Source organism: Hydra vulgaris, chromosome 09 (genome assembly GCF_038396675.1).
Source record: "Hydra vulgaris chromosome 09, alternate assembly HydraT2T_AEP".
Lineage (NCBI taxonomy): Eukaryota > Metazoa > Cnidaria > Hydrozoa > Anthoathecata > Hydridae > Hydra > Hydra vulgaris.
This window is the reverse complement of record NC_088928.1, coordinates 50,729,400-50,801,488: the sequence shown is the minus strand read 5'-3', so window position 1 is coordinate 50,801,488 and position 72,089 is coordinate 50,729,400. Positions and strand designations below refer to the sequence as shown.

Sequence of the window (72,089 nt, the reverse complement as noted above, 5' to 3'; positions counted from 1 at the left end):
ATTAAGATAAATCAGAATTTTACCAACAATAAAAAACAAAAAATTTTAAAGCACTCTTCTTTTATCAATGCCAAATATTTCAATATGTTTGTATGAAAACTACAAGTTCACAAAATAGCAAGCATCAACAATAGGTCAGTTAAGTGAGGATGACACCATTGCAAAGATAAAAACATAGTAGACAACTTAAAATGTAAAGAAACATGATAGTAAAAACTGCAAAGATGCTTAAAAAATTATAAAAATAGTATATAGAGTATATAGTTTATAGAGTGTATAGACAGCCATTAGGTTAATCACATTGTGTAATAAATTTGTAATTGTATTGATTTTTAAAGTTTTTAATTTGAACTGAAAACAAGAAAGAAATCTAAACCTGCTTGAAAATAAAACTTTTTAATTTGTTGTAAAAATTGAAATAGTAACTGAAAAATCTTTTAAAACCAGTTTTTCCGAACTTGGCAGCTAAAACTGGTCACACTGAATTCATAATAACTATTTTGAAATAGGGTGGTTTTTAGTTTATTTGCAGAATAAGATAAATAATACGCAAAAATACCGAAAAAATTTGCATATTTTAATAAACTAAACTTTTTTTTTTTTTTTTTTTTTAATAAACTCTATTTTAATAAAACTAAACTTTATAAAGCAAAAACAAAAGTTAATACAAAAATAAGGTTTAAAGTCAAATAAAAATATTTAAACAAATTAAAATTCGTTACAAAACATACTTTAAGTATCTGATCACCAACTTCTATTTTGCCAGACTTTTCAGCAAGACCTTGAGTTTTTAAAGCACTAACAAATATTCCTGTGCTTCCTCTGTAAGGTCTATTTGTCCCGCCTGAGATATCTAAGCCAAATCCTTGAAGCTCTAAAAAATAGTTTTAAATTGTACAATTTTAAAGCAATTATAAAGCAATTTTATAGTTAATTATAAGTATTTGAACAACTCTGTTTTCTATTAAGTATTCTTTAATCTAAAGAAAAAAGAAAACTCCAAAAAACAATTTATGTATATTTGTTTAAAAATCTTTCTATCAATATTCAATTAGTTTTTCTTCCGAACTTAAAAAAACTAGTAAATCCATCTTCAAAATAAAAATATTGATATCAGTGATTTGATTGGTAAAATTTGACTTCTATTTTGAGAATGCTGCAAATCAAAATTAGACTACTGATAATTAAAATTTTGTTTTTGGAAGTCAAATAACTAAATGAATGTATTTCATAATTAACACATATAAGTATATAACATAAGTATATAAATATTGGGCATGCAATTCTAACCTAGTTGTAATTAGATGTGGTAAACTATATTCAGTAAATACTTTCCCAAAGACAAGGAAAACTATGGTCAAGGAGGCTAATCGTAATTCTTAATATATAATTGTTACAGTTCCCTTTAAATCCGACAACTCTGAAACAAAAACCTTTACAAACAAGGCTGCTCTGCAGAAAACACGTTGACATATGACTGTATATTAAAAATCAATGCAAAACTTGAACATAAAATCTTGATACATCTTAATTACTAAAAGCTTTACAATTCATATCATCTCTACCTAACTCTCTCTCTCAGAAAAATCTTAGATATTGTTTAAAAAAAGCAATACCATAATAATTTATATACATTCTTTTTATCTAAACCAAAAACAGTTAAAAGTTAAAAGTTTGCTCAGGTCTGGCCTAAGAGACTTTTAGGAACTCCTTTCTTTTAATATCTAAGACACCAAAATATTACAGAAACTTTATAAATAATTATAGCAATATATAACCTGGATATTTGTTTAAAAGAATCACTTCAACGATTTCATCTTCGTCCTCACTTTCAATTGTAAAATGAACTCGGTCACTCTAGTATTTAACAAAAATATAAAGCAAAAACCATAAAAGAAATAAACAGTAGCAACATACATAAATAAATCAACTAAGTAAATAATGCTTTAATGTTTTTTTTTATATAACAAAACCAAATTAAAAAAATAAAAATACAAACTTATGACAAAATCATATTAAAAAACTTATTTCAGAAAAATTAGTTGCTTTATTTAAAAAATAAAAATAACTTTTTTTAAAAAAATAGTTGCTTTATTAAAAAAATAAAAACATTGTTTCTTGGTAAACATTTGTTTACCAATAAATATCAAGTGGCATGAAAATGGCACTTGTGATTAAAACAATGATTAAAAAAAGTTAAAGGTATGATTAATAATTTGAAAAAAAAATCTTTGTTTAGAAAACAACTTTAAAAATTAGTAAAGAGTAAATGAACTAATATAAAGTAAACAATATTAATAACATAAAATAAGAAAAAATTTTAATGTTCAGATTATATAACAAAAATGTAATGACAAAGCTAACAATATATAACAATAACAATATTAATAAAAATTTTAAAAATAAAATTTTTATAACAATAATAGTTGCAACAATAATTATATGCAATAACTGTAAAAATTGTAAAATTGTATTACTAAAAGTAATCATTTATGAAATTTCTCTGGACTGAAAAATTCATTCCTAAATTGAAATCTTTATTTAACTCATACACTTACCAACATGAAGGTTGATTCTAAAATATGGACCTTCATGTTGTGCCAAAGTACCTAGCAACCAGATACACAACAGATGAAATATTCAAGGTGTCGTTCACCCACTTTTTGTCTTTACCACATTCATGTACTTTTTTTTTTTTTAGGCTGAAATATGTTAGCTATTATCACATGTTTTATATTTTTAACCTCATGGTTGATAACATATGTTCATTTTTATATTTTTAACCTCATGGTCGATAACATATGTTCATTTTTATATTTTTAACCTCATGGTCGATAACATATGTTCATTTTTATATTTTTAACCTCATGGTCGATAACATATGTTCATTTTTATATTTTTAACCTCATGGTCGATAACATATGTTCATTTTTATATTTTTAACCTCATGGTCGATAACATATGTTCATTTTTATATTTTTAACCTCATGGTCGATAACATATGTTCATTTTTATATTTTTAACCTCATGGTTAAAGATTAGAAAGCTAGCCTCAGGAAGGAAGGTGAGAAGGGTGAAGGGTTAGAAAGTTGTAGAAATAAGGATTAACAAAATGAATTGAATAAATTTTTAAGTATATTACCAAAAAGCTTATTAAAAAACTTAATAGTGATATGTGATATAAATTTAATTTCTTTTGCTCCTGCGCACTTACCTTGACAGTTGCCATTGTTCAAAAATGAAAATTTTTTAAATTCAACATGATTAAGTCATGAATTTGAATATATTATAAGCAACATATCTAATGTTATTTTGGTTTCTAAACCAAAATCTACAATTGCAAAGGGTTTTCCCTTTGCCATAGTAGATTTTGGTTTAGAAATCAAAATCTACAATTTGAAAGAAAAATCATAGCATAATAATATGTCTTCAAACTTTTTTTGTTTTGTTTTCTCAAAATGAAAAAAACACTTATTTAAATAGGCTTATGAAGATATGCATAATAAATATAAATTTTGTTAACTGTTTTTGAACTTTGGTGCCTAAAAATGGGAAAAGCTTACTCTCGAGTCCTTAATGCAGGACTCGAGAGTAAGCTAAATATGGTATACGCTGATATAAGTTTTATACTTTGAGAAATAAACAAAAAGCTCATGTTTTTTTTTTGACAAATCAAGAATTACTTGGTTTGCAATTTTTAAAGCCTGTTTACACTGAAAGCCTTTATTTTTATTAGTAACTGAAATAATTATTTTCTAATTTTTAAGGCTAATTTTTAAATTTCTAATTCTAATCTTCTAATTTTTCACTGATTTTTTTGTTGTTGTTGCTGATAACAAGTAAAAATTGATAAACAGGGGGGGGGGGGGGGGCTTGAATAAGCTTGGGAGGGGTGGGAAAATTTTTTCAAAAATTAAAAAACTCCCCCCCCCCCCTTTTTTTTTTATTAAGAACTTAAGAGCAAAATATATAGCGAAATTTCAGAAATATCTGTTTTATTAAATGATTAAACTCACTCCCAAAGAAAAATTGCAAATTTATCTAATGTTTATGTGATGCAGAGTCAAATGTTTATATTATAACAGTGTCAAAATTAAACTTTGATAAAAAATAATACCAAAGTGTCAGTGGAAAATGTGGAAAACCGTGTATCACTATGCCGAGAGATGAAAAGGCAATTTGTAACATTTGTGTTGAAAACTGAAGAAAAAGTATAAAAGCAATTACTAAAATCATACAAGAAAATTGGTATCATGGTTTATAACAGAACTACAAGGCGTTGAATAGCAGATCTGGAGATTAAATGCTGCAGACCCAAAAAGAAATCTAAACCTCAGCAATCAAATCAAAAGGTCTCACTTGGGTTACATAAACAACACCTACATATGTCTGCTGAAGATTGGTAAAATGTAAGTAAATACATTAACTTTTTATTGTAACACCATTACTGATTAATATGAGTTTTCATATTATTATTTTTAAACTTTTCAGGTGTGTTTATCAGATAAGTCATAATTTGAAATATTAATGGATGAGTCTGCTTTTGTTTGATGCTGGAAAGAAAAAATATATAACCCAGAATGTGTTATGGAGATGGTAAAACACCCTCTAAAGTTGATGGTGTGGTCAGTTATAAGTGGTAAGAACAGTTGCCTTCTTTATATAGTTGAAGGGATGATAAACCAGGTTAAATAAAAAAAGTGTTAGCTAACAAATTAATCGAACTTATTCTCTTTTGAGCTATTTTGACATTTTTGTATTTCCATATTTTGATATTATCCCGGAAAGACCCTTTTTGAGCTTATTCAGTTTGGCTATTTTCTATACTTATACTACTACCCTTTTAAAAGTATATTGCATAAATGTTTCTAAAATGAGATACAGCTTGAGTTACAGATAAACTTTGGAGTCTCGCATATAAGTTTGTAGTGAAACTGAAAAAAATGGCAGCCTTATTCAATAAAGAGTTGTCTAAATCTGTAATTAGAAAAAAAAGCTGGTAAAGACTGATTGATTGCATTTATGAAACAAAACCAGAGTTTATCAATTCAGAATGCAGGAGCTACATTTATTGGTAGATGCAATGTAGTAAATGTTTGTACTTTTATATATCTTCATTGGTACATTTGAAGGACACTTTTCTAAAGAATGGACCTTCATCCTGTGCCAACATAACTTAGGGAGCTGAATATATTTTTAAATAGATGGATATAAGACATGCCATCAAATAACTTGACGGAAAAATGAATATTTCTTCTTCCGCAACAGTTATTTCAAATGGTGGATATATATTTTCATAAGGTAGATACAACTGTTATAAGAAACTTAAAGGTAATAATACTAATTATGTTGATTAGATTTTTTATGCCACTTAATTACTTAATTTTATTTCAAATGCCATCATAATAAAAAAATAGGAAAAACAAATCAAAAAGTCAAGTATAATGGATTAAATACTTTTTGTAAATAAAATATAATTAAAAAAGTAAATAAAAAGTAATTACCATATCTCTTGTCTCGCAAAATTCTGAAATTCGTCAGCTAAAAAATAATTTTGAATTAAAATTAAGCTCAAAAAAAAATTATTTTATGACTTTAGTGAATGGTTATTTTTTATTCAAATAATTTATCCTAGTCATAACATATAATTAATCTTATATTAGGGCATATGAATTTTCTTTGCCTTAGTGAAGGCCACTTACTTAGAAAAAGGAAAACCCTCATATAAAACCTTCAATTAATTTTAAAGAGGAGAAGGAGCCCATAAATTTGAAAGGTAATTTTATTTTATATTTTATGTAATTCTATTTTGTTTTTAGCTTTGAAGTTTATCTGATAGTTAAAATTTTTTTTTAAACTTCTAGAATTGCATACAATTGTAGAAGTTTAAAAACCCACAACACGTAATCAAAATTTTGACATTTTCAAGAAATTAAAAAATCAAAGCACAACAAAATCAAAGCACAACTTAAAATGTTGTAAGAGTTCAAATAATAGGTTCCTGATTTGCAAAACTTACTTAAAACCAAATGTAAAATGCATAAACAATTTATAAAGAGCAAAATGGAGCTTATGATATTGCTTAACTTATAAACAATTTTTAGGATTTTATGTAAAAAACAACTAAAATTTTATGTAAAAAATCATAAAAGGCAACAAAAATAGTTAGTATATAACGCACTTTCATTACAAAATAACAGTAAAATAGACTTACAGTTTCAATTAATTATCATTGTAACAGACTTCTATTCCTGAAAATTATTTTTCTGTGAAGCAAAAGAAAGTAATAATTACTGTAAGGCAAATTGAAAAATATTTGTTATTCTTATTGAATTCATAGTATGTTTGTTATAACAACCTCGTTATATAAAAAGATTTGACAATTTCAAAATTTAAAATAGTAGTGGTAATTGTTAGTGTAATACCTATTAAGTTTAAATCTACTAAAAATATTAATAATTGTAAATTATCTTATTTTTTTAACCATTGTATATCAAAACAATAACATATCTCATCATATAAATTTTATTTTTGTTCTGATTGTTTCAACTGTAAAACTTTTATACTTAAAAATAAACCTTTTACATGAACTTTAACAATAAAATCCTTTTTTTTAAGGGTTCAACTTATCAAATTATTAAATTATCAAATGTCAAATTATCACATGTGAATCCTTATATTTAGACTTATATTTAAATCATTTTATTTAGACCTACACTTATCCCAATAAGAAGTAAAACACAGTAATCAATGTCATTGATAACCAAGCTTTAGTTCTTATTGGGGAAGTAAAACAATTATAAATGTCATTGATAACTTGCATTGTTTAATGGGGACCAAAAATAAGTGCAAGAGCTGATAATTATAGTAGGTTTACTCAGTAAAGCTACTATAATTATCAGCTATTGCATTGTTTTTTGGTTTGTTGCATTGTTTTTTACTCAGTAAAGCTACTATTGTTATCACCTCTTGCATTGCTTTTTGGTCCCCCAAAAACAATACAAGTTATCAATGACATTAATAACTGTGTTTTACTTCCCCAATAAGAACTAAAACACGGTTATCAATGGTTATATCACGGTTATCAATGACCCATAAATTACTGGTAATTTGAATTTAATAATTTGATGTTATAATTATTCGAACATAGAGTAATACTTAAATAGTATAAAGTGGCAACAACACTACCTTAGACTAATTTTAAATTGACCTAAGGTGGCCTTTGAGGAGGAGCATATTTAAAATTTTAATTAAAACAAGCTCAAATCAAGTAATAGAACAAAGTTTGACCCAAATTAAATAGACTTAAACATACATCCACCAAACTTGCAAACAAATAAAATTATAAATTCAAATAATAATAAGATGGCAAATTGCTAAAAACAACTCATTTGGAAAGGCAATTTATAGCTACAATTTATTATAGCTACAATTTATTGTAGCTATAAATTGCTAAAAAATTATTGTTAGCGTTTCATTTCTTCCTATTACTTCATGTGCGCAATTAGCATTCACAAATTAAAATAAAAACAAGTCAAAAGCATGGGGAGGCTGCTTTCTTTTTCTAAAAATTACTTTTCGGAAATGACTGTTTTAAAATGACCTTTATGATTAAAACTGCAAATTAAAATAAATACCGTAAAATCGCCTAAGTTCGGTCACATAGTGACCAAACTTAGGTCATTTAAGAAAAAGTATAAAAAAAAGCATTCAAAACTCAAATTTTACAAACTTATTTTATCAAATAATATTTGTAATTAGTTCGTAAATATGATGTTTATATGCAACCTGCTGGAATAACTCTTTAGCAAAACAACAATTTGAAAAACTGCATACTATTAAAATCTAAAATATGCAAATTATTAAAATAAATGATTGTATTTAATCTTAGTATTATTAAGAATCACCAAATTAATTGTATTTACAAAGAAAAAATATTAATTTTTGAAAATCAACTAATTTTTTTATAAAAATTAGTGAAATTTTGAAATACTCTAACTTCGGTCATTCGCAGATAAACAACGAAGGAGACAATTAGCAGTAATATTGTGAAATATTGATGAATGTAAAATTTACCGGTAACTTTTCATGTAAATTTACCAGTAAATTTTGAAATTTTTATAATGGATACACGCCATGGTATTTTATTTGAATAAAAAATTTGTTCATAATTTCAAAACTAACTGACGGTTCTTTGAGTTCTAAAAATTATCGAGCTTGTGACATATTTTCTGGAGATAAAATTACAACTCAACGACAATTATGGATGCGTTGCGAATCCTGTGACGATTGGTTGTGTTCTTTGTATGTTTATTGGCAATTCTTGCAACGATACGTGCAAGAATTGACAATAAACATACAAAGCTCATTTAAAGCAAAGTAGTGTTTTTTTGTTAATTGAAAAAACTTTTTTAAATTAATTGAAAAATATATTTTTAATTTTATTAGCCAGTGGCTTAGCAAATGTGATAATGGCCAAAGTAATAAAATAGTTGACTAATTACAATAAAAATCAAAAAAACTACTACATATATTTAAAAAGGCCTTTTTTTATGAGTTCCTTCTTGTTTTCTTTGGTGCCCCAAAAGACTTTTTTTTTTAAGTCCGGGGCGACGTCCTATTTAGTTTATTACTGGTATTACCTGAATTTATATCCGAATTTTACAATAAAACAAAATTTAAAAATTAGTTTTCATTATTTGTGACGTTAAGTTTGCGATACGTCATTAGTATTTATATAGCGACCGAACTTATGAGGTGGTATTGAAAGTTTGGTCAAAGTAGATGTTTTCATTTTAAATTAAATATTGAGTACTAGTTTTTATTTTTCATTTTTTTATTTTTACAATATCAATCATTAATATAATTTTCTTTATGTCTTTGCGTGATAAATAAATGTTCAAAGCTTAAGTGACCGAACTTAGGCGATTTTATGGTACATATTTTTTTATGTACAAAACTGTTTGTAATTGCACTCTTCTATTTGTAAATATTAGAATAATTTATGTATGTGTGAGAAAAAGGCCGTCGAAAGGGAGGGGGGAGCGAATACGTTCTCCGGGTGCCAAGACGTTTGGGGCAAAGTCTCTACGAATTTAGAAACGTGTAATTTGATTACATAAATGACTTGTATGTGAATTTAATTAAAATAACATATTCTTTCAGGGTCGTAAATGGACTTACACCACTTTCATAATTATTAAACTGTAAAAATCAATAAGTTTCAATAATCAAAAATTAATTTTCACTTGAAATACATTGTTTTGTTCTGATTTTCCTTATAAAAAAAATAATAACAAGAAATAAAATAGTATCTTTTTAATTCTCAACGTTAAACGAAACATTAGTTACTGGTTTTTATGTAGGCTCATTATGTGAAAGTGTTTTGAAATATTTATGATGCACAGGAGGTATATAAGGCAATAACTGCATCATATCCTTATATTTTCGTGTGTACACATACATAAAAACTTTACCGTCGTGAAAATTATGGAACCCCTCGTTTAAAACATACATATTCCGCTTATAATATGCGATCGAAACGGATAATTTTGGATATGGTAAGGCTTTTTGTAAATCGAAAGAAAAGGCAAAACACCTTTCTGAATTTTCTGTTGCTAGAATTTTATCTTCTTGTAAAGCTTTTCTTGCTAATTCGGCATTTTTTAAGTGAACATCATGTCTTTGTACAAGAGTCGCCTTTTCTTCGTCACTGTTTGTTGTCTGAATTTTCATGTTAAAGAAAATCACATCTTTCACGCGTGTCTTTGCGTGGTTGATGGAAATATAACTTAAAATCTCTTTTAAAGATTTTTCTGTATGTCCATTCATTAAATGCAATTTCATTAATTTCCGCACATTTTTCTAAGTATAAATTAAACATTTTGTTTATATTCAATTCAGGGTTCAAATAATTTCGTTCTAGATTTTGGGATCGAGTGTAATGAATCTCAAAAGCAGGAAAACTTTTTATGTGTTCTCTAACAATTTTTATTGCGAGTTCACTGGATGTTCAATGGATGGTTCTTGCAGGAGAACTTCCTGCAAGAACCATCCATTCTCCCACGCATGTCTTTCGGAATATCTTTTGCTTTTAAGATGCAATTAACCCATCCCGTAGATATATTAAAAGTATTTATAAAAAATTTCTTACATACTAAAATGTTTTCACGAGGAGTGCTTAAGTGAAATTTATACACATTAGTCATCAAAGTTCCCGCATAGTTTCTTGGTCTTCTTCTTTTTACAGGATGACTATGAACACTTTTATAGAGAAATAAGTTTGTTTTATCAAAGTCACTCATATTCCAAAATTGTTGAAAAATTATTTTACACTCTGCTTCATTAATACGTTCTACACATTTTTTCGAACAGATACAGTTTTTATTTTCAAATTTTTTTTTCTGGAATAATTTTACCGTTTTTTGTACATTATTCTTGTCCGGAATTTCGTTTAACTTTACTTATTCCTTGGGCATATTGTCTTTTATTTTCTTTTGCAGAATCGAAGTTTTGGCTATATGAAACATCATCCTCATCTGATGTACATTCTAGCTCTATAACTCTTCTTCTTTTTGTAATTTTCTTTAAGCATGTGTTTGTATTAGTGGAACTATCCTTATCCTCTGATTGTAAGACTCTTCTTTTGTTTATATTCATGGGCTTTATTTCTGTGTGATTTTATATTTACAGTAGAATAAAATAAATATCTTAAACTATAGTAAAATAATGATTTATTATTACTTCCTACCTGTATCACTATCTGATGTTAACATGAAATTATCCATTTTTTATAGAATAAAAGTAATTAATTGTAAAAAATATATTAAATTTAAATATCGGGACTACACTTCGATACTGTCAAACTAATACTGATAACAATGCATTTTAGACAAACATTTTGCTGATTTGTAATTACGCAAATTCTCGGAACATTTTAAAACATGTAATATTAAGCACTTTTGTGGTTAACGGCTTTTTCATTCCATCCTACCTGTCAAATTACCCTTTTGCGTAATTTGACAGATAAACTTTTTTCTTAGGTGCTTAATGAGTAATTCTAAAGAAAATGGACTTACACCATTTTTATAATCAATTGTTATACAATTTCATTTATTAACGAATTTTAAATTGATCAAAGCATATGGATATGTTTAAATACTAACTGTAAATTACTTATAAATAAAAAGTGCTCTCTAAGTTAAATGTAAGTTATGTGATTTCTAATTTTTTTTGAAAAATAGACTTACACCACTTTCAAAATAAACGGTCCATATGTGGAACGTAACGGTAATTAATCGTTATAAAATACGAATCTTGGTGTTACGTTTTTTAAAAATATAACGGGTTTTTTTTTACTGTGTATGGATCAACGTTGACCAAATGTGTGTAAACTCACATTAATCCAATAAATATGGTTTAACTTAATTTTTAGTTACGTCGTGATTTAGGTTTTCATAAATATAATTATAATACAATTGACATTGAATCAACGTTGTGTTTGCATCGGAGAAAATAGCTGACGTTCGCGATGTATTTACATACGTTGGGCCGACGTACGTGTACTCGCAGGGTGGTTTAAATCTTGAAAATAGTATTATGTGCTTGATGATGGATGGCACCAGCGTCAAAAAAAAATTTGAAAATTATTACAGATTAATCAACAGTTATGCTTTGCTCATGGTATTTAACTGGCAATTCTTTCAGTTTTATTTAGTATGTCAGCATCAATGCTTTCGCAGAGCAGTTAGTAGAGAAGTTAATGGTGCCATGGAAAGTTTGGAAAATGAATCTGAATTTAGTAAAAGCTGTGAATCAGATAGCAATGGTGATAAAGATAATAGTTGCTTTATAGTGAATAAATGACTCGATAAAAAATTCAGGTAATAAGTATGAAATTTGTTTCTGATCTAGTGAACGTGCTAGTTCCAGTAAAGGCAATTGTAAATGCCCTTTGTCAACTTGATGGAAACCTTTTAATTGCTGACATTGCGTTGGAATTTATGCTAACTAAATTAAAAGAAGTAAATACCGCAATAATTTGTCAACTTTTTTATGTATCAGCCTCCAGAATAAAAGAGCAAATAGCCAAATTAAGTAGTTTACTGCACTATATATATGCACTGTAGTTTACATCTTGAAGCAAACAAATTGAACCTCCGGAGCTAAAGCTTTTAAAACATCTTCAAATTAAAAAGAAAGAAATGTTGGACTCTTTAAATAGATTAAAGGTCTTAAAAACTCCTTGGACAATGTTGAAGATTTGTCAAGTGAAGAAGATATCAGCAAAGAAATTGATGAGCAATAAAATAAAGAAAAAAGGTTTTTAGCAACCTAGGAATTCTAATTGACGAAAATCTTATATGGGGAAATCACATTACAACTCTATGTAACAAAATCTCAAAAAATATTGAAATAATATACAAAGCAAGAAACTTTGTTAAAAAACATAATTTAATTTAACATTATTACTCATTTATCCATTGCTATATTAACTATGCAAATATTGCTTGGGTTAGTGCTAAAAAAAGTAAGTTAGCACCCCTCTATCGGCATCAGAAGCATTTTGCTCGTGTAATTAGTTTTAAAGATCGTTATACTCAAGCAAATCCTCTCTTAACTGAAATAAATGTTCTTAATTTATACCAACAAAATGTATTTAATGTTCTTTGTTTTATGTTTAAATGTAAAGCAAATATGACTCCGATATCATAACATAATTTATATTTAATCAAAAAGAAAACTATATATAACTTAAGAAATGATAATTTGATTTACCCACCTTATTCACATACAAATTTCGGAAAATCCTTTATTTTATATCTTGGCGCTTTTCTAAGGAACAAAATAGTTTCGAAAAATTTTGATTTTTATCAGGGTTTGAGTTACGCAACTTTTAAAAGTAAACTAAAAAAAGTTTATAATCTCACTAGATACTTGTATATTTTTAAGTTATATATTTTCGGTTTTTTTGTTGTTGTTGTTGTTGTTATTTTTTTGTTCTTTGTTTTTTGTTTTTTGTTAATTAATATATTTTGTAAACGATTTTTATATACTGTAAACGTTTCTTGACGATTTTCAAATATTGTAAACGGTTCTCCACGACAGGACCACTAGCCCCTCTACGAGTACCGTGTTCTTATATTTGATCTATCTATTACGATTATTTTTTATTTTTACTTGAATATATAAGAGCAAAAAAAAAAAAAAAAAGCGACAACCAGGAATTCTTCGTCAACATTAAGCAAACCTCTGAGTACCTAATTTTAAATAAAAAATGCCATTATTTGAAAGCTGTTTTACACGAGGTGAAAATCTTCAGAAAATTTATGATTTTTTAATGTCTACGTCGAGAGTCAGAAGGAACATTTTTGGTCTTCGAATACTTTGCTGTAAAATACGTTAGTACAGTAAAAAAGTGGTAAGAGTTCATATTGAGCTTTCTGCATATTTTCTAAAGATAAAATAAATTATTTAATGTTGAAGTTATTTATCTGAATAAATATATACTGTATTCAGTTTTTTTTTTTTTAAATAATCTCAGGATTTTACATTTTTTTATTTTGAATCCCAGGATTGTAAAATCAAAAGTTAGTTTCGCTTACTTTTTTTGGAAACTGTAGAGTTCTGATCGTTCTTGTAACAATGGTATAACATACCTCAGAGTCTTCACAAGATCTTATTTCATGGAGCGGAAGTAATAAATTATTCTATTATTGCCACTATATATACATGGATCTACATAGTAAAGTGAATAAATTTATATACTAAGTGAATAAGCTCAAGTAGTTAGAAATAAAGAATTTAAAAAAATATGGTGAACACATAATAATGAAGGCAAATGAAGAAATCATGAAAAAAATTTTATGTAGACTAGAGTGGGGCTAGTTGAGCAAATCTTATGAACGGTGAACATTTATGTTATGAATAGGACATTTGGACGTTTTTTTTTCACTATTTGAAAGATAATTTAACTTGCCTAAAATTGGTTAAGAAAAAAATTTATTTTTTTGATTTGTTTAAGAAGATATTGCGTGAAGGTTAACAAGTTCTATCTGTCTTAATGCAGAAAGTTGAGCAACTATGCAAAACAAGTTGACAATCAACAAATAAGACCTAATTGGATTTCCAAGAAGACCTAATTCGATTTAAATAACAAGTTTACTCCTCATTTCTTACCAATTCACAATGGGCTAGAATTGTCTAAAAATGTCAAAACTATTTATGGGTTAAATATAGACATATGATACATGTTTATAGAGGTTTTTGGGGCCAAGAATTTAGTTTTTGGTCTCCATTTTAATTTTTGATTGGTCATGTTTACACAAGTGGTTATTTTAGGGGCTGTCAAGGGTATTCATGGGGTGTCTCGATGGTTTTTAAATTAGATAGAACATGTTATATATATAAATATGGGGCTATCCATAAATGATATCAGTAAATATAGGGAAAGGGGGGGGTACTGAAAAGTTTGACAAGAATTGACAGTGGGGAGGGGGGCGTTTAGACCAAAAATGATGTCAATTTAAAAAATATATATTTAAGTTTATAATTTTTTTTTTTTTGAATTTAATTTTTATTTCGCTGATTAAACAATATTACAATTTTTCATATAAAATAAATAACATCGTAAACATAAAAAACCTTTATAAAAAACGTTTTTTATCTTTTTAATTTATAATGTATATATATACTGTTAAAATCAGTCAGGGACTCAAAGAAGGTAAGGATGATGCGTTTATCATCACAACCTTTTCATAGAGCCCCTTTAGTCACTACTGAAATAAAAATAAAAAAATACTTTATTTTTTAAAGAAAAATAAAAAATTTAATAAAATTAAAACACATAAGAAGAAAAAAATAAAAAATAAATAAAAAGAAAAAATACAAAAAAATCTGAAAACAAATACTGTAAACTATAATATATATGTCAGGAATTAAGGACACGCATTTTAGTTTGTTGTTTAAACGATGAAATGCTTTTTAGGTCTTTAATATTTTTATTTTGGAAACGATTCCATATTGATGGACCTCGGTTTGTAATTAGAAAACTTGACTGCTGTGATTTAATTTTTCCTAGTTGATAGTCGTTCCTGGTTGATTTGAACGCAGATTATATTTTTCAGAAAATGATTAAAGAAAGTTATCTGAAAAAACGCTTGGTAGAAGATTGTTTTTATACTTATACATAAAAATTAATATCTGTAATGTGTTAAGTTTCTCAATATCTAGAACCATCATGCTTTTCATCACTGGGGCCGGGTTTACTAACCTATTTAAATAATTAATTGCTTTGCATGCATGGTTTTGCAGACTTTGAAATTTTAGCAATTTGGTTTTATGGGTGCTGGCCCATACAATATTTGCGTACAAAAGCTGACTATGTACAAGACTAAAGTAAAGCATATTACGTGATTTACTATCGAGAAAAGGTCTTGACTTATACAAAACACCTATTACAGAGGACATCTTTGTTTCAAGAAGACAAATATGGTTTCTCCATGACAAATTTTCATCAAAAAGTACTCCCCAAAATTTTGTGCATTTGTCACGTTTAATTTGATTTTTATTAATAAACAGTTTACACAGCTTTAACGGAAGATTAATTGATTGTTTTTTTTTATGAAATAGAGTAAAGCTAGTTTTTTTACAATTTAGGGATAATTTATTTGCTATGAACCAGAGGTTGAAATTTTCGAGTTCAATATTCATAGTTTCAAACAAAGTCTTTGCATCAGGATGATTAAAAAATAAATTTGTATCGTCAGCATACATAATAGTAGACATTTTTTGGGAAGCTTTTGCATATCGTTAATATATATTAAAAACAATAATGGACCTAGGATTAAACCCTGAGGAACTCCACACGTAATATCAAGGGCTCCTGACTTTTTTAGTAGTGCAAATTGCTTTCTGTTAGACAAGTAGCTTTGAATCCACTTAAATGTTGAGCATATTATGCCGTAATATTTTAGCTTGGGAAGTAAAATACTGTGATCAACTGTATCAAAGGCCTTGGAAAGATCAATAAAAACTCCAAATACCAGTTCATCACAATCAAACGACTTAAATATTTTGTCAGGAAGTTTAATAATAGCATGTTCAGGAGAGCAATTGCTTTGAAATCCAAACTGATTTTTGTATAATAAATTGTTTAATGTAAAGTACTTATTAACTCTATTATAAATTACTCTCTCATAGACTTTTGAAAAAACTGGGAGTAGAGAAATAGGTCGGTAGTTAGAAATATTATTGCAATCACCTTTTTTGAGAATGGGATTAATTTTGGCTAATTTAAATTTGTCAGGGAATATACTATTTTCAAATGAAGATGATATCAAATAAAATAATGGTTTACAAATGCTGTCCATAACATAAATACCTACATTACTGGAAATACCATCATATCCACATGACTTGTTGCGTTTAAGTTCAATAATTGCTTTATTAAATTCAAGTTTAGTTATTTTTTCATTATTTATACTAGTGTTGGGTTTTTCTCCCAAAAAATTATTAAATGTTTTATTTGGTTGCGCAATGTTAGAAGCAAGAGAGGGGCCTACATTAACAAAATATTTGTTAAATTCTTGACATATATTTGTTTCACTTGTTATAATTTTTTTATCGGAAATTAATTTTTGTGGTAAGCAAGTATGCATCTTTTTTTCTCTTCCTGTTAGTTGGTTTATAACAGCCCAAGTCCTTTTTATATTGAATTTATGCTTATCAAGCTGATTAGAAAAATATCTTATTTTTGCTTCTTTTATATTATGTTGAAAAATTTTTTTATTATTTTTGTAGATTTTTTCATCATCTTTATTTTTTGATTGTAAAAATTTTACGTAAAGTTTTTGTTTTCTTTTTGATGCTTAAATTAAAGTTATTGTCATCCATGGATTCTTATATTGAATGCGGTAGTGGTGTCGTGGTAGTGCGCTCGCTTTGGAAGCGAGAGGTTCCGAGTTCGATCCCCACCACGTCCCTGGTAGTACCGCGCTCAACTTGTTTCTCCGCGCAGCGGCCTTGTTCGTCAAGGTTCGTGTTTCGGAGTTATAGAGTTGAGAGAGGGTTATAACCACAATTAAGTAGCCTCCTCGTATGTAGTGGCCTTCTCGGCCTTGGGGAGGTGAATTAACATAAAAAAAAAAAAAAAAAAAAAATATCCTTTGTTTTTTATTTCTGTATTTATTTTTGGGCACATATTATCAAAGATATTTTATATATAATATATATGCTTTGCGAGGAATTCAATGTAAGTTTCCCAGAGACATTAAATGAATTAAAAATTTACAAACGTTTTATTACTGTATTACCATTCGACTGCAAATCTAATTGTTTACAAATATCAACAATTTTTTTAATATATATCAATTTGGCATAAATTTAAGCATTAAAGTTGGCACATTGAGTTGGCACAAATTTTGAAATATTGTTGGCAAACTGCAAAAATATTGAGGTCCTTTTTTTATTTTTATTTTGGTGTCTCTAGTTGGTAAAAATATATATACCTCTCTCCCCCCTCCTCCCATGGAAGACCTCTTCGAGATGACCCTGGTTTGAGGCCTGGAAAAATCATTGTATAGTAGTATTGTGCTCTCTTTTTGTTTTAATCTAAAACATTATTATTAGCGTGTCTGAAAAGACTATTTTTCACATTTTATGGGCGTTATTCAAATGAACAAAACATATTTGACACATTTCAATACAATTTTCTAGATGAAAACGGCATTTTAGAAAAGTTATTTAGACGATATTAAAATTAAAATACTAAATGAAGTAGTCTTCTCGCTTTCAAAACAACGAGAAATTATAAATTGTAAACAAACTAATTTCTCTTTACTAAACTCTTCTTTCTACATAAATAAAAACTTTTTGCATACATAAATACAAGTAATAAATATTCTCATCGGTGGCGGATCCAGCATTTTTTGGTGTTTGAGGTATCTAACTTCCAGACATGGAGCAAACTCCAAACATTTGTATTTTATGTTTATGTCAAATGATAATGCTTTGCAAAAAGTTGCGATGATTGGAAGCTAAGAACAAAGAAAGTTCCCCCCCCCCTCCTCCTCACCCTAAACGTGAGGGCAATAAGTAAAACATTTTTTGCGCTATTCTCAACTAGACTTATATACATAAATAAATTTTAAGGGTCATAGTATTATCTCTCAGAGTTCAAAAGTTATGACCATATTTATATGGTTTAAACCCCCTCAATTTGAAGGGGTTAAAAATTTTATATCGTTATAATTTTTGAACGCTAAAAGATAAAACTATGAAACTTAAAATTTATTGATAAATATAAGTCTAGTTGAGAACAGTACAAAAAATATTTTATCAACTTGTTGCCCTCACGTTTTGGGGTGAGGGAGGATGAAATTGTGATGCTTATTTGTTCCCAGCCTCCAAATCTCAATTTGACGCACAGAATAGACGATTTTTCGTCTGACTTTTTTTCTCCGTATACTTTGGGAAGTCAGTCGAGAAAACGGAACAAACATATTCCTGTTTTCTTTCAAAACTTTGATGTTTTTTTTAAAAAAAAAGGAATATTGCGTAGTGTTAGGGGGTTTTTATTGCTTATTTTCGAGCCTTTTAAATTTATTTTAATTTGTTTTAAATTAAGTTTTTACTGTTGCGTTATAATAAAAGTAGGAGATAACTTAAATTTCTTTTTATTCATGCATTTTCATTTAACTATTTATAAAAGCAGTTTAGTACCCCTATTATTAAAAATGTTTGTTAAATATTTTTCTGCATGATTTTTTAACCAAAGTTTTTTCGTCTGACCGAAGATCACGGGAAAAAAAAGTCAGTCGAAATCGTCTACGCACAGAAACGAGTAAGCTGTTTTAAATTTTTGATTTAATTCATGGTTTTTATGTATATATTTTTTTGGAATCTTTTTAAATTATTCGTTACAATTGGTAACTCATTTTGAAATTTTAGACCCTTTTGAGGGTAATCTTATAAATAAGCTGTCTGGAGACAGCTTATTTATAAGATTACCCTCAAAAGGGAGAAAACATAAATATTTTCCAGGAAACTCAAGTGAACTTAATTGACATCCGTATATTGATCCTCTTGATTTTAAAATAATAAAAAATCATTTTTCTTTTTCAGTTTTACATATAAACATTTGAAGCATGCAGCAAAATTTTGAAAAACAAAAAGAATTTAAATATTATAAATTACACGTTCGACGACATAGCTCTTTCAGAGACTCGGCGTGATTTTGAAAATTCTCTTGAATTAAATTCCATTTATGGCTTGCCATTTTATAAACTTCAACCTTGAGGAAATGGAAACAAAGGTGGAGGGTTAGGGGTTTATGTTTCAAAAAAAGATGATTTTTAGATAAATAACATACTATGCTTCTCAAACGATAATTATTAAAGCCTATTTATGGAAATTATAAATAAAAAATTTCGAAGAAACTTTTATCAAAAATACAATCGAAAAAAAAATAAAAAAAATAAAACTTTATATGCCGTTGGTGACATAAACCTCGATGTTTTAAGTTATTCAAAATTTCCGAAAATAAAATCTTATTTTGATATGGTTCTTAAATTTAATGTTGTTAGTAATTAATAAACCAACGCGAGCGTCAAAAACTTCGACAACAGCAGTAGATAATATTCTTATTAATAATTGCCTAGAAATGGATATTGAAACCGGGATTTCTATGACTGGTATTACCGATCACTTTCCAATATTTAAATCCACGTCTGATTGTGAACTAAAAGTTATAAATTTGAAAAATCGCAATCTCAAAACAAGTAATACTAATAAATTATCAATTAGACTAAAACAAGAAACGTAGTCCAATGTGTATAAAAGTCAGGACACTAACGAAGCTTTCAATAATTTTTTAGATAAATTTCTAAAGTGCTTTAATGAAACCTGTCCTCAAGAAGACATACAAATTAAGACTAAAGCAGTTGCTAATCCGTGGATGGATAAATCGCTGATAAAATGCTTAAAGAAGAAGGAAAAATAAATTTCTGAAAAATGAAAACAGTGATAATGAAAAAAGTTACAAAATATATAAATACTTTTACCAAAATCTTATTGAAAATGCTAAAAAAAATTACTACAGTATTCAAATCATTAAATGCAAGTCTAATAGTAAGAAAACGTGGTACGTCATAATGGCGTAATGTGAAGGAAAAAAAATTCAACTTCTTTACCTAAAAGAATTAATATTAAAAACACTGACATATTCTGCAAACAAATATCGCAAGAATTTAACAAATATTTTATAAATATTGGTCCAAACCTTTCTAATATAATATTAAAGAATCAAAAAGCATTTCATCGTTTAAACAACGAACTAAAATGCGTCTCCTTAATTCCTGACATATATATTATAGTTTACAGTATTTGTTTTCAGATTTTTTTGTATTTTTTCTTTTTATTTATTTTTTATTTTTTTCTTCTTCTTATGTGTTTTAATATCTTTTTGTTGTTGTTGTTGTTGTTTTCAATTTTTTACACTAAAAAAAAAAAAGTTTTGTTTTATTAAATTTTTATTTTACTTTAAAAATTAAAGTGTTTTTTTATTTTTATTTTAATGAGCAACTAAAGGGGCTCTATGAAAAGGTTGTGATGATAAAAGCATCATCCTTACCTTCTTCGAGTCCCTGACTGATTATAACAGTATATATATATATATATATATATATATATATATATATATATATATATATATATATATATATATATATATATATATATATATATATATATATATATATATTATAAATTAAAAAGATTAAAAACGTTTTTTTTAAAGGTTTTTTATGTTTACGATGTAATTTATTTTATATGAAAAATTGTTTTATTGTTTAATCAGCGAAATAAAAGTTAATAAAAAATAATAATAATTTCAACATCTGATTCATTTAAAAACTACATAAAATCCACAAATAACGCTATCGTGTACGATAATGAACTTAACTATAAAAAATTTGAAGAAGCGATTTCCTTTTTTAAAAAAAGAAAACACCAGGGTTTGATGAAATATCTTGTGATATAGTTAAATTCAACAAAACCAGCCTAAGCAGACCTCTGATCCATATACTAAAGCTCTCAATAACTTTTGGGATTTTCCCTGATAGACTTAAGTTAGCAAAAGTAATTTCTATATTTAAATGTAATGAACATTCGGACATAACCAACTATAGACCTATATCAATACTTTTTTTTATTTTCAAAACTTTTCGAACGTGTAATTTATAATAGAATCTATATTCACTTCACTAAAAACAAATTATTTTACCCAAATCAGTTTGGATTTAAAAAAAATTTCTCAAATGAACATGCAATCATTGAATTAGTTGATCAAATAACTAATGTTTTAAACAAAATAAATTTACCTTAGGAGTTTATCAAAAGTATTTGACACAGTTGATCACTGCATCCTATTAGATAAGCTAAAGCACTATGTTATAATTAATAAAACTTACTATTGGATTAAAAGTTATCGTACCAATAGAAGACAATATGTATATAGTATACAATCTGGAGCATTAAATGTTTTATGTAGAGTTCCCCAAGGATCTATCCTTGGTCCACTCTTGATTTTAATTGATATAAATAATTTTTGCAATGCGTCTTTAAAACTGAATTTAGTCATATTTGCTGATGATACAAATCTATTTCTTACTAACAATGATATTACGAAGTTATATGCAGACATGAACACTGAATTAAATAAAGTAAATAATTGGTTTAGGGCTAACAAACTCTCGCTTAACTCAGAGTAAACAAACTACATATTATTCCATAAAAAACACAAGAAAAAACTTTCCTCTTAAGTTGCCTGACCGTATCTTGAATGATAAATTAGTTAAAAAACGAGTCAGTATAAGATTCTTAGGAATTTTTGTTGATGAGAATTTATCCTGATTTCTTCAAATAAGATATTTTCAACCTAAGATCACCAATATAATTGGTATGATGCATCGAGTTCGTTCGGATATCAATAAACAAAGCCTCAAACTAATATATTTTGGATTAATTCATTGCTTCATTAATTATGCAAACATATCATGGGCAAGTACTCAACCATCAAAATTAAAAAAAATTTATAGCTTACAAAAACATGCGTGCAGAATCATTTACTTTAAAATTAAGCCTGAACACACTAAGCCTATAATGAATGATATGAAAATGATGGATATTTTTGAAATAAATATCTATCAGCATTTATTTTTCTCTTGAAAACCTTAACAACAAGTTTGAAATAAATAGAAATGAAAACTATCATCTTAGAGCAAATATAAGTAACACATATAAACTGTCTCAAAACGTTAATAAATATACTGAATATAGCTTTGCATATCCGAATATCTATCAAAATGGATTTAAATGTATGGCAAAGTCATAAAGTTTATTTAAGTTTCAAATCAAAAATAAAAATTTTCAAAGTTTATGATTTATTTGTGCTTGAGTAAGAAATTATTTGATTCTATTTTTCAGTTTTTTATCTTTATTTGATTTACTGATCAGCGCAGCAGTTTTATGCCAATTAGGGTTATTAGTTAAAGATTGCGATGATGTATTGTCATTTTCACCTTCTTTGAATCCTGTGTATTTAATTCTTTATTTTATAAAGATCATTGTAAAAAGAAAAGTTTATATTTTATATTATACAATATATATACAATTGTATATACAAAAACGGTGCTTGTTGACAAGATTTTACTATCTTTTTCGTTTTACGGACATTTCTTCTTTCTTGTTTACATGTATATTAATTATTTTTGTTAAACAGCAAAATAAATGAAATTCAAAAGAAAAAAAAAAAAAAAATGGGGTTTTATTGAAAAACACTTTGAAAAAAAGCAAGTATAAAAAATAAATTTTCAAATTTCTTTTTCTTATTTCAATATATGTCAATAGACTAATATAAACCATTAAGAAATTAAAATGATGTAAAATTGCCTTGCTGGCCCCATACTTCATTTTTATATAATTCTTTACATTTTCACCAATATTTGAAAGGTAAATTATTGCCAATTTTTGGGTAAAATTGAAATACTGAGCTCAAAAATCACATTAGGGAATAGTTTTAGAGTGCTGGGGATCTTTCGATTACATTTACAAGAAGAAATTACTCTAATGTAAAAGTTGGTTTTGAAGTGTTTTGCTCACCTGCGACTCACTGTACGATGGTGCGAAATAAGCCCAGAGCTCCCTTCGAACGGGAACTCTTGCTTCTGGTGCAGTGGTTAGAGCAAGCGCTCTAACCACTGCGCTACGGCTGCTAAAAAGTCATTAAAGATTAAAGTAAAAATATAATAAAAGATAAAAGTTTTACTTTATAAAATTATAAAATTAGAGTATTATAAAAATATAATAAAAAATAAAAGTTTTATTTTGTAAAATTATTTTGAACTTTAAACCCCGATTTAAAGTTGCTGATTTTAAATTCCCATACTTTTATCCATAAGATATTTTGTCATGCAAGTTGTAGTTTTGGAGATATTTTAATAGCCCAGTTTGCCCTTGAAAAGATGCTCAACATAATTGTAAATTATTTTCAAAAAATCTATTTAATAATTAAGTACAAAAGAATAAATATTGTAAATACTTATTCATTGTATCCTCCATTTCATTCTGTTTAACTCTATGGTTTCAAATTATGCTTTGTTCATACCAACAAGAAAACGCGTTTTATTTTCAAATTAAAAGCTATACAACAAAAACAATAAGGCGGTTTTTTTTTATGTAAACACAAACTTTTTATATTAACAAAACAACCTCGAAATATTGTTTTATTGTTCCTTATTAACTCTACACAACTTTTCAGATTCCAGCAAAATATTCTTTAAACCTTTAAAAATATGAATAAAATGTTAGAGAAACGTGTTTGAACATGAAAATATCAAACTTTATAATACTACTTTGTGAAATATGCTTTTAAGGGCTAGTTCAAGTATGCCGTTGATTCCCAAAGCGGGTTTAAACGCACCCTAGGTATTGACCTTGTGTGCATTGGGGGGAGGGGATGAGGGGTGATTAAACATAAAGGGGCGATGGAAATATAAAAAAGTGAGAGAAGGTTTGGTGATTTAAAAAGCTGTTCCTAACATATTTCATTTGTCGTATTAATAAATTGCAGATTAGAACCATATCTTTTAAATGCAGAAAGAAAAAAATTTTCCGTTATCACCGGTTACGAACTCCGGCAGGGAGTTTGTTGACATTGGTCACGCCGCAGTGAGGCATGACTGCCTCACGCAATGAAGGGTTCAGCTAATACATTTTGATTTATGAACTTTCTTTAATATTTCTGTTTTTAAGTATTATTTATTAATGAATTAATATAACAACAATTTAAATTAATATAAAAAATGTTTTTGTACTTTTTCTATTTGATATTTATAAAATACTTATATTTGTCGTACAAAATAAATTTAAGAACCTTTGATGAAGGCTCTGCGATGCATATTTTTTCCATTTGAAAGCACAATAAGTACTGCGCGAGCATCAAACATTGTTATACCGTGCGCATTTAGTAAAGGATTTGTGATAATTGGCACAGCGATTGCCGCTATTCCAAAAAATAATGCTACATATATATATATATATATATATATATATATATATATATATATATATATATATATATATATATATATATATATACATATATATATATATATATATATATATATATATATATATATATATATATATATATATATATATATATATATATATATATATATATATATTCACACACATATAAAATATAAAAATAACACAAAAATAACCAGTTTACAAATATGGATTATGTATTTTTAAGTAACTAGTAAATATGTTCTTAAAAGTTTCGGTGAACCAAAATTTCTTTATAATGAAAGTGGTTTTACATGGTTTGCTAACACGGAAACCAATCTTAAAAACTCCAAATTTATTTTGCGTGTTTCTTATACAAATACTAGTTTAAAATATTTCTCCGTTCATTCTATAAGCATTTAAATTCATCAAGCAGTCGCTTTTTAAAGCATTAGCTAATGATAAGTGCAACGTACATTTTTTAAAAGGGTCAGGAGAATTTCTGTTGTGTCGCTTTGTCGATACTGATTTAGGTTTGTGCCACCTGCGGTGCGAAGCTAAATTAGCTTGACAACTAAACGCTTTGTTACACTCGGGACACCGATGTTCAATATGTTTAATGCAAGAACATTTATGATAAGCAAGCGATAGCGCATTGGAATGATACTCTCCACATAATTGACATTTGAAACCTGCTTGTAATAATGAGCTCTTACCATCAGTTTCCTCGACAACATTTTCTTTCGATGGATCATATTTGTTATCTTTTATAAAGATTTCCTCTGTTTTATCTGAAGGTAATTTTTTAACAAATACAGTTTTCATACTTAACGCAACAACGGAGTCCAAGTCAGTTTTGTCTTTTTTGAACAATTTCGATTTATTATTTAATACCATGTAAGGCTGAAATAGGCGAGACTTTTTGTAGTGCCTAACCAAAAATGATTTAGGCATTTTTAGCTTTGCGTTACTGCATTGCTGAGGATGTCAATTCGATAGCAACTGACATTTAACAACTTGATTTTTGTTGTTGTTTTGTTTTAGAACTAAAGATAAGCTCGCACCTGTTACAAAGTGCAAAAACAGTTTAAACTTTAAACAATGAATTTGTGCTCTTATTATATTTTTATTATATTATGTCTTTTATTAAAAAAATAAACAAATATGATACACCTAGCGCAAAGAAACAGGGGGTATTTTTTTTAGATATATTAATAGATTTTTTAGCGAGAATATTCGTATTTCATAACTGCAACAAAAGCAGAAAATATAAAAGTATATTAAAAAGAAATTGCATATGTCCGAAACTGAACTACTAAAAAGATAAATTTTAAATTTCCATGTATGGAAACGATTCCCCCTCCCGCATTGATAACCATATTTAAGATAAGGCATTTTTGCTTGGTTTATTAAACAAAGTTATTTTAAGCACTTACATTTTGAACAATTTTTTTTTTCTTCTTCTTTTTAACATAAATTTGTTGTTTATTTAAGTATTGGATTTATGATTTTTATTATTTGCGCAGATGGTTGATATATAGCCAATAAAAAATGTAAAAGCATTCGTTTGCTTGTTTTGCAAGCTGTTATTAACGATGTCTAATTAAGAGAAACAACAATCTTCTAGTTACAAAAATAGAAGTTGCTAGATAAAACTGCGCAATAAAAAAAAAACGTTTAACAAACGTACACAAACGTGTTTAAACGTTTTAAAAACGTTTTGTGCTTACTAGATAGTCCAATAGGAAGGTATCAAATCTATTAAACCTTCCCAACAATCAGAAAAATAAGATACTATATTATTGAAAAATAAATATAGTATCTTATTTTAAATCATATAATTAATAGCTTAGCAATAAAAGCTTCATTTAAATATTACATTCAGTTATCACTATTATACATTAAACCATGTTTCGTTCAGACTGAAAACACAATGACTTCAATAAAAAAACAAAACAAAGACATTACTTTTTTTATTCCCATTTGTTTAAATCGAAAACAATAGAAAATAAGAAATTCCTATGTAAACGCACAACAAAGGAATTAAAAAAGTAAATATATTGTTTGCTTGCAGATTTTCAATCCTAATATAAATCGGTAAAATCTGGCTAACCTAGAGTCTCAACTACATATCTAAGAGACTCAAAATAATTAAAACAAAATTCAAGGACATAAATAGCACTTTTTGTAAAAAAAAAATCCAAGTGTGACACACATCATTGAAGAATAGAAATGGAGCCATCCCATGCCCCAACAAGTAAGGTAGAAGGAAGAACTGGATGAGACGCAACTTCAACACATGGAGAGTTAAAGCATTTTATTTTTTTCAATAGTTTTGATGTGTAGTTGTCATAACAAAAAAGAAAACCGTCTGTGTCACCAGAATAAATAATTCTACCATCGCGACTGATGTCAAACCCGACGCGATAGCCGGAGCACTAAAAAATTATTTTAAAAGAATAAGAAATTATCAATACTTAGGAACAAATATTAAAAGCAATAAAATAAAACTTATTATGTTATCTTTATGCTATGAAAATAACAAACTTATTTTTTATTTGTTATTTATAATTATTACAAGAAAAAAGATAAAACTGAAATATATAATTTATTCTAAATATTTTATAGTTCACATAATAAAGAATCTTTAAGAAGATTAAAAATTTAGTTTCCTGAATACTAACTTTGTGCTCACCATATCTTTTGCACTTATTCATTCTGTATGGAAATTGGGTATCAAAGATGACAATATAATTAGCAGCAGATTGAGCAAGAAAATGTTCACCACTTGGATGTTGTTTGAGATAAGAACATGAAAAAGGTTCCTAAAAAGATATTATAGTGGTAACTGCAAAGTCATTAAAAATTTAAAGTTCTTAATAAAATATATTATACTTAATTATAATTACGCTGTAAAATAAAAATTATTGTTGTGCCGGTCCACTGAATCAGAGGTGATATTGTTAGGTACCGCCTACTTATTTTTTATGCACAATACCCTAATAAAACACATAACATTATATTGAGGAGAAAAAAATAATAAACAAAATTTAGTTTAAAAGTTTAAAGAACAAATAAATCCATTTTATTCATTAAAATTTCTCAACTTAATAGTAAAACAACTCCCAGCCATAAAGCACACATTGTTGCTGTTCTGCACATTTTTTTTGCGCTAGCACGCTTTTATTCCAGAAAATTCCTTGTATTCATAAACTCAAAAATAATAATTTTAAAACTTAACTCTAACAAATAAAATAAAAATATCCTTTAAATACCGTCACACAAAAAAAAAAAAATAATAATAAAATGGAAAGTTTTTTATTAATTTTCTTTTGTTAACTACGAAATCATTTTCAAGAGTTTTTTTTGTTGTTGTTGTAAATTAGAAAAAATAAAGTTAAAAAAAAAAAAAAGTACAACTAGTTAAAATTCAAAATAATAATAAAGAAGTTTACCAGACATAAATAATAACTTATAGATAATTTTAAAGATAACAAATGAATCCTATCGAAAGGAAACATGTTTTAAATATAATACTGTGTTACTATTAAAAACTTTTTAATGTTATATATATATAAAAAGCATGAAAGTTCTCAAGTAAGCTATTTCACTGACGGAATAATAATATCATTAAGTCATTTAACAATCTTTCAATATCAATAATATCATATAAAAACCGAATAAATATTTTATTGAAATATTTTTCCTAATTATAAGTCGATATTATATAAGAAATGTAAAATTTTTGTATCTTTTTATACGCAGATAAGTGCAACAATTTTGAAACTTTTTTTACATTTACGTTTAAATTATGAACATTTTATGAAATTGTACTTTCAAAATTGTCTTGAGAATAATTTCACAAAAACATCTTCATATTATGCTTTCTATTTAAACACTTTCCTGTGAAGATGAGCTTTTCAAAGATTTAGATAAATATTCGTTGAAGATAATGTCTCTTAAAAAATAAGCTTTTAAAAAAAATTAACAAATGGCTATGTGATAGTAAACACAATTTAAAACATAAATCAATAGATCAATAGACCAATAGATCTTCTTATTGAATGTCATTAAATATTCCATCAATTTTTGGATTATCTTCAGAATTAGAGTTTAATAAATATCAGAATTCTTATCATTTAATGCAACTAAAGTGCAACTAAATACCATTGTAACAAAAACATCAATACAACTTAGAAACTTACAACTTTTACTTACAACAAACTTTTACAAATCTTTTTATCAAATAAGTGGTAATGTTCAAGTAAAACTTTGTGACATTTTGTAACAAATCTTGGGGTAAATGGGATTAAATTAAATGAACATATTCTCAATGCAGCATGCTAAAGAAGACTTTGCAACAGTACTTATGCAGACTAGTTAATTTATCTTAAGTTCTTTTTACAAAATAATATGACAGGGATTGAGATTAATTAAATTGAAGAGCACTGTGTTTGTAAACAATGATAGATACCTTTAGATAACATTTAAGATTAAAGCTTCTGACTGTTTTAACATAAGTGATTTTGTAGATAAAACTTTACTGTATATTTTTGTAAAAACATTTTTTAACTTTTAATCCCTTTTTAAGCTTTTTGATAGCTGCATATAAAATTGTACTTATCCGAAAGCTTGTAAACTATGAGATTTTTTGTTCACACAGATACATCTTTAAACAAAAATAAAACCTATAAAATTATAACAATAATTTAACTTAATCATAGTAATTATAGTAACAATTAAAAAAAAAATTATATTGCATAATGATAAACTTTAAACACAGTTAAGGTAACCATACCAAAGAAATTCATTTTGAGTTTTTTCCAGTCAAATATAATTTTGTCTAACCAAATTTTACTACTTGTTTTAAAAAGTACACCTGTTCTTTTTCATTTTTTGTTGGCACTTTTTTTTTGATTGGTAAATGATTTTTAAAATAATTTACAAACTATTAATGAATTTTCAAGGTTGCTTTTGTATAAAAAACAATTTTCTTCATGTGTAAATCATTATTTTCCAGTAAATTATTTTCCATTACATATTCCATAAGACATGTTTTATCCATTTTTAAATGACTATCTATTGAAAAGATAATTTATAAATTAAACTTTGGTCATGGCCATTGGTCATTGAAAAGATAATTTATAAATTAAACTTTGGTCATTTTTGGTCAAAAAACAAAAAAACAACAACAACAACAACCAAAAAACTTGTTTTCCATAAAACTAATTTAAGCTTTTTTTATGGTTTTTTATGAGCCGTAGCTAAAAAACTTACTACTGTCCTTATTGTTTGTTTTCATGTTTTTTTATAGATCAAGTATAGTTTTGTTTCTTTTGGAAGTTATAAAATAAATAATAAATAATACTTTGGTAATACATGGGAAGTATTCTTTTTTCTGAGTTTTTTCTGAGTTTTTTCTGAGTTAGTAGTAGTATATAATTAGTTTTTGTTAGTTTATAATGGTAACATCTAAAAAATGACAAATAATGGTTTCAATGTAATGTAAATGTTTTTAATGAGCAAATACTTTTGAGCAACGATGAAACAATAATGTAAAATAAATTTATTTTTAAAACACAAATATTAAAAAAAATATTATTATAAAGTTAAAACAAGAAATTATAACGTTCTAAATCTTTTTCCTAACAGATTTGCTATTGACTTCTGTTAGAATTAGAGATTGCATTTTTAAAGTATATAGTGTTCTTCTACATCTACTAATTATGTTAGTGTAATTAATTAATGTAAAAGAAGCTTTACACCTACAAATATACTCTTAAAGCATGGGTTGGCATTTTTAAAAAATAATTTGCAAGTGCGTAGACTACGTATATAGAAGGCATTCAATTTTTTTTGAAGAAAAACCCATTACATGCCACTTAAGAAATAGCATTTATAAAATTTTCAAAAATGTTGGATTAGTCCAACCTTTGAGTAATAGATAAATATTTCTAGAAATAAAACTAAAACAAAATTTTCTAGAAATAAAAGTATTTCTAGAAAAGTATTTCTAAATCTTTATTTCCAGATGTTTCTATTTAACTTTAAAAGTTAGAAAAATCTTTGTTAAAAAAATAAAAGGGTATAATAAAACGCCTTTTCATATTGCCTGGTGATGATTGTAATCTTTTATTGTCAACTTTATCATTGAGTAAAACTTCATAAAAACATAGCAAGATTCAGTAATTCAACATTACAGGAAAAGTGTTGAAAAATAAATACAAACAAAGTTATTAAAATGAGATATACCTGATAAATTTGAACTGGCATAAGAGCACTACTAGCAAAATCCCAAGCCATAATGGCTTTATCGAATGTATTTCTTTTTAAAACTTCAGAACTGGTTATTAGAGTTGTGTTATCAGATATGAAAGTCATATCCTGGATTTGCCCAAACGTTGCTTTAAAGTGCTTAATGCTCTAAAGTTCAAGATTGTATATAAATGTTTTCTAAATAACAACTAATTATGCAACATAAATTACTCAAAAAGTACTTAACTTCCCATTAATTAATTTATAATACCTCCAGAAAATCAGAAAAACAGAAAATCAAAACCAAATGTTTCCTGAAAGCCTATATGCATTATTTATTTGCCTACAATGTGAAGCATTTATAAAAAAATTTATAAAGTTCCTATAAAATTTGTGTTAACCCTAATAAATTATCTATTCGGTTTATTATGTCTAAAATTCATAAAAAGTTTATCATTTAAGTTATTCTAGTGTAAACTTTTGTTTTGTAAATGTTTTGTTTTCTACAAAAAAAATCTAGGTAGTAAGAAATTAAAAAAAAAAAAGGTGTTGGCAACCTAATGCAGACAACAAAATTATATTAGCGCTCAAAATAAAATTTTGAAAAAGTATAAAATTACTCAAAACACACCATAATATGATGAGAAAGTATTTACTCAAAACAAATCATAGTCAAAAAAGTTAAGATTTCACAGATATACTTATTTTTACAACAATGCTCATAATAGAAAACACAACCCTGATTAAAATCTGATCCCTTATAAATAAATACCATACTTTCTTTATTTTTCACACCGAATAACAAAATTTAAGTACGGATATTGTAAGTTAAATTTAGTTTTTTTTTAAATACATAAAATAATAAAAGATGAGCTGTAATAAATGATATAATAGAATACATTTTATTACCTCTTTTTGTCTTGCATCCCAAGCAAATACACCACTCTTTGAAGTCCCTGTTAAAAACACATTACTCTGTGTAGGATGCATCATGACTTTTGTTACTACATCTTTGTGCGTATAAGTTTTTAAAACACTTCCTAAAACATTTAAAATAACAAAAAAAAATAAAATTACTTTGACATATAATTAACAAAGTTTTTTAAATTAGGCCTTTTAATTTAACCTGATTCAGCATCTATAAGCTTTGCTGTTTTGTCAAAACTAGCAGTAATTATGCTTTCCATTCCATGAGTCCATATTGCATCTTTTATACCTTCATCGTGTATAGCAAATCTAGCTTTTTCTAACAAATGGCAATCTGACTTGTCTAAAAGTACAATAAATTTATCTAAGGCTGAAGATAAAACAATATTAACACTTTTATAATTCCATTTTAATGAAGTAATTGGTTTTTCATATATTTTCTTTGTTGTGAAGTATTTCTCTGGAACTAGATTTTTTATCCTCACACTATTACTGAAATGTGTAACTGGTAGGTATATCTCTTTTTCATCTTTACTTTCTGAAGTCTTTAATGATTCTTTAGAGCGTTTAGATACATAGGGTTTAACATCAACCAACTCTGCATTTACATTACGTTTCATAGTATTTTACCATCTAAATAGCAAATAACTTTTAAAAAGATACTAAATTTTTTAGTGTCACATTTTATCCACAATGGCAATAAAAATTTGGTTTTTGATTGATCAATATACAAAATTAGATGTATTATTTAGTTCCTATATGTGATAAGTTTCCTGGTTTCTATATGTGGTAGGTTTCCTGGTTTCTTTGTGGTAGGATTCCTGGTTTTTAAAAATTTATTGATAAGATACAATACAGTAAGAATTTATAAAGTTTATGGCTCGAACTTAGACTTAAAAAGTTGTCTTTATTTCAAACCATCATAAAATTAGGATTAACTCTGTCTGTCGTAATAAACGTTTTTCTACTGATTTGTTAGACTTTATTACAGTGATTTTAAAGAAAGAAAAATTTGTGAGGGAAGTTGCAAAATCAGAACATTTAAATTATAATAAAATACATTGAAAACAATAAAAATTAATAAATAAGCTTTACCTAAGCTTGAATTAAACTCAGGTTTTAAATAGCTATAATCACCCCTCCCCCATGACCACTTACATTTTAGCATGCAAGTCTTTTTTCAGAAAAATCTCATCGTAGAAGAATCTTTAATTCTTTTAATCCAAGTTTTAACTTTTAAAATTAGTTTTACCAACTGGTTATTGAACATTTCATCTAACACAATGTATCTGATTTTATGCATGATACATGAACTTTATATCAGTATTGTACATATACATGCTATTAAGTTAATAAAACCATATAGCAAAAAGAAGGGTTGGGGTCAAATACATTTGATCAAATACAAATATAAATTCAAACATGTTAATTCTAGATTTCCAAATATAAATTCAAATATAAATATATTTATTTGACATTTTCCAAATATAAATACAAATATTTGTACTTTAGGTTAAGGAAAAATATAAAGATTTTTTCTAGACAAGACTGATAATATAATCTACTAAATAGAAGAATGAAAACAAGTCTTCTACAAATATCCCTTAAAAACAAATTTATTTTTTACTTTAGTGTTTAAAATGAAAAAAAACACAACAAACTTCATGGTATTTCCCCCAAAAAAATCTGGTTAAACTCATTTAAGGAATTCCAAATACATTTCAATCAAACACAAATATTTAAGAAATATTTTAATCAAATACAATACAAATACACCAAATTAGCCTATTTTTACCAAATAAAAATACAAATTTAAATACCTATTTGACCCACACCCTGGCAAAAAGCTATTTGTAGATTTAAGTTATAACTTTATAATTTAATTTCGTCGATAATTAATTGATAGACCATTTCCTAAATGAGCTAAAGAACTTATCTAAAGACTGTAAGTTTAAAGTAAATAACACAGAGTAGTACAAATCTGAAATGAATCCTGATGCTTTTATAAATGGCTTGCTTTGCACCATTATATGCTAACATTTATTAGAAAACAAGACACTAAACCTTACATCAGCTTTTGACCAAGCAAGATCTTTAGATGTGGCCCAACAAAATCCAAACTTGTACTCTCAATCAACTATACCAATTTTCACTAACACTGTATCTTTTCAAGAAATAAATTCATCCCTGCAAAAAACATCTACATGCGATGCTATTATTTATACCAGTAATCATATAGCTGCTGCTGCAGTTAAATCAAAACAATTGTGTTGGTTGAGTGTCCTGCTCATGAAGCAGTATGCTTCATGAGCAGGACACACAAAACAATTTCCTGCTCATGAAGCGTATGTGTTACAAATGTAAAAAGGTGGGTCATTTTGAAAAACTTTGTCAATTTTCAAATTTCTCAGCAGCCATCCTTAAAATTGAGGATAATTGCTTTTGTTCCACCATTTCAGCCTCAGCCAATTCTCTCTTCGAAGTCTGCCACAAAATTACTATTAATGAACAGTATAAAGCAGGAGTCTTGATTGATAATAGAAGTACAAATCATAGTTTCATTAACAATAAACTAGTAAATTAACTATATTAAGTTATTTATGAATAGGATGTTATTTGAATAACATCCGTTCCTTTTTCAGCAAAAGCAGAGGGATATTGTTGTTTCAATATCCCTTCAAAACAAAATATATAATAAAATCAAACTGCATGCGCTAGATAACTTATGTATGGACATCATTCTTTGATTTTCAAGAGTTACATGAAATCATTACCATATATAACCTTTGCAGCTCTTAGAACAATGAAAGCTGGGTCTCCAGAATTGTTTGATGATCTCACCAAAGATTGTCAACTTATTCCACTCAACATTATTCTCAAAGAGATTAATAAATTTATTAAATCTGAAACCCATTGTTTGGTTGAAGCAGAAATAAGTGTCAAGTTATTTAACTTAGGATGCTCAAATTTTAATAGTAGATTAAGACTAAACATCATATGGTAGTTGATTATTTTGAAACTATGAATAAAGTATACCCAATTAGATGCATACCCTTTATCTAAGATTGAAATGATCATGAGCATGATTTCTAAATAGAAAAATTTATAGTATTTATGTTTGGTGTGCAGAAATAGGTTCAGAGTCATTATATGATTTGCATGCTGCACTTTGTAATCCTGGAATTACTCTACATTGTATTCAGTCAAGAAACCTATCTTATTCAGTGGAGGATGTAAGGCAAATATTCAGAGATTGTAAAACATGTAACTAAACAAAACGGAAGTACTATCATCCAAATGCTATGCACCTAATTAGAGCAACTCAGCCTTTAAAAGTATAACTATAGATTTTAAAGGACCATTACCTTCTTCAACTCCTGAATAATATACATTTACTGTTGTAGATGAATACTCATGTTTTCTATTTGCCCATCTGGTAAAAGATATGAGAACTCAGACAATAATGGTTTAGCTGGTCTATTTTTCCTGATCAGTATGCATATGTTCATTCAGATTGTGAATCCTCTTTAATTCAAAAAATAGATAGTGCAACTAACAAGGCACCCCTTATAACCCAGCTGGAAATGGACAAGGGATCAAGAAAATACAGTTTCTACTAAAAGACTTGTTCCTTTTTCAATTGGATTACAGGTTGAAATTCAAACATCAATTGAGAATCTAAAAATCAATCCTAACAATAGCAATTAAACTTTGTTAACTATGGAGAAGAAAGTTGATGATAATTCAAAAATTATATGTAGCAAATGGACTATTTACCTTGTAGATCTTCATGAATTTTTAAAGAACCTGAAAAATTTGATTTATAAACTTATTTGATTAATTAAAGAGGAGGGTGAATGACATAAATGTTGTTTTATATATATATATATACATATATATACATATATATATCTTCGCTTCCAACAAGGCTGTAAACAGCCACTAAATAAAGTTTGAAGTTACTGAAAGAGAAAAGATGAAGATTGTAGAGCAAGATAACGATTGATGGACGACTTGAAAGATTGCAAATTATATGAATCAGGAAAGCAAGATGAAGGAAGCGAATTCTAAAGAACTGATGTTCGAGGAAAAAAACTAGACGAATAAGCCTTTTTGGAGCACTTAGGAACAATCACAGAAAAAGGATGACACTTAATTGAATGACAAGTGACACGAGAATGATTTTTAGTAGATGCCACAAGAGACGCTAGCTCTTTAGAGCAGTGCCCATTATAGTATTTGTAGAAAAATGAAAGAGAAGCAACATTACGACGATGTGATAATGGTTGGAGGTTGGCTGCAAGAGCAGGTCCAACTATGTTTACAATGCGTTTTTGCACTTTATCTAAAAGAAAAAGGGCATCATTATAAGATCCATCCCATATATGGCAACAGTATTCCATACAAGGCTGGATTTGAGATTTATAGAGATAGAGAATAGAATCCGAAGTAAGAAAGTGACGAGCTCGATAAAGAGATGCAACCTTAGCAGATGATAATTTTGCAACTGATTTGATGTATGGTTACCTAAAAAGGTTGGAAGTAAGAGTTAATTCTAGAAGATGAAGAGTAGATGACTCATCGAGTACATCACCGTTCATAAATATAGGAAGATCTAAATTATTGCGATAACGATTGGCTGAAAAAAATTGAGTTTTATCTGAATTAAAGTTCACCAGCCACTGTGAGCCCCATGCTGTAGCAGAAGTGAGATCCTTTTCAAGCTCAAATGTCCCCTCCAAGCAATCAGAGGGTGTTGGTTTCTTATCACGACAAGAATAAATGGTAGTATCATCAGCAAACAATGCCACCTTAGATGTGAGAATATCTGGAAGATCCTTAATGTAAATTAAAAAGAGTATAGGGCCAAGGATAGAACCTTGAGGAACCCCTGAAGTTACAGAATAAGAAGAAGAGTGTTGTCCATTGAGGACAACTTTTATGCTTCGATTGGAAAGGAAGGATTCAATGATCTTAAAGATGTTGCCAGATACACCATAAGAAGAAAGCTTCGGAGAAGACCAGCACGCCAAACTTTATCAAAAGCTTTTGAAATGTCAAGAGCGATGGCCTTAACCTCTCCACCTTTATCTAATGCACAATAAAACCTGTCAGTTATTACTGTTAGCAAATCAGCTGTAGAACGAGAAGATCGAAATCCATATTGATGGTCAGAAAGTAAGTTATTAGATTCAAGATGAGAAATTAAATGTTTGTTAATTAAAGATTAAAAAACCTTGCTTATGATAGGATATATATATATATATATATATATATATATATATATATATATATATATATATATATATATATATATGTATATATATATATATATATATATATATATATATATAAATATATATATAAAACAACATTTATGTCATATATATTTATATATACAACATTTATATATATATATATATATATATATATATATACATATATATATATATATATATATATATATATATACATATATATATATATATATATATATATATATATATATATATATATACATATATATATATATATATATAACATTTATGTATACATGTATATATATATATACATATATATATATATATATATATATATATATATATATATATATATATATATATATATATATATATATATATATATATATATATGAAATATCAAGATATATTAATAAATCATAGCAACATTTATGTCATTAACTCTTGTACACTTTACATACTTAAAGTGTTCAAATATGTTTATAAATCAAGTCTTTCAGGTGCTTTAAAAAATTGTAACTGCAAAATGACACTTTTTTTGCATGGAAGGTGTGCTTGTGATGGTGTTGGAGAGTGTCAAGCAATTTGTAGCAAGAGCAAGTTTATGTTTATAAAAATTTATGGTTGATGTAGAAAAAATCTCAAAGGATTACATTTTCTATACATTTCAATTGGCACAATTAAATTGCATAAATTTAAAGTAGAATAAAGTTAGGCTACTTATTCAACAATTTCAGGAACAAAAACCATTATCGTTTCAAAATTGTGACTTATGCAAAACTTTCACTAAAAATTCAGTCGATAACAGCTAGATGCTATGAAAAATCAACTCATGGAACAATCAAAATAATACATTTGTACTATGACAGAATAATTGAACTATAACAATATAGTAAAATTATTATAAATTCAATTCATTTATTTTAAACTTGTATCCTAAACTTATTTAGAAAAAAATAATCTTACCATTATTGTTATAAGCATATATATTATTATAAACATCTTTAATTTAATGATTCAGTGTTAACTAACTTTAACACTAAAGTATACTATATAAACATAAATTACTACACAACTACATAAACATAAATTAATGAAAATGTGCACTGCGATGACAAACCAAATAACTTGTTTCTTAATATCAAATATAATCTAAACTTAAACATAATGATAAACCAACTAACTTAGTTCCTGCTTACAAGTATTTATTCAGGGCCATAATAATGAAATTACAAAAATGTTACAAAATTTATAGTAAAAGGTTTGAAATAGTAGGAAAATAAGTGAAATAGAATAGATTATAATAAGATGGAAACTATAAAAAGTTTTTTATAATATAATAAGCTACTTATACATTTTATATTGAGTCTTTTTACTGATTTGAAAATTTTAATGGGATAACCTTTATGTGTTCAATACTTTGGTTGTGCATAAAGACATTTTATGCATCATGCATAGAATCAGACACATTGTGTAATGTTTAATAACCTGTTTGTAAAATCAAGAGAAGTATAAATTCTGCTTAGATAAGAATGATTTATGAGAAGATTTGCACGTTTAAAGGTAAATCGTTAAAGGGTGGGTGGGTGCAGGATTAGGAGAGACAATTACTATTTAAAACTTAAGTTTAATTCAAGCTTAGGCGAAGGCTAAGTTCTAACACTTATTAGGAAATACTTTTTTTTAAATAATAGCTTTTTGAATTGCAACATGTAATATAAACTAAAGGGCATCTTTTACTCTATTTTTATTGTTTTAAATGCATTTTGTTATAATTTCAATGTTTTTGCAACTTTCACTACTATTTTTTCTTCTAAAACCACTGTAATATGTAAGTTTAAGTTTTAATTTTTTGGAAAAACCAGAAATTTTAAAAGAAAGCTAAAATCAGATGAACCATAAAAAATTTTATCTTAAAATTTTTAGGATTTGTTTTTTTAATTTATAAAATCACTCTAACCAATTTCATCGAAATCAGAAGTGGTTCACACTAAAACCCTAACAATTTCAATCATTTGGCATAAAATGACTCAAAAAGTTTTTTCTTTAATTTTATATTTAACAAAACCAACATAATTATTTAATTATAAATAAAGTTCTTATAAAATATTACACTAAACTATTCATTTATTTTTTATTACTTTTTTAATGTTATTAATTATGTTAATAAAAAAAATGCTTAAACTGAATGCTTAAAAAAAATGCTTAAACTGAACATATGTGTGTTTTGATAAAATCTTAGGCAGTCAGATTGATACTACTGACCTGATCTGCTATTTAGTAAATGTCAAGCATTAAAAAAGTGTAAAAAAGACATAAAACTACTTTGCCTAAAATTCTTTTTAAATTAGAATTTATAACATATTTACATACAATTATAAACTTATTGAATGCCAGAAATAAACACATTAAATATATAAATGAAATACACTATTCTCCATAACTTTCAGCATCAAATGCTTTTCTAGCTTTCTTTAACTCTTCGTTCATGGTTAACAACTCTTTAACACGAGCATACTTTTTTGGATCTTTTCTTATTAAGTAAACAATATCTTCTACATGAACTCTTCCTTTTTTTCCAACATTCATTGCTTGCATTGTCATGTCTGTAATATACTGTACTAACAAATCTTCCATTAAATCAACAGTTTCTGTGTAAGAGCTCTGATCATCACCAAAACCATATAACATGCATCTTATTTCTTTTGTAAACAAACGTTTTTTTTTTCCATCAGAACTAATTGTTGATAAGTCTTGATCTTGGTCAATGTCATCTTCGATATCATCCATAACTTATATTTGTCACTTTAATAGAAGTCTAATAACAAAAATAAATAAATAATAATAATAACAATAATTTAAACTACTGTATGTTAGTCATTAGTTAAGAAAAAAAACTAACTTTCACAAGTTAAAATTGCATTTCTAACTAACAGCTTGTAATTTTAACTAATTGTATTTTAACTAACTTTTTAAATTAGAGTGCCAATATCAAGGATAATAATAAGAATAAATTTCAATTATTAATTGAAATTTATCCTGATTAAGAAAAAACTTAAGGAAAGAACTTTTATTTGCTGTTAAAGATTAAAAAATTACACTAAAGAGACTAATGATATATTTTAAAAATCTCCTTTAATGCTTTTTATAAAAATTTAGGTCTGAAAATCTTATAAAATTACACTAATTTGATATTAGAGGTAAGAAACTACACTGAAAACGTTGTTAGCAATTTTTTTTAAATGTACTTAAAATTTTTCCAATTTGTAAAAATCTACTTTAAAAACGAAACCTGGTTTTTATTGTCACTTAGTTACGACTTTTTTTTTTTAAAGTTCAAATCCACTTTAACTTAGTGAAAAAATCGTCAACAAGTGACAATAAGAACTAGGTTTTGTTTTTAATGTTATTTACAATATTATTTATTTACAATTATTGTAATGTATAAAATGGTGGCCTATAACTCAAACAAATTTTGAAATTTCGTAAATCGTAGATTATGACGTCTTTGATTTTCAACCAACAGTTTTTAATTTTTATATTTACACCTAAATTAAAACATATTTTCCATATTAATTTTCCAAGCGACTAAGTCGTTGACCTACTTATTTTTGGCCGAATGAATTTTTTGTTGTTGATTTGAATACGAGCAAAATTTGATAAGCCTTAGTGCAATGGTTGAAGCGCTGTCTAAATCGGGAGGTATAAGGTTCAATGAATGCTTAGAAAACTTAACGATTATTAATTTTTTTAAAAAAATCGTAGTCAAAAAAAATATCGTTAAAAACACAAACTAGATAATAGGTTGAAAATTAATTTATCTCAAATCGGTTGAAAATGAAAATCTATAAAATAGGGCGAAAAATAAATCGATCGAAAACAAAAACTTAGAAAAATGAAAAAAGACTATATTCGGTTGAAAACAATTTAGGCCTCCGTAGGTTATTTGAAAATTAGCTCCACTTTTTAGTACATGTTCTTTTTGTAGAACAACTTAATTGGTCGAGATTTTTGTATGTCTAACTATCTTACACGTATAAAATTCAAATTAAATTTAAAATAAAAAATGAAAAAGTAAAACTAAAAAAATTAAAAAAAGAAAAAAGATCAAAAACATATTTTAAAAAAATTATTGAAAAAATTAATTACATCTACTGTTGAACTCTGCAAATGCTTGCTAGTTGTGCTCACTCTCTGAAGAGTTGTATAGCATAGCGCAGTTAAAATTCCGGTTTCTAGAATATTAAACCGATTTAATAAACCAATAGCTTCCTGTCTTGTTTCTGCTTTCTCTTCATTTTCATTCGAAACTGCACATAGAAATAAGAAAAAGCCCTTCTTTCTCTTTAACAACGCTCGTGTTGCATAAGCATGACTGGACCAACGTGTACCAAAAAGTCGCTTTCGCACTAGTTCGTGTATCGGAAAGTCACTTTTGTACCGGAACGTATTTACTCAAATTGATCTCGCGTAATATATTATTCTTGTATAAGAATTGTTTATTTTCAAAATTTGAAATGCTCCTAATGCAAAATTGAAAATGAATTTAAATTCATTGTATCCATTTCTTGCACTATGTTGACAGATTCGCTGTTATACTATAAAGTGCTAATATTTTAAAATACTTTTAATTTTAGTTTAGAATTTCTAGAAGTACCCTCTTTTTATTTTGTAATGAATTAAATTCTTAAGTTTTATAACATCTTCATTCATAAATTGGGTATTTTTATAAACTGATAAATTATTAGTTTTCTAAAAAAATGTTGAAAATATGAATAATAAAGTAATTATTCACTCGCTTGCTATTTTTATAAATTTTCTAACTATAAGTTTATCATATTTTATGAAAGAATATTTACGATTTTTTCTATTAATCTTTATTTCTTCCAGTGGTTTTTTCCTTATTGATGTTGTCTCGTATGTATGTTCCTGTTCCATAAAGTCGATTTGAAGAATGTAAAACTTTAATTTTGTGTTACAATGTAATATTTTAACAACATTTGTTCAAGTTTTCTTTTCTCTATTTTTTTTTTTCCTGATTCTATGAGCCCTCTTAATATCAACATTTTAAATACTTAGTTCGTTTTCAAATAGAATTATTAATTTTTTGTTTTTGTTTTATTGAACTTTGTTTGAAGTTTTTTGATAGTTTTCGGTAAGCCCGTTAATGCAAAGACTATCCTTTCTAAGTCTACCTTTCAACTATCGTAATTTATTCTTTTCTTCTTCATCTACACGGATTTAATTTTTAATTTTCTTTTCTTACTCGCATACTTTTTTTTTTTTGTACGTCTTAAATATCTTACTTTGTCTTTTTTTTCTTACTTTTTCAATTTCTTTTTTTAATGAATCGCAAATTTGTTTTGATTTAAGTATATGCATTTAGTAGCTCGTTGATTTTATCTTCAGTTATTTTTAATTTACCACTGATAAACTTAATAATGCATTTTTTCTGTTTTGAAAACATTTTATGAAAAGTATCGCAAACAATGTTTGTTGATATTTACGTTTCATCTGTTTTACCCATTTCGTTAGATTTCATTCGATCAATGATGTACCGGAAAATATACTACAATTGTTAGTTTTTGTTTTTATTTTTTACAATTTTACAATTACCTTATAAAGTTAGGGTGAAACCAGGGCTGTCCCGAACGGGGAAGCCCCGTTCCCCAAGCCCCTCAAAGCTGTTATAAATGTATTTGAGTTGGCACATTTGTACATTCAGCATTTGAATGGCCAAGTTTTGAAGTATAGATGGCAAATTTGAAAAATGGCAAATATTGAGGACCTTTATTTTTGTGTGTGTGTTTTAAGGTGGAAAAAACACATACACCCACCTTCCCTCATGAGAGACCTCTTTGGAACGGCTCTGGGTGAAACACACACAAACACACACACAAGTTTTTTTTTATGATAAGCAGTAAGGTTTTCGAAAATAATTATTCCATTACACGATCTTACCAAACAAACTTTGAATTTTGAAAAATTTGGCCACTCGATATACTTAAGAACAGATATTAAAAATACACAATTTTTAAAGATTATGAAATATTAAAATGTAAAAATTTTATAAAAATGTATCATGTTGTTAATGATTTAGATAAAGTTGAAATGTTTAAAGATTTAAGTTTGCACTAGATGTTGTTAAAACGTTCGCATTTATTTGTTATCCTTAACGAAAAGGTTTTAACTTGCCAAACTTTCTAATATTCGTGTAACTTATGTTAAAAATTAGAAACAAGAATCACGTCAAAAAATTATTAATAATGAAAATATTTGGGTTTTTATGATTTTTTTTTACTAACTTTTGTGAATAATTTGGTACTAAATCAACTGTAAATAGTTTATTTGAAAGTTTAGAAAATCTTACTGATAGCAAATTAAAAGTTTTGTTCTAATTCTACAATTTAATGAAAATAGAAACATTTTTTCATTAATAACAGAGGTAGCAAAAAGAAATCTAAGTACAATTTTTTTTATATAAAAAATATTGTATTTTATAAAATAAAAATTGTAAAAAGAAGCAATATTGTAGAGATTTAAAACAATAAACTTTTTTTATGAAAATTTTGTAATAACTGCCATTAACTACATCAGGTATACTAGGGGCGGATGTAGATAGGGACGGATGCAGCATTTTTTGATGCTAACTTTCAAACACGGAGCTCCATACATTTGTATGTCTATATTTATGTCAAATAAGGATGCTCTGCAATAAATTGCATTGATTGGAGATCGGAACAAAAAACCCTTAAAACTTTTGCTGACTGCCCCAACGCAAAAACGACTGCCCCAAACGCAAAACAATAATTTAAAAAATAATTTTTTGATCACTCTTAACCAAAGTTATATTCATCGAAATGACCGGATTTACCTTTGTTGAGTCCCGGACTAAAACTTAGTATGAGGCCCTTTGCCTTATAGGATAATTGGTAATGCGAAACCTGACGTAGAGATTTGATAATGGCATAAGTTTATTACCTATAAAGTCAAATAAATAAATGACACTTAATGTGCCTTCAGTAAAAGTGTTACATTGTCTCGAGGAATAATATTTTTATCAGATTTGAATAGAGTTACTTTTACTGTAGTACAAATCATAAATGTGTTTTCCTAGCTTTTTAGTTTGCAATGTCATTTACAATATAATTAAAGCTTATTTCTTTTATTATTCATCTATCAATACACTTATGAGGTGAGTGAGCCGTTCTTGAAGCATCGAGGTGCGCAGATTATTATTAATCAATTTCATTTTAAAAAACGTCCGTTAAACAGTTTGTTATCATCAGCACAAAGTCTGAAAAAAGACGTTCGTCAATAACAAGTTTGTGGTGCACATCTCCAATTTGTGAATAGCCATTTGTAAAATTTTTACTAGTAAATACTCTGAAAAGCCTGCGCTGAACTGCACAGTTGCTATCTTACTTTTTCTAAAACTTCATACAACATTTCAAAACCGCGCGTGTTACTGGTAAAGTTCACATATAGCTCTTTAATAAAGTTAAAAAAACTCACAGCAACTTAAACAATTTTTAACTGCAGCCACTCCTACAAAATTTAGAAAATGTTCAGCACAAGGTATTAAAACTGCTAGTCTAATCTGTTGTTTAACTTTTGCTTGAACGCCATTGTACCGTCCACTCATTTCAGATGTATCGTCGTATGACTTGTCCACAACAATCTTTAATATCAATTTTGTGTGAGATTAAATATTCCAAAAGGTTCTCATATGTATTCTCGTTGTATGTATTTAATTTGCCATGAATGATACAAATCTCTCAATTGATTCTCTTTTTTTCTTTTTCCAAGAAATTGTTTCTTTTACCACACAACTAGCACCAACTCTTAAATAATTTTGAACAATAAATCCAAATTCAACAACCAATGTTGAGCTGCTAACAAATGTAATTAAAAAATTGAAGTTCATTTTTATTAAGACTTCACATTAATTATTTATGAATATAGGCTTAAAAGTATTTTTCTTATTACATGCTTTTACACGCAGGGCGCCGAGCTTTAGCCCAAAAAGCTCTATAATAAATCCGGCACTGTTTATCAGTAAATATTTAATTTTATACAATAATCTATTAGCGTTCAAAAATATTCCAACTGTGGATACTTTACGTATTTTAAATTGTTCATTAGAAAATGGTATTATGTATATATTAATAAGTTATTGCCTAAAATCATTTCAAATACGATTCACTATTTATAACTAGGAGGTTTTTCAACAAATTGTTCTTATCAAACTTTATTTAATAATCTCAATTTTTAAAAACGTTTTATAAAAAAAACCATTTTTCCATATTTATACATTAATGATAAATTACTTGGTATTGAATACTTAATAGAACTAACCATGAGCGAGATCTCGTCTCGTTCTCGTTTCTCGTGAGAAATGAGAAATAGAAAATTCTCGCGAGAAGTAGAACGAGACTTAAATATTATATTATTTTTCTAATTAAAAATGATTATAATTTACAAAATGCTTAATAATTTGTTTTTCTAATTAACTAATATTTTGACTCCGTGATTTTAATAAATCTAATTAAAAATTTAAATTGTTTTTGACAAAAACAAATTAAATTTTTAATTAGATTTTTAATTAGATTTTTTAATTAGATTTTAAAAAAAAGTCTAATTAAAAAATTTTAATTAGATTTTAAATACTTTTAATTAGATTTTAAATACAAAAACTTTTTGTATGAAATGGTGCACTTTCGACTTAATTTCATTAGTTTACCAGTGGAATTCAACTTGACACATATTGTTCATATTGAAAAGAAATATTCTTGCCTCATTTCAACGATCAAAAATGTCACCAAGAAAAAACAAAATCTGGAGATATTTTCAAAAAACAAGTGACGGTGCTGAATGCAAGGCGTGCAAAAAGTCTTTGAAAACAAAAGATGGAAACACAAGCGGACTTCATCTCACCTCGAAAAAAAACGCAGCCAAAATTACGTTGAGTATTCTGAAAAAACTGACGACTCTCTTCTTCCTTCTCCTAAGAAGAAACAACGAATAATTGACGAAATGCTTGAAACAAAGTTCAAATATGACAAAGACAATTCCATTCAAAAACAGTTTGACTCTGCAATGCTGGATTACTTTTGCACTGATCTGGCATCCTTTTCAGCAGTCGAAGGAAGAGGTTTCAAGAAATTGTTTGGCATTGCAAACCCTAAACTGAGGCTTCATCACAGAACAACATATTCAAGAAAGCTTTTAATTCGGTCAAGAGAAGTTCAAGCTGGAATGAAGAGCATAATAACGGAGATTACGCCAAATCTAAAAAGTGCTGCATTTACTTCTGACCTTTGGACTTCTAGAGCTCAGGACAGCTACATCTCTTGGACTTTTCATGCTATTGACGAAAATTGGAGACTACATCACTGGACACCCCACGTCCAACAGTTCACAGGCAGACACACAGGTATCTTAATTGAAGGAAAGCTGGATTCTTTCTTAGAAGAACTACATTTGCCTGCTGATTTGCCAATGTACTGCGTGAACGACCAGGCAAGAAACATGAAACTTGCAGTCAAATTGTCAAAGCACCTTGACCAATACTTGTGCAACAATCATATTTTGCAATGTGCAGTTCGAGACTCATTTGGAATGACTGCTGGAATGGATGATGCGTTGCAAACATGCAAAGATTTGGCTTCTTTAACACACCAGTCAACAGTTGCAGCTGAGTTGCTTGAATCAGAATCAATCGCTCAAGGAATCAATTTTAGACAGTTACGCCAATCTGTTGACACAAGATGGAATAGTGAACTGGATTGCATGGCTTCTGCCCTACATCTAAAGAGTGCAATTATCAGCTTATGTGCAAATGAAGATATTTTTTCTTCAAAGACCACCAGTGCATCAAAGTGGAAATCAATCGAGGAAGCAGTAGAAATTTTGGCACCACTTAAAGAAGCTACAGAGACGTGGTCGGCTGAGTCTATTCCAACAATTAACACTGTCACCGATTCTCTTTATTTAATCCATGACAAAATTGATCAATTTATTGAGACGGATAGGAAAAATGGCTACGGTGTCTTGTATGCAAAAAACTTGAAAAGCTGCATTGAGAAAAGATTTCTTCTTTGTCACACTGGAAACTTATTGAGTGCTGCAGCAAACTACTTAAATCCTGCTTTAAAGGGACTTCACTTAAAGCTCTTCAAAAAATTTCAAACAACAAAAGAATGATTAACCTCACAGGTTAAGGATAATGTTGAGTGCCAACCTGTTGCCAGAGTCCTTTCAGCAGATTAGTCCCCTAATTCAAAACTGAAGCGCAAGTTAAACGTCAGACTTGAAACACAAGAGCCAACATCTGAACTGAATCCTATTTCGAGCGAAATGTGCCAGTATGAATATCTCCCTGATGCCAAAAAAGACTTTCCGATTCTTGATTGGTAGAAATTGCATTCAAATACATTGCCAGAACTCTCTTCATTAGCTAGACAAATTTTAGCTATTCCAGCAAGTTCAACTAAATCAGAGAGAGTTTTTAGCTCAGATGGAAATGTCGTCCGATCATCCAGACACAATTTACACCCAGAAAAAGTAGAACAAATCATCTTAATCAGAGAAAACATTGTCTTGTTGGAAAAGTTTGGCAAAAAAATTCTGAATTAATATTTGAAAAAGTTGTTTACATTTGACAAATGTCATTTGTGTCTATTTGTCAAAACCATGTTTACATTTTTTTTTTTTACTTAGATTTTAATAAATTTGTTTTCAAAAATTGTTAAATTTCTCGTCACGTCTCGTTCTCGGTCTCACGAGAAGTACTAACTTCTCGTCTCGGTCTTGTCTTGGTTTGAAAAAACCTAGTCTCGCTCATGGTTAAATAGAACTAAATAGAACAAAACACACAAACAAGCAAACAAAAAAAGTAAACATGTTTATAATACGTAATCTTGCAGTTAAACATAAAAAAGAGTTATTGCAGTTAAACATAAAAGATATCTTGAGATAATAAAGGTAAAACTATATAAATTAAAAAAAAAATTATCTACTTCCAAGATGTATTGAGGGGTCGTCCATAAATTACGTTAAGCAATTTTTGACCTTTTTTGACCTGCCTCTCCCTCATCCTGAAATCGTTACACTTAAGAAGCAAGTTTTGTATAAGCCGTCACAAAACCACCAACCCCCTCCTCCTTATAGCGTGACGTAGTTTATGGACGACCCCTGAATACGCAACTCATAAATGTGATCCCAACATGCAATTTTGCACAATCAATTTTCTTCTGAATTAAAGCAGCACATTCCGTGTTCCAACCAGTGTTACAAGTTGTTGAATCAAAGCAATTAGCAATTAAATAACCAAACCCTTTAAAAAATCTTTTAAAACAGTTTAAAACGGCTTATGAACTTACCCTTTTGGACCTGTAGCATCTGGAATTGTAAAAATTGCTATTCCAGTTGCCACATTTGCTTTCATATTCATTTTTCAATTGATGAAATTGAATGCCTCATTCTTTCTTTTGTTGACAATGAACATTTAATTTATTATAAGCAAACTGTTTAAGAGACACTTATAACATTGGCAACTTTTGCCTTGATGTCTATTGTGTCTCAAACACTAAGGTAAAAGCAATTGGATATGTCAGAGAACAATTTAGTCAGCTTTTCAAATTCAACTACGAAGTAATGACAATATACTTTTGTGGTGTTTTTTGTAGTTCGTAATCAATCTTTTTCATTTCAGCATCGACTCTAATAACTTTATTTCTTCATTCGCCTTCTTTTAGATAAAGTCTCATTTACTGCTCTCTGGTATATGGTACTCAATCAAGCATGTGGCAAACCCTGAAAGTAAACAAATGTACAAATATATATGTTGCAAATCTTAAACAAAGATGTAAAGCTACAAAAATAAAATTATTTGCTTTTGGAGATTTGGGTTGGTTTTTTAAGAACTACCAGTGCTTTTCCCAAGTTGAAACTCAAGACTCGCGTAATATTTTGTACGCTTTAAATGCTGAAATGTTACATAGCTGATTAGTTGATGTCCTGAACGTTTCACGTGTCTTTTCTGAAAATATTTTTCGTACTTGTATGCTATGTAGTGTAAAATAGCATTTGAATTTCTGAATAAATGTTAAAAAACTGAAATTTTTGATAATTTTGAAATATATACGCGAAAACTACAATTTACACTAATTTCGTTACAATGATGATTGATTGTCTCAAAACTTTACTATTATCTTTTTTTCTTCTTTCAATTTACAATGTTTGTCGTGATGCATAATAATACAAGTTGTGATACATAATAACATAAAAGACTTTTACAACTATGTACAATTCAGCGTACTAACTATATAAAGCTAGGTTTCCGAAAAAAGGTCACAAGGATCTTATCATCGGAACCTGAAAAAGTTAAAATATTTATTTATAAAATAAAGATATATTAAAGGTTTAACATAATGCAAAGATACAACACACTAACATTTTAATATATGATATTTAACAAATACATTTTGCATACTTTTTAAGTAGAATTTTTAAAATGTTATCCATAGGACATATCCAATGGACTTTTTAAACTTTTTAAAGTTTTAAAAACAGGAAGAGCAGTTTAAAATAAAAGAATCAAAATTTGTTTATACTATTTATTCTAAAAATGGAGTGTACGATATGGAATACAAAGTAATTGAACTTTGTTCTTCAAAAAGGTTCATTTAAAAAGTTATTTTTTCTTAATGTGTATTTATTTATTGGTTTTAAAGAAAAAGATAAAAAAACAAATAGCTTTTCCATTTAAGGTAAAACGTAAAACATAAAATATGTTAATTTTATAAACATTTATTGTCTTCATACAATCAAAAAAATATTTTGATTGTTACTGTTCTTCCAATCTTGTTAACAATCAAAATATTTGTAGTGTATGCGGTAGTGGTGTAGTTCTACCACTACACCGCTACCGCTTTTGAATAAATAAGTTGTGGTGTTCAATACTAGGACCTTTTTTATTCTTAATTTATGTGCATGACATTTACATTTCAATTTTTTTGCTGACAAAATTAATGTTTTTTTTTTAGACTCGGTTAGATTAGAACACGATTCTAATAAATCTTGATGAATGATTTATGCCTAATAAACTTTCATTCATCTTTGGTAAATCGTAGAGACCGGCGTTTTCATTTTTTATTTGTAATAAACTGTACCTATTTGAAAGATATAATTTTTTGTAGTGGTTTTGAAATCTAAATTAGTTAGATTGCAAAACATCTAAGAAGCTGTCACTCTGAGAAAACAACAATTCAATGCAAAACTGCGTTTTTAATTAAATAATGTTTTTCTTAAAATAAGTAATATATTTCTTGTTTTAAGAAATAAATTTTCTACACCACAATTCATTTCTCAAAACAAGAAATATATTCCATGTTTTAATAAATAAATTTCTTTTCTATGGACATTGGATTTAAGATTTTTCTGTGTGCTGCTTAAACCAGGAAATATACTTTGTGCTTATTATGATATTTGAACATTTCAAAAATCCAGTTCTCTTTCAAGGTTTGGTTTTTACTGGCTAAAAATTAAAAAAATGCTATAATTTTTTGGGAAAATATAAGGTACCTGACGTTTTATTCTTGTCCTGTCCAAAGGCCTCCACAATTTCTGGCTCCAAAGGATTATCCGTTAGCTCTTCCTAGCTTAAACTCAATTTTCAAAATTTGATTCCATAAAGGCTACAGTACTTGGGTGTTTTCTAATCAGTTTTTGGATAACATCATCATAAACTCACAATTCCTTGAGAGATAGGAGTTGGTGGTGGGTTTATTAAAAATCCCCATGACAAATGTCTTTGATTTATACAAGTGTATTGGGACATGTATTGTCCCAATACACTTGCATAAATCACCTAATTTTGTTAGATCATTCATTTGTACCAAAAACTTTTACAGAACTGCAGAATCAGTTTCTTAACTTTTAGATACTTTTCCCGTTTTATGAGATATTTGTCAAACTTAAAGATGTAGTTTAAACAAGAACAAATGACCATATCAGTGTCTTTTAAAAGCCTGCCATTTTCGATATTGAAAAACTTTAACACTGATGTCAGTTTCTTTATCATCACAAGCTGCTGAATAGTTGTAACCACACCATTTAGCAAAACATTTCTTTTTTTTTTATCTTAATGACACCTCTTTTCATTGCAAAAATTTACTCAAAAGTCATGCAATTACAGTTCCATCAAGTTGAGACGGGTGTAATCATCTTGGTTTACTTTTAACTTCTGGAACTTTCTTAATGCCATAGTACAGGCTGATGTTTAATTGGTGGTCTGCGCAAAGCGTTTAAAAAACACGACACAATTCCCCTGTTCATTAAGTAACGAGCAAGGGAATTGAAGCCTTTATTGCAGTTACAGCATCATGCACAAGCCATTTTTTAGACACATCTTTTAAGACTGAACTCGCATTAGTCATTGCATTCAAAGCCTTAAAAATAAAGAAACTTAATAAAATTCGAGTTTTGAAATTTCTTAATATTGACCATAAAATTTAAAATTTTTTTTTACCCTATTTTATCAAAAAAAAACATTGTTAACATAATTGAAGCATTCAAAAGTTTCAATTTAGTTGTAAAAGTTTGCTTTGGATTTATCCTTAAGCCTTATATTGCTGAAATAATTGAAAATTTCTAAAGGTGTTACTTAATGATAACTGGTGCAAGCGTAACACCCAAAATTCACAAGATCTTCTACCACATCTAAGGTTTCATCAGTTGCGAAGGATTCCCCTTGGAGCTCTATAGTGAACAATTTGTTGAAACTGCTCTTCAAGACTTTTATAAACATTATTTAAGGTATAAGCAAAACAATAGTCATCAGAGTACAAAGAAAGACTGTAATACTCCATAAAGTCTAAAAAGAAAGCATCTTTAAAAAACTGCTACCGTAATTCGGTTTATTAGATTAGGCAGAAAATCATAGCTCACGGTTTATAATAAACATTTTAATCATTTTAATCCTTAACTGCTGTGAGTAATTATGAATTTTAATATTGCATGTAAAAATATTAAAGAGTATTTGACTAAAAAAGGCTATTTTGAATATATTAGGCTATTTTGAACAAATTTCTTGTGGAGAAAATCAAAGACCATGTCTAACATTTTAATCAGTTGCTATTTGATGGTAATATAATGTAAAAAACAGGGTTTGTATATATATTATTTTAATCAGTTGCTATTTGATGGTAATATAATGTAAAAAACAGGGTTTGTATATATATTATTTTAATCAGTTGCTATTTGATGGTAATATAATGTAAAAAACAGGGTTTGTATAGTTATTTTTTCACTTCATTTGTCAATGTATTTAAGAAGATGGGCCAATACAAATTCTTTTAACAGAAACGTTTTTGTTTTTTTTACTAATTGATAGTTCTTCTGTCAAATTTTTCACTTTTTAAGCACTTATTTTTGCATTTCGGCAGTAGTTTTTACTTTAGGAAATTTTGAGTTATTTACGCTATGCATAAGCCAATTCAAACCACGCTTCAAATAGCAAATCAATACTTTTGTCTATAGAATGAAAATGGTACATGTAACAATAAAACAATTGTAATAAAAAATGTTGGTACTACTTAGTGGAACACTCACGTAACCTTTATTTTGAAAATAGGGATCGAATATCACAGTAATCGGTAACGTTTTGAGGTCTAAATAGCAAAAGACTAACAAAAAATAAACTAAAACTGACATAAATCCTTAACCAGTAAACCAATCCAACTGAAATTTTATCCAGAGTTGTGTGTTGCTATATGCTACAATTTTTTGCACCATTGTTTATCATATTATATGTAATGATTCTCATTTTACAGGTGTTTTTATTGTCGTACTGTAAAGTCAAAGTTTCACTTAATTTGGACATTTAAATTAAATTATTTTCCGCAAACAAATTTAAAAGATTTAAAAATTTGTATCACAAGGTACCTTAATGTCACCCCATATAAGTAGCGTTCTTGGGTCAGCAAGATTGGCATTATCAGGATTCGTGCTAACCGTGGAGAACTAATTAGGGTATCAGAAGTATGTATAGCTTGAATGAAAATGTCAAATAAGTTTGTTTCTCGACTTTTTTTCTTTGTCTGGTGTTTACGATTAAACTTATAACTTCTGAGTCGAGATTCAGCTGAATCAATGTTGGGTTTAGATCGAAAAATTTTGCGATGGTTTTACACACGTTGGGCAAATGTACCTGCGCAAGCTGTTTTTAGTTGCGTCGGCATTAAGCCTATTATCTATATTATTGTTAAAAACATGACATTTGATCAACGTTGGATTTGCATCGGAAAAATCTATGTGCGCTAGTTGGGTTGCAACGTGGTTAGTGTAAAGCAATAACGATTTGTTTCGCATCTTTGTAACGTCACTAACTAATTTGACTAACTTAAATTTGCTTTTATTAAACGCTGTTCTTTGTGCCACTAATAATTTTTTTCGACATGTTTTGTTTTTGAATCAAATTGTGTATTTGTTATCGATCGTCTTTTGGTGCGAGAACTCGATTCATCAAACTCTTTTGTTGGTCGACCTCTTTTTTCTGATTCATTCATTAAACCCTCTTGGTTAGCTGGTGATTCAACTAAGTCATTTGTTTTAAAAACCGAATAAAGCAAAACCGGATTTCTACTATCAAACATTTCTTTTTTTCGATATGATGCATGCCATAGTGCAGCATACTTTGCAAGAGTTAGTTTTAATCTCTTTCTTAATAAATTTACTTTGTCTTTTCTGACTTGAACCCTAGTAACAATGTATTAAAATCCACCATCTACATTATCAAAAGTATTTTTAGAAACCTGAAAGCATTACATAATTTGTTTTAAATTGATTTCCTCCATTACCTGAGTTCACAAAATTAATGTTTTTTTAGTTTTTATAAAAACTAAAAAAAAAAAAATTATTCGAAGAAGTTTTTTATTTGTTTAAAAAAATATCAATTTTTTAAAATTATTCAGCGCTCAAGATTGAGTTTGATCTCAGCCACACTTCTCAGGGTAGTTAGCAGACACCATAGACTAAAAAAATATCAAAATATGAAAAAGGTACAAATTGGACTAATTTTTTAATTCTTCATCAAAGTTGAAACTTAGTACTTTCGTGATAAATTTTTTACTTTCAATGCATGAAAATTTTAGTTAAGGGGTATACTCCCCCATAAATTAAAAAAAAAATCAAAAAAAAAAACAAACTGATTTAGATAATCAAATACATGGGGGTTTCAGAAATCAAAATGGTTTTACCTAAAAATATCTATAAATACCAAAACTTTTTGTTTTTGAGAGTTAGGTACAAAAAAGAGAAAATTTGGTACCCTAAAAAAATCACTTGTAAACCAAAACAACGTATTGATTTCACAAGTTCAAAGCATTTTTGACTTCTTGTTAGACTTGTTAACAATTTATTTTTGGTATATCAAGACTTAAGTTCGTTTTTGTTGATTAGTAGCTCATTTTTTGTCGCATTATCTTGCCAGAAATTGTATACTTTTTAGTTTTCAAACATGGTTAAAGCTGATTGAATTAAAGTAAGAACTAAGCGAGCAGGCAAAAGAAAGAAGATTTTTATTAAAAAAGTTTTACGTAGCAGTGTGAGTGTAAATAATGTAAATTTTCCATCTTTAAGTGTAAATATCGAGTTACCTGTAAATAGTCAAACTGACATCTTCGATACGCCAAGCTCTTCGCAAAGTTGAGGCAGTCATTAGCTCAACATCAAAAAAATATACCAATACTAAAAACAAAGTTCTGACAGGATATAAAATTATTGATTGTTCGATTTTGTCTGATGTTATTAGCGTTTTGAGCTGTCCAACTTGTTTCTAAACGACTTTAGCAATCATTGAAAACAAAAGCAAAAAGCAAGGACTTGCATGTGAACTTTCTATTATTTGTTTAAAGTGTAAATATCAAAATAATTTTTACACTTCTAAGTTGATTAATAAAAAAGGAAACTTTGATATAAACAATCGAACAGTATATACAATGAGGACTCTTGGATTAAGACATTCCGGAATTGAACGGTTTACAACCCTCATGAACATACCAAAACCAATGACGCCAAAAAACTATGACAAACTTGTTTTGAAAATTACTAATATTACTGAGAAAGTTGCACAGGAAACAATGACTGATGCTGTATCTGATATAAGACTACAGTGTCGAGACATTAATGAGATTCTTGATGTTGGTGTATCATGTGATGGCACATGGCGTAGGGGATTTTCATCATTGAATGGTGTATTTGCAAAACTCTTAATAGACAGTGGAAAAGTTTTAGATGTTGAGGTGATGAGTCGAATATGCAGAGGGTGCTCCTTAAATCAAAAACTTTCTAAAAAAGATCCTACTGCTTATTCTGAGTGGAGAAATTCCCACATTTGTAAAATGAATTTTGGTGGTTCTGCAGGTGGAATGGAGTGTAAAGGAGCCAGTCGTATTTTCCAGCGATCAATTAATAAACATAAGTTGAAGTACATTAATTTTTTAGGTGATGGAGATAGCAAAAGCTACAATAGTGTCAAGGATGTTTACCTAATATTAAAGTAAATAAATTAGAATGTGTTGGACACTATCAGAAGCGTGTTGGAACCAGATCCGGAAATTGAGAAAAAAAGTTAGGGGACTGGGCGGTCGTGGTCGATTGACAGATGCAACAATTGATCGACTGCAAAACTTCTTTGGTGTGGCAATTAGACAGAATACTGGGAATTTAGATGCCATGAAATCAGCAGCGCTTGTTACCCTTTTTCACGTTGCATCATCAAAAGAAAATAATTGGCACTATCCACATTGTCCAACAGGTGCAAGTGGTTGGTGTAAATTTAACAGAGACAAAGCAAATAGCACTAACACCTACAAGCCAGGACCTGGTCAACCTTTAGAGGTTGTATACAAGATTAGTCCTGTGTTTGAAGAGCTCACAAAAGAAGATGAGCTTAAAAAATGTCTGCACGGTAAAACGCAAAATGCAAATGAGTCTTTCCATGGGAAAATTTGGGATCGCATACCAAAAACAAAATATGTCTCGCTGACTTTGCTGAAGTTTGGTGTTTATGATGCTGTTGCCAATTTTAACATTGGGATGAAGTCTTCAATCCTAATATATGAAAAACTGAACATGGTTCCAGGTTTTTATACACTAAACGGTTCTAACGACATAAATAAAACACACATTAAATGGTCGATCTATAAACTAAAACCCGATAACAAGTTGCATCGTCAAAAGTTAAGGGCTAAACAACTGAAGAAAAGTGACAAAACCTCTGAAAAAGAAAGTAAAATATAGTCCAATATATAATGTTACGTATATTTGTAGATCTTTATTCTTTTATTTTCAGTTTTTATGCATTTTCTCAGTTTGAGGTTTTTCAATATGCCGGCCAAAATTCCAAGAGAACCGCTTGAGCGTTTTATCTGAAATTTTCAACAAATTTTCCTTTTTATAAAAGCTGTGTTTTAAACGGAACAGAATTTTTAAATACTTATGAATAAAACAGTATGGCTAATTTAATTTTTCAAAAAATGTACTTTTTTCTATTGTCAACTTTAGAGCACAAGTCTTCAGGCCCAGAACCTTTTTTTAAAAAATCTGTTCTGTTTAAAACACTCATAAACCTATTCTAATTGTGTTTCCAAAGTTTCATTCAGCCTTTTTCTATTAGTTTTTGCTAAAACTTGGCCAGCGCAAATCTTATTTTTTGCTTATTTTTGGGGTTTTTTTACGGTTACTACAGCAACCGTTGACCAATTTTTTAAATTTTTTTTTATTTTTCTACATTTATGCTATGGTTAGTCATTTTATGTCAAAAGTTGTTATTAATTGTCAATATTTAAAAATGGGGAAGTATACCCCTTAACAACTTTTCCGTAAATTTTTTATATAAAATATTATTTACTAAAACTCTGCATCTTAAGAATTTTTATCAAAAATACATAAATAAACTAACTTCGAGGGACCACTACAATTGAGGCTGTCACATTTTGAATTTCATAAATTGGAAAATTCTTAGTGAGGGTTTTAGTAACAAAACCCTCTATCAGACATAACATGAAGTAAGTCACTTTCTTGATTTTGGTCATGTGATTTTCCACTGTGCGTTGTGTCAAGTTGGTTTACAAAGCCGTTAGCGATAATAGTATAAAAAGATAAGATGTATAATAATTATGGTATAATATATGGCATAAATATGAATAAGAAATATAAAGAAAATATTTTATAATCTATCACCCGACAAGAAATTTTCACGTGGGCCATATATAGCAAATTGCATGTTAACCATATATTTACCACTCTCCTTTATGGGATGGCGTTGGTGCGTTCCATATGTGGCTATAATGTTTATCCCATTAAAACAACACTAAATAAGAACGAAAGCCACACTTCAATTTTGCTCAAAATTTTCATGTGGCCCACGTGTGCTAAGTATATGTTAGCCATATATTTACCACTCTTCTTTTTGGGATGGCGTTGATGCGTTCTATATGTGGCTATAATATTTATCCTATTAAAACCACACCAAATAAGAACGAAAGCCGTATTATTTTTCTACAAGAAAGTTATAAAAAATACATAAACAAATCTTCTGACTTGTTTAAATATCATATCTAAACAAGTCAGTAGATTTGATTATGTATAGAATATACAAATGATTATACAAATATACCTATTCAAATAAGTATCATACTGCGTGTATACTTATTTGTATAGGAAGTCCAGTTAAAACACTTAAATGGAAAAAAATCATAACTTTTCATTAAATTTAAAAAATTCATTCTGTATGATGAATCATGCAATGAAGACGCAAAATTTTCTACAAATTCTTTATCGAGCATTCTTACAATGTCTTCGAAAAGTAGCTAAAGATAGTTTCATATGAAATCCATGTACGAACAAAATCGAGAGAAAAAATCAATAATAACGAAAACTTGCTTACATTGCACGCCATTTTAAAATCTAACGTTGTTTTCTAGTAGCAAACACAACGTATTAAAATATTTTTATCTTCGTGTAGTATAACTCTGATTACAGTTTTTTTTCGTTAAGTATAACTTTGTTTAGAGTAAGTATAAGTTAAGTATAACTCGTTAAGTATAACAAAAAAATTTATTCGTTAAGTGTAACTCCGATTTACAAACTTTATTGAAATTTTATTTTGAATAACAATTCTCAAACATATTCATTAAAAAAACATACTTGCAACTATGAATTGAAATTTATCAAAACTGTAAACCACATGATATCATAGAATATTATAGAGTTTACTAGAATGCATTGCAATGGAATTGCTTTGTTGTTTTTAGTAAATGCTACAACTAGTAAACTTCAAGATCATCACATATCATTTTATAGTATAATCAAATGAAAAATATATATAAGTATTGTATAAATTTTTTATATAAAACTTATACATATTTTTTATTTCATATTAGATATTTATAATAAATATGTATAACCACATATTTTTATTTGATTTGCATCTTGAAGTTGCAATCGATGAGAGTTGCAAATTATATAGAAATGACTGCATGGCAACCTTAATTATTCTGGCTATAAGCAAAATGAGATATAAAGTCGTAAAAGGTGACCCACAAGGTTTTGTAAATATTTTTGACAATAACAAGTTACCACTCGGTATCATTCCAAGGTATCATGGAAACATCCTTCGTGTTCTTTTCAGTACTTCAGTACTATGATTCTGATAAAGCATTACAGTGACTTTAAACGATATCTTACAACTGGAACAGTAAAGTGTAAAAGGTTTCAAGCAACTCATCAAAAAGCATTTTGTAATACAACCGCAATCAAACAAATGTTTGTGCTTATTTTGGAAACTTCTTACTGGGTCCTGGAAAAAAATGTTTTATGTAACATCAGAGCATAAAACTTTTGATCATTTTGCTGGTATCCAGGTTGTGAAAAATGTTATACAAACAGTTTTTGTTTTGCAGAAAAGACTGATTTTTTTTGGAAAATCGATTAAGCCAAACATTTTAGAATCAGTAATAAACTTATGCTCTTTTGATGGAGAACTTTTTGTCTTATTACAGTGGAAGATGTTTTAAAAAGACAATAAAATAGTTATTTTTCACTTACTACTACAGACACATTTAAAGAGAAGACAGTTAGTGAAAGGTTTCACAACATATAGTGTGAGGAATTAATAGGTATGTTTAGTGATGCCAATGTATGGTCCCCTAATGTAACAATTTGCTATATCTCTTGCAAATTAAGATAATAAAATTGTAATTGTATTCGACTCAAAAATAATTACTGCAATTGTTGTGACTTGCCAAAAACATACTGCAAGGTTTGTGACTTGACAAAAAAATACCGCAAGTGTTGTGACTTGCCAAAAATTTGCTGCAGTGTTTTGACTTGCAAAAACAATTAGCAAGTATTGTGACTAAAAATAAAATGCTAAAAACATATTACAAGTGTTATGAATTTTTAAAAATTTTTGATAGACGGCTCTGGATTACCTTAAGGTGGTGTCTATCGTTAAAAATGATTATTATAATATTTTCATTTATGGAATTCATTATTTTATTCACTTACTAAAAGCCAAGACAATATTTATAAAGAAAGTCATCTTTAAAATAATCATGAGTTACTATTTTTTGACAATACCACAATTATATTTTATTAATTCTTTATTTTGAGAACACCTTTTTTACTACTATTGACTTTTGACTAATTGACAAATTACAGTCCCTCAACAAAAGTTTTAAAATTGTATCTGCCATTAATTCAAACATTTATTTAAAAAAATTTATTTAGTTTTTTACACTTTTTTAGGTTGGGGGGAGCGAATGCCCCTCTATTTTTCCCCCTCCATTATGACTAAGAAGACAGTAACACAGTCAACTAAAATATGTTTTTGTAATTCTTTATTGCTTATCTGTTATGCTTTTAAGTTTTTGTTGGGGTTTTTAATTATAATGCGCTTGATTACGACACAAATAAAAATGTAAAAAATTTTATGTACATATTTCAAAATGGGTTCATTCCAACAATAAATAAACCAACATGAAATACTAGGAATAGCGCAACCTCAATTGATCAAATAATAATTAATGAGTATGCAAAAAATAAAATAAAAACTGGAATAATAATATCTGATATATCGGATCATTTCCCAATATTTTTAATCGCGCATAAAGTTGTCGAACACTCCCCTCAAAAAAAAAATAATTATTACAAATCGAATATATAATGGCATTTCTATAAAACTTTTTAATAGTTCTCTATTTTCTGAAAACTGGGACGAAATTTTACAAATTCAAACCACAGATACTGCTTATAACAGTTTTCTTCGAATATTCAAAAAACACTATGATAAAGCTTTCCCGGTGGTAACAAAAATTATTAAAACTAAAACATTTATAAACCCTTGGATTACACCAGAAATAATAAAATCATAAAAAAAACAAAAACGATTGTATGACGTGTTTCTGAAAAAAAGAATTTATGAAAATGAATTAAGGTATAAAAAATATAAAGGTCACTTTGAACCAATTATAAAGCTTTCAAAGAAGTTATACTATTAAAAAGAAAATAATAAAATTTAAAGGCGATACTCAAGAAACGTGGCAAGTCATCAAAGAAGTAATTGGAAATAAAACACTTAAGCTAAATGGTCTTCAAAAAAAACTAAATTATCATCATCAAGATATTACAAAAGAACCTATAGTTGCTAAAACATTTAATGAGGTGTTTGTCAATGCAGGTTTAAATTTAGCATCAAAATTGAAACACAGTGAGTTTAACAAGGAGAAATACTTGACTCCTAGCAAATCAATTATGGAAAATGCTGAGTTAACTGAAAAATATTTATTAGATGCTGTGAGTTCATTAAAATTAAACAAAGCACGAGGATTTGATGATGTTAGTAGTAATGTTGTAATTAAATGTATTTGCTATATTAAAAAAGTTCTTTTGCATATATTTAATCTTTCGTTTAAACAAGAAGTCTTTCCAAAAAAACTTAAAATTGCAAGGGAAATACCAGTTTTTAAGTCTGGAGATAATACTATAAAAAAAATATAAAACTTATATAAAACTTTTATACCCAAAGTTAAAACAAAAAATTATCTTTTTTATGTTAAGGTTGAGGGGCGAACACGTCCCTCCCGTAATCAATGTAAAAACCTTAAATCATAACCATAAATCAATGTAAAATCATAACCATAAATCAATGTAAAAACCTTTTATATATGTAAAAACTTGTATAACATAATTTTTTAATTGTATACTAAATTTACTTATGCTAGTAATGATAAAAATATGTGTAAAAAAATGTGTAAAAAAAACAATTTTTGATACTAGGGTGTGTTAAGTCATCACCACCATATCCACCTCTAAATCTTACAAACACCTCTCATATAGGTTAATAGTCTGGTAAACAATTATAATCACTTTTTGTATTTTAAAATATAATTAGTTTCTCTTCAAAAAAAATTTTTTACGGAAAAAATTTTTAGTTTTAAACGTTATACTATATATATATATATATATATATATATATATATATATATATATATATATATATATATATATATATATATATATATATATATATATATATATATATATATATATATATATATATATATATATATATATATATATATATATATATATATATATATATATATATATATATATATATATATATATATATATATATATATATATATATATATATATATATATATATATATATATATATATATATATATATATATATATATATATATATATATATATATATATATATATATATATATATATATATGTATATATATATTAACGAAGAAAAAACAACTTTTTCTATGGTACTTTAAGTTTCATGCTTAACGTCGCTAAGACATACTTGATGGCAACGAAAAAACATTAGTATGTCTTAGAGACGTTAAGATCCCACTACACAGTATTTTGTAATTTTAGCGGGTTTTTTTGTTTTTAAATTTGTATTCAATGGCTGATGATTGCCGTTTAGGCATGAAACCTAAAGTACCATAAAAAAAGTTGTTTTTTTTTCGTTAATATATATGTATATCGCTCTATTTGAAGTATCTTTTTAATATTAAGCACTCTTTTACGACTATGAGTTTTGTTTTATTATTATAATACAAAACAGCCTTAAATATCAATATATATATATATATATATATATATATATATATATATATATATATATATATATATATATATCAAACATTATAACTATATCAAATGGCATATATATATATATATATACATGTATATATATATATATATATATATATATATATTTATATATATATTTATATGTATATATATATGTACATATATGTATATATATATACATATATATATATATATATATATATATATATATATATATATATATATATATATATATATATATATGTATATATATATATATATATATATATATATATATATATATATATATATATATATATATATATATATATATATATATATGTATGTATATATATATATATATATATATATATATGTATATGCCATTTGATATAGTTATAATGAAATTAAACTATAATATTGAAACAAGATTCAAATAGTTATATGGAGATGCACATAGTAAAGCTGAAATTAATTTCTTCTGTTATCTTTTTGACCTGTAAAAATTATCTTTTTGTGCAACTGTCGACTTAGTATAAAATAACAACTCTATATGATCTTGGCTAAATTAGAGTAAGACAAATATATCAAAAGTTAGTAATAAAACTAGAAAGAAACTAAGTATGCTATTACTATGGTGCTTCAAAAATACCTGGTACACCATACTGAACTCTCACACATAAGGGCCTATCCATATCAGCTTCTATACACAAAGCTGATGTACTTCTTCTTCTTCTTCTTTGAACACAACTGCTTATTCATCAGAGTAAAGTTTTCTCTACATAGAGCAGTTATCAACTTTTGTCAAATCTTGATTTTCGACGGAATTCTATAAAACTAATAAAACTAAAAAATAAAACTTTGACTAATAAAACAAAAAAATCGCCATAGTAATACCATATGTGCTATTACTCTGGTGATTTCGTTATTTTATTAGTCAATATTTTGTAGAATATACTTCAATGATATATATTATTGTTTTGTGAAATTTCTTGCTTGGTGTAGCTTAACGTACCTATGAAAAATAATGCCATCAGCACAATCTTTTGCATCCATAGGCAAAACAAGTCATGTCAAATTAAATCTTTCTATCAACTTTATGGCATACACTCAGTATCAATCATGTAAAGCTAAAAAAAAAAATATTTAATAAATATTCATTTAGTTGTTAGTTGCTCTGTTCTTTTAAGAACACTCTATTTTGTAGAATACATATAAAATTACTTATATATATATATATATATATATATATATATATATATATATATATATATATATATATATATATATATATATATATATTTATATATATATATATATATATGCATATATATATATATATATATACATATATATATATATATATATATATATATATATATATATATATATATATATATATATATATATATATATATATATATATATATACATATATTATTATATATATATATATATATATATATATATATATATATATATATATATATATATATTATTACATATATATATATATATATATATTATTACATATATATAAATATATATATATATATTACATATATATAATTATTATTATTAGGGTGACCATACGAAAGTGTTAGACGCGTACAGTAAGCGATTGACGGTTGTTTTGCGCGTTTAGGGTGTGTACGCGTTTGTATACGCGTTTATATATTTATAAAAAGCAAATAAAATTCTTTCAAAAAAATATTGGAGAAGAAAAAAATTATTTCAAAAGATTTTTCAACTCCTACAAAGAAAATGCGCTCGTTTTACGCAAATTTTGTTTGCCTTGAAGAGTCTTTTTTCCCTAATTATTGTAAATAACGCTTTGCGATATATTTTAGTAATAAATAAGTGTTCATAAAAATAAGTGTTCATAAAAATAAGTGTTCATAAAAAAGTAATTTAAGGTTTTTATAACTATTTATACATCAAATTTAAAAAATAAATAGTAAGAAGAGGTGGTTAAACACATTAAATGATAATTTTAAGAAAACGTTTCCTTTCTATAAGCAGATCAAAGATGAGCTCTTCAAATGTACTATTTGTCAAAGAAATTTTTTGATATTAGTAGTCGTGGACGGTCTGCAATTGAAGATCATTGCAAATCTATCAAATACAAAATGGCATTGGATGCTTTAATATCGTCAAACAAAATCACAAAGTTGATGAAGAGTCAGAGCTTTGGTCAAAATGAAAAAATATTAGCCATTCAAGAAGGAACAATTGCATTCCACACAATCAAACACAACCATACCTTTAGAAGTGCTGATTGTACATCAAACCCAGTGGGCACAGTACGTTTTTAAAATATTTTTTGGACGTTTTTATTAGGTTTAAAACTTATAAAAATGTCTAAAAAACGTTTTAAAACGTACCGTGCCCACTGGGAAGCTAATTAAGAAATTTTATAATCCAAGATTTGCTTGTGCGCGTAAAAAATATGAAGCAATAATTGTAAACGTGTTCAAGAAATATTGTGAAACTAACTCAGAAAATGCTTTATTAAAAGCATCATATGTGTCAATTCTTTCTGATGCATCAATACGCAAAGACATTAAAAAGTCATTGGTATCGGTTACAATGCTCATATTTTATCAAACGCAATAAACACTGCATCTGGTTGTTTATCTATCGATGTGGAGATAATTATTCCTCAAATTTATTTATTATTATTTTTTTTTCTGTGATGAGGCCGGTGTGGAATATCAAAAATTACTAGGATTCTCAAAAGTTCGTTGATTGGCCTTACTTCCACCTATCGAAAGAGTGCTTAAGTTACATCAGCCACTAAGATCATACTTTTTAAACTTAGAAAATTGTTCGAAACTTTTATTTGACTTTTTCAATAATGAAATGGGAGAAATTGTATTGGTTTTTGTTCACAGTCAAGCCAATGTTTTTTATAACACGGTAAAAAAAATTGAGAAAATGATATTTTTGCTGCTGAAGTTGCCGTAGTATTAAAGGATTTGAAAGACCAGATAAAATCTAGAAAAGAAGAAAAATTTCTACCTTTCATGGTAAGACAGCATTTGCAAGTTACCGAAGAAAGTAGTCATCATTTGAAACCAATTTCTGAAAGAAATAGACATTTTTTACAGTGTCTTTCTAGAGTATATAGATGAGTGGACGCGTCACTTTAATCAGGTTGAAGTTTTTAAATGGCCTTTACTTAACTGTAAAGTTGAATGGATTGAAATTATTGAAACTATAACTTTTTTGAAAAAATCAATAGAAATCACATTCGATGACAATGAATTGTTCGACGAAATTCGGAGAACTAATTTTAATTGCACAAAGAAAAAGTTCTCTTCTTGGAACTCACAGTCTTTTGAATGTGACAAGTGATCGGTTGAAATTTTTTCTCATTTCGAAAATAATAACGTTCCTTATACAATTTGTTAAAATCGGTGGAAGCCGCTTTATGTTTGCCAGTTACAAAAGCTTTTGTAGAGCGATTGTTTTCGATTGCCAATCATATTTGGATGGAAGGGAAATCCCAACTTACAATAAAAACTTTGGCAGCTATTTTTATCGTTAAGTTTAATTAAAGAAAATATAGCTGCTCAGAACTAGCAGAAAAAATTAAAAAAGATGACATGTTGCTGAAAACAATTCATTTTTATGAAAAATATTTGTGATTTAAAAATGCAAATATTGTTTAATATTTTTACCATAATTTAGTTTCTTCACATGCTATTTTAAAATAAATAAACGAGTTTTTAGTAAAACCCTTTTAAATAAGGCCCGTAGGCAGGGCGGCAGCAATGGGGCACGTGCTTCCCTACGCTTTATCCTGTTTGGCCACTAAAAAAATTGAAATTAAACATATATTTAAAAATTATTAGTACAACACAAAAAAGGGTAAGGCAAAACCGTCTTGAAAATATAAAAAATATGATTAATCATTTTATCAAATTTATGCAAAATCTTATCAAAAAATAGGTGAATATAAACGCTAAAAAAAATTGCCCTTGGGCGCCTTTTTTATTATTTTTTGGCGCCTCTTAAAAAAATTGCACTCCCTTTAAAGAAATGGTATTTAAATCAGGCTACGGACCTGATTTAAACACCATTTATATATACCAAGTGTATTCCTTGCACGTGTGTGGTATTTTTCAAATATGATCATCTTTATATATATATATATATATATATATATATATATATATATATATATATATATATATATATATATATATATATATATATATATATATATATATATATATATATATATATATATATATGTATATTAGGTTTTTCTTTATATGGAAAAAAATTTTTTTTTTTAATTTCAAATCGAACAACCTCTTATTTGGTGGGGTCTAATATAAAAAGTATATAGTTAAAATTTTTTTGCAAACTGAAAATGGGAAGTGGTCCCCCAAACCCTATTTCGGAACCCTAAATTGACCAAAATTTGTCTAACACCTTAATCTTGTAATTCTATTTTTATTTCATACAAAATACTGCTATAAATTGATCTAAAAAAAAATAATTTAAAGTATTAGAATGTTACAACATAGATAGTTCACAGAAGACTGGAAAGTACAACCAAATTTAGATTTACCCCCTCAGCATTATTTACCTAAAATCGCTCCTAAATGCATATATTGATTTCATTATTGAAAAATGTAGGGAAAATAAGGGGGAGGGTGTATCATGTAATTATATATATTAAATTTCTATTATATTTTTTATATTATAGTAAAAAAGTATAAAAATTTTACTTAAGAAGATGGCTGCTTCAGAGAAAGCAACACGCTCAACTACAAATGTTTGGCTAGTTAGACACATTCTCTCAACAATAAATGGGCAGAGTCAGTTGTCAACAAGTGGTGTTGCCCTATGTAAAGTTTTTTATGAAATGATAAATAAAAAGTCAACTTTTTCAATATCCTGCAACACAGTTTTAGATAAAGTTATGATTTTCTGGTTGAAAGCTAATATTCCAACTATAGCAAAGCCTCATGTAGTTGCTAAACTAAAGAGTATTCACAAGCAGCATGTCCAAGTATCTAAGCACAGAAGAAGAAAATCAGTTACTCAATATAGCTATCAAGAAAAATTCACTGTCAAGGTGAATACTCTGTTTGATATTGCCCATGGTGATTGGGATTGTCTCATCAAGATAAATGAAGATAAACAATTTCTGATAGACCAGAGAGGTCCCAGAAAGATGTTAATGACATAAGAAGACTTAATGTATAAGAAAGCAGTTGTAAAATACAGAAAACGCAAGCTTGAAGAAAAAAGGCGCTTTGAACAACATAAAGAAAGTAAAATTATATCTACAGATACATGAATGGATTGCAATTCAGATTACTCTTTGGATGAAAATTCTGATATATCATATATCAGAATTTTCATCCAAATTTGTGATATATCAATTCAAACACAAAAAGCTTTTAATTGTCCAAATACTTTAAAACATTCTACTATGGACACTAGTCATCTCTTGATTACAATATCCAAAAGTTGTATTCTTGACAATTAACTCTTTCATGCAGCATTAGACTGAAAAAAAATAAAATCACGACAAGCAATGATGGTTGTCACACCAGCCTTAGCTGCAATCGGTATCGATGTAAATAAACTAACATTTTCACGTTCCACTCTAATGGAAGTTCAAACTACATCCCGTGAATCTCTTGCAATAGCAGTAAGAAAAAATTTTCAACCCTTGGTTCCATAGTTGCTCATTTTGATGGTAAAATGTTGTCGAATATTGTTAGAACCAGAAGTTAAAGTCTGCCTATTGTTATATCTGGCTTGGATATTGAAAAATTATTAGGGATCCCTGAGATACCTGCTGGTACTGGCGCTCTAATGGGAAAAAAGGTAGTTGAGCTCATTCATGAATGGCCTGGCGTTGAGGAGCATCTTGCAGGTCTTTGCTTTGACACAACTGCAAGTAATACAGGAAGTCATAAAAGGGCAATAACTATATTCTTCGATTCATTGACTTCATACAGAAGTCAATGAATCGAAGAGTTTTGTTTTTGCACAGATTTCAAGAATATGATGCCTGTCGACATCATATTCTTGAAATCTGTGCAAATGCAGTGTTTGATGCGTTTTTTGTTTCAAAAGGACCAAACATTGAACTTTTTGGTAGAGTGAAGTCCGAGTGGGAGCTAATAGAAAAATCAAAGTTTGAATGTGAAAGTGATAAAAGCAGAGCTGGATGCCTTACAAAGTTTGAAAAAGAGTGGCTTACATCTCGAAAATCCAATGTGGTGGAAAATTTGAAAAAATACTTAAAAGAAATGCAACCACGTGATGATTATAAAGAATTCAGAAGACTAGCTCTTCTCCTTTTGGGAGAAAATAATGATACAACAACTATTTGTATTCCTGGAGCTTACCATCGTGCAAGATGGATGGCTAAAAGTATGTACTGTTTAAAAATGTTTGGTTTTCTTCATCAGTTAAATATCACAGAAAAAGAAATTGGGATTTTAAGAAGAATATGTCTCTTCATAACCACAATATATGCATGTTTCTGGTTTTCAGCACCTCTCACAATAGAAGCACCAATTAATGGTCTCCTTCTTTTACAAGTAATTGAGAACTATTGTCAAGTTTACAGCAAAGTTGCAAATGTTCCAAAAAATAAAATTATACTTCAGTTATGGTATTTAAGTGAAGATCTTGCTGCTTTCTCATTATTCAGTGATAAAATTTCTGTTGAAGAGAAAATGGATATTGTAAATGCCTTACAAAAAGAACCATTACCAGGTGACAATAGAAGACTTGCTCCAAACAAGATTTATACATTCTCTAAACTTTCTATAGCTTACTTTGTTACACGACGCTCAATGAACCTGTTTGACTCACTCAATATACCAAAAGAATTTTTGACAACGTCTCCTAAAACGTGGGCTAATCGTGATGACTACAAATCTGCTTGTAAGATAGTTCATGCCATGAAAGTGGTTAATGACTGTGCAGAACGGACAATTAAATTAGCCACTGACTTTAAAGAAGTTTTGACAAAAAATGACAATCAAAGTCAGCTTCTCTACCAAGTAGTTAAGTATCATAGAAAACATTTTTCAAATGAAGCTATATAGAAACAGTTAAGTCATAATCATTCCAAATAATAATAAAGTAAGGTTTGATTAAATTATGTATGTTACTTCATCCAAACAATTTTAAAATTTGTTATTTGTAATATGTTTTCTTGAACGTATAAGAAAAATTTTAATTCTTTTAAAAGTTTCACTCACAATATTTTTTGTTATTTTTAAAATTATAAATTTCAATTATGGCTGAGGTAGAAATGGCTGGTAGAGGGACACCATTTGGGGCATATGGGCCACTGGTACTCACAATTAAAAAAACTGAAGAAATGTTTAAAGAATTTTTTTTTTAAGTACTTATAACAGCTTTTTGTATCTTTACCCCCTTCCCCTTGCCCCAAGTTACCCCCACTATATACATTCATACACTTGTCGTCACCCTAAAAGTAAAACTGGTGCACGTAACACTGGCAATAGTTTGTTTTAATACATTTCAGAAATTTATCATTTTCGAAAAAAACCGGTCTCAAAAGGACTTGAGAAACAGGTCCGGGTCCTAGCGCCCTGAGGGTGCGGTGTGTGAATAGGTCACTGCTATATACATTTGTTTCATTGTTATCACCCTAATAAGTAAAACTGATGCATGTAATAGTGGCACAAGCTGATTTTAACAGATTTCTGAAATATATTATTTTAGACAAAAACGGGTCTCAAAAGGGCTTAAAAAACAGGTCCGGGACCTATCATTTTTAAGCTGGAGTCTGGGAATAGGTCATTGCTATACACATTCTTATAATTTTTATAATCCAAATAAGTAAAACTGATGCATGTAACACTGACACTAACTGGTTTTAATACATTTTAGAAATATGTCATTTTAGACAAAAACGGGGTTCTGAAGGGTTACAAAGCAGGTGTGGGGGACCACTTCCCATCATCAGTTTGCAAATAAAATTATCTGTGAACTTTTTTTATTGAACCTCACAAAATAAGAGAGTGTGCGATATCAAATTAAAAAAAACAACAAAAAAACCACTCTAATGTATATATATATTTATACAAACACAAACACTTGTAAATATATATATATATATTTTTAATTGTTTAAATATAGATAAAAACTTACAAACATTTGGTTTTATTTTCTCAAGAACCTTTTATACTATTTGACATACAATATCTTCTAGTATCGTTTTAAAATACAGCTATCTGAATGTCTATTTCAGTATTCCGAATGTTATTAGAATAAACTGAAAAAGGCAATCAATTAACAAATAATTCTTTATAAGATAGTATAAGTTGCCAAACATAAACTGACGAACAATTCAATAATTTGGTACAATTTTTTGACTAGAATTTAATAAACTTTTTAGTAAAATATTAAGTTCCGTGAAATGTTTTGTGGTAACCAAGTAGGCAGCAGTTTTAAAAACTGGCTTCAAAAAAGTTACGTGACACCGTCTCCTATTTATTAAATATCCTTGGAATAACTAGATGTCTATCTGCCGTAAATCGGTGTAAGAAAAAGTAAAGCAAAAATCGGCCATTATGGGGAGCACAATCTTTACTCTATGTATCGAAACAAAACAAATACGAAGTTTAAGGGTGGAATGCAAGAAACGATCTTGAGTCAAGTTCGACTTGAACTTTACTTTGTAGCCAATAGCGGCATAGTATTTTTTCACTGATCTCAAAATATAACTAAGTAAGTTATATTTTGTTATATAACTAAGTAAGTTATATTATTAAGTAAGTTATATAACTAAGTAAGTTATATTATAAGTTATATTTTGAGATCAGTGGTATTTTTTGAGGGGAAAACCCATACTCTGCCGCTATTGGTTACAATGTAAATTCTTAGGGCGCAATGCAAGAAGTCGAACTTGACTCAAGTTCGCTTCTTGCATTGCGCCCTAAGATTTGTTTAATTTAGTGTAATCAATAAAAAATCGATACACAGATATCTGAAAATCTGATGTTATATTTGACTTTGATTTAAAAATTAATAATTATGTAAAATATGCATTGTTTTTGTTAATCATTTTAAAATCATATTTACTTAATTTTTTATGAGTTTAAAATTTAAATCTAAATTTGTATAATTTAAATTTGTTTGATTTTAAAATTTAACATTCAACTCAAATTTTAGATTTAGTAGGATTTTAATCTATAATCTATTAACAATTTATGCACCTGTTAGTCATTAATTACCCTCTGCAGTAATGCTAGGAGGTATTATAATATAACTGCAAGGTAAACAGAGTTAAAACTTGTAATGAAACATTTTATAAAGCCGTCTTGACTATTAACTAAGCTCTGTGTGTGATGCAACTTAACTAAGCTTTGTGTGTGATGCAACTTAACTAAGCTCTGTGTGTGATGCAACTTAACTAAGCTCTGTGTGTGATGCAACTTAACTAAGCTCTGTGTGTGATGCAACTTAGAGGTTTCTTCTAGAAATGTTAGAATTTTATTTATGTTTAAACTTTTAGTTATCATAAAAATCATTATTACTATTTTCTATATTTGATTTATCGTCAATAACTAAATAAATTTAATTCCATGTTATGTTCAATCTAATGAGGTTTTCAATACAAAAAAAGCTCTATAGATTTTTTTTTTCAAACATCATCGCTTCCAACAAGGCTGCAAGCAACCACTAATTAAAGTTGGAAGTTACTGGAAGAGAAAAGATAAAGATTGTAGAGCAAGATAACGATTGACTGACGACTTAAAAAATTGCAAATTATATGAATCAGGAAAGCAAGATAAAGGATGCGAATTCCAAAGAAATGATGTTCGAGGAAAAAAACGAAACGAATAAGCGTTTTTGGAGCACTTAGGAACAATCACAGAAAAAGGATGAGACTTAATT

The 72,089-nt window shown here is 27.6% G+C and overlaps 4 protein-coding genes across 5 annotated transcripts in view; all 4 read right to left on the bottom strand.

Annotated features, from left to right (window-relative positions):
- Positions 1–6,295, bottom strand: part of LOC100212285 (synaptojanin-2-binding protein) — a 15,047-nt gene extending 8,752 nt beyond the window's left edge. The window contains exons 1-4 of the mRNA XM_065805998.1: positions 6,215–6,295; positions 5,505–5,541; positions 1,779–1,857; positions 732–874 (exon numbers count right to left, since the gene is read on the bottom strand). Coding sequence (XP_065662070.1) covers positions 732–874; positions 1,779–1,857; positions 5,505–5,507 — 225 coding nt within the window. The 5' untranslated portion in view covers positions 5,508–5,541; positions 6,215–6,295. The remainder of the gene's footprint in view (positions 1–731; positions 875–1,778; positions 1,858–5,504; positions 5,542–6,214) is intronic.
- Positions 6,296–24,954: 18,659 nt separating this feature from the next.
- LOC136085559 (transcription factor egl-46-like) lies at positions 24,955–25,521 on the bottom strand. The gene has a single exon (XM_065806877.1). The coding sequence runs from the start codon at positions 25,519–25,521 to the stop codon at positions 24,955–24,957; it is 567 nt and encodes a 188-aa protein (XP_065662949.1).
- Positions 25,522–26,430: 909 nt separating this feature from the next.
- On the bottom strand, positions 26,431–32,416 carry LOC100197664 (WD repeat-containing protein 25). 2 transcript variants are annotated; one of them, XM_065805996.1, is made up of 5 exons: positions 31,949–32,416; positions 31,732–31,862; positions 30,820–30,990; positions 27,252–27,392; positions 26,431–27,005 (listed from the first exon to the last, which is right to left on the bottom strand). In XM_065805996.1, exons 1-5 carry the CDS (start codon positions 32,367–32,369, stop codon positions 26,784–26,786), a joined length of 1,086 nt encoding a protein of 361 aa, XP_065662068.1. In that variant the 5' UTR covers positions 32,370–32,416; the 3' UTR covers positions 26,431–26,783. The 2 variants fall into 2 exon arrangements, with proteins under 2 accessions (XP_065662068.1, XP_065662069.1); XM_065805997.1 differs by having other exon boundaries at positions 27,263–27,392.
- A 6,916-nt stretch (positions 32,417–39,332) lies between these two features.
- Positions 39,333–39,868, bottom strand: LOC100198058 (transcription initiation factor TFIID subunit 13). The gene has a single exon (XM_065805995.1). The coding sequence runs from the start codon at positions 39,798–39,800 to the stop codon at positions 39,441–39,443; it is 360 nt and encodes a 119-aa protein (XP_065662067.1). The 5' UTR covers positions 39,801–39,868; the 3' UTR covers positions 39,333–39,440.
- Positions 39,869–72,089: the final 32,221 nt, after the last annotated feature.

Excerpts from the sequence above, each read along its gene's own strand:
- LOC136085559 (XM_065806877.1), bottom strand. The coding sequence starts at position 25,521 with ATGCCTAAATCATTTTTGGTTAGGCACTACAAAAAGTCTCGCCTATTT.
- LOC100197664 (XM_065805996.1), bottom strand. The coding sequence starts at position 32,369 with ATGAAACGTAATGTAAATGCAGAGTTGGTTGATGTTAAACCCTATGTA. Across the intron at positions 30,991-31,731 it reads GGGATGCAAGACAAAAAGAG|AGCATTAAGCACTTTAAAGC; the intron begins GTAATAAAATGT and ends CTTGAACTTTAG. Across the intron at positions 27,006-27,251 it reads AAAGATATGGTGAGCACAAA|TGCTCCGGCTATCGCGTCGG; the intron begins GTTAGTATTCAG and ends ATAATTTTTTAG.
- LOC100198058 (XM_065805995.1), bottom strand. The coding sequence starts at position 39,800 with ATGGATGATATCGAAGATGACATTGACCAAGATCAAGACTTATCAACA.